Here is a 60,948-nt window from a genome sequence, read left to right as displayed (position 1 = left end):
GATGCATAAGGTGTTTTGGTTTAATATATATAATTTCTACTTAAAGTACAATATATAATAATACAACTTATGTATAATTTTCTTTTATAAATCAAGCTAAAATTCACATCCTTGATTTATTGTTTCGATTACTTATCTATAATTTTATGTTCAATAATTACAATATGCAGCCAATATACATGGGTTGATAGGTAAATTAGTTTTTAAAAGATAATTTATTTTTAAATTTATTTTTAAAAAAATTATTAATTAAATTAATTTTTTAAAAATTATAAATTAATCATTTCATTCTTCTATTACTTAACTAATAATTTTCATCAATGATTAATAGTATAAAATATTAATTCACATTATATATGATCCTTAGAATATCTAATTGATATTAAACAAATATATTTATGAAAATTTATTAATTTAGTGTTGTTAGATTATATTAGAATTATAGTTTATATAATAAAAAAATACTAAATTGATAAATTTTTATAAATATATTTATTTAGCGTTCAATTAGATATGATAGGTATTATATATACAACAACAACAACAAAGCCTTGTCCCACTAAGTGGGGTCGGCTACATGAATCAAACGACGCCATTGTGCTCTGTCATGTATCATGTCTACAGAGAGACCGTTTACATGTAGATCTCGTTTGACCACCTCACGGATGGTCTTCTTAGGTCTTCCTCTGCCTTTCGCTCTTTGTCCATCTTCCATCTCATCCACCCTCCTGACTGGATGTTCTATCGGTCTTCTTCCCACATGTCCAAACCACCTGAGACGCGATTCAACCATCTTTTCCACAATGGGTGCTACTCCAACTCTCTCCCTTATATCTTCATTCCTTATTTTATCCAATCGCGTATGACCACTCATCCATCTCAACATCTTCATCTCTGCCACACTCAGCTTATGTTCGTGCTCCCCTTTAGCCGCCCAACACTCCGTACCATACAGCATAGCCGGTCTTATAGCGGTGCGATAGAATTTACCTTTAAGTTTTAAAGGCACTTTTTTGTCGCATATAAAACCAGATGCACTCCGCCATTTTGACCAACCTGCTTGGATCCTATGATTTACATCCTGTTCAATCTCACCATTATCCTGTATGATGCACCCAAGATACTTAAAACTTTTAACTTTTCGTAGGATGTTTTCTCCAATCTTCACCTCTATATTGGAGTTTTCTCTTCTCAGACTGAACTTACATTCCATATATTCCGTCTTGTTACGGCTTATGCGCAGACCATACACTTCTAGAGCTTCTCTCCATAACTCCAACTTCTTATTTAGGTCTTCCCTTGACTCTCCCATAAGGACGATATCATCGGCAAAAAGCATGCACCATGGCACAGGTTCTTGGATGTGCTCTGTGAGTACTTCCAAGACTAATGTGAAAAGGTATGGACTTAAGGATGATCCCTGGTGTAATCCTATACCAATAGGGAATTCCTATGTCACACCACATTGAGTCTTCACACTAGTTGTGGCCCCATCATACATGTCTTTAATTGCCCGAATATATGCGATCCTTACTCTCCTCTTTTCTAAAACCTTCCATAAGACCTCCCTTGGTACCCTATCATACGCTTTTTCCAAATCAATAAACACCATGTGCAGATCCCTTTTATTACTACGATACCTCTCCATCATCCTTCTTAATAGGTATATCGCTTCAGTGGTAGATCTGTCTGGCATAAATCCAAATTGGTTCTCTGTTACTTGTGTCTCTTTTCTCAACCTCCGTTCTATCACCCTTTCCCATAACCTCATAGTATGACTCATAAGCTTAATCCCTCTATAGTTTTCGCAACTTTGTATATCCCCCTTATTCTTGTAGATAGGTACCAAGGTGCTCTTTCTCCACTCACCAGGCATCTTCTTTGACCTTAAAATCTCATTAAAAAGCTTGGTTAACCAGTTGATGCCTTTTCCTCCAAGACCCTTCCAAACCTCAATCGGAATATTATCAGGTCCTACTGCCCTGTCATTTTTCATCTGCTTTAGAGCCTCTTTTACCTCGAAGTCTCGAATCCTTCGATAGTAGTCAAAGTTTTGATCTTCTTCCCTTGTGTATAATCGACCAAGGCTCGGAAGAGTCTTCTGTCCCTCATTAAATAACTCGTAGAAATAGCTCTTCCACCTTTCATTAATCTTCTCCTCTTGAGCCAACACCTCTCCATCCTTATCCTTTATGCACTTAACCTGATCCAAATCTCTCTTTCTTCTTTCCCGACTCTTTGCGATTCTATATATACATTTTTCTCCTTCTTTCGTGCCCAAAGACTGGTAGAAACCCTCATATGCTCTTGTCCTTGCTTCACTTACAGCCACTTTTGTCTCTTTCTTAGCCGCCTTATATTTTTCCCAGTTATCTGTATTGCGGCATAAAGACCACTCTTTAAAGCATTCCCTTTTTATCTTTATCTTTTCTTGTATACTCGCATTCCACCACCAGGACTCCTTGTCTCTTGGTCCTATTCCTTTAGATTCACCAAAACTTTCTTTTGCTGTTCTTCTAATAACTTCTGCCATCTCCCTCCACATCTCTTCCACGCTTCCATTCCCATCCCACTTTGCCTCTTCTCCTACCTGTCTTAGGAAGCTTCTTTGTTCCTCACCTTTCATCCGCCACCACCTCGTCCTTGGGTTTTTCGTATGATGTCTTTTCCTCAACTTTTGCTCAACGCGAAAATCCATGACGAGCACCCTATATTGTGTTGCCAAACTCTCTCCCAGGATAATTTTACAGTTAATGCAAAATTTTCGGTCGACTCTCCTCAACAAGAAGAAGTCGATTTGAGAGCTTGTCATGCCACTCTTATAGGTTATAAGATGTTCGTCTCTCTTTTTAAAACATGTATTTGCGATGAGAAGATCAAAAGTTGAGGAAAAGTCCAAAATAATTTTACCTTCGGCATTGATCACCCCGAAACTATGGCCTCCGTGAATACTCCCATATCCAGTCACTTCTCTCCCAACATGGCCATTTAAATCTCCTCCTAAGAAAATCTTATCTCCCAAAGGTATGACTTGAACCAAACTCTCTAGATCCTCCCAAAACCTTATCTTGTGTTGTTCGTCCGAACCCACTTGCGGTGCATAGGCGCTAATCACATGGAAAGAACCTCCCTCCACCACAAGTTTGATAGAGATGATCCGATCTCCCACCCTCTTGACATCCACTACGTCCTTCTTCCACTGCTTATCCACAATTATTCCAACCCCATTCTTATTCTTCACATTTCCTGTATACCAAAGTTTGAAACCAGAAGTATCCAACTCCCTAGCCTTTGCACCAACCCATTTCGTTTCTTGTAGGCACATAATGTTAATCTTCCTCCTTGTCATGGTGTCCACTACCTCCATGGACTTTCCTGTTAGAGTGCCTATGTTCCATGTCCCAAATCTCAACCTTCTGTCGCTTCGACCTTTTCCTTTTCCTTTGTGAACTAGCTTATTTACCCTCGTCTGTTCACGAAAACGCGAGAACCCTTGTTCATTTAACACTACATCCGGGCACCGATGCAGCGGCTTCCGGGCAACGACCTAGCTTTAGCGCAATAATGTTTTTGATTCATGTCATGGGGGTTCGGCTATAATTTTATGTTGGTTGCCGAAGACCTAACACAACCCTCCTCCTTTATCCGGGCTTGGGACCGGCTATGTACCGCAAGTGTAACATAGGCGGAGTTATGATAGGTATTATATATGTTGTCAATTAATATTTTATAATATTAATTAACTAAAAAACTATTAATTAAGTAATGAAAAAATAAAAAAATAATTTAATTGATAAAAATTTTTAGATACATACAAATTTAGGAGAATAACTCATCTTATATATATAGGGTAGGGAATCTAAAATCTAATGATCTAATGTAGATTTGGCCTCTATAAATTGTTACTCTGAATGGATTGCAATCTTTGAAAGTTTGAAGACATAAGATTTAGTGTTGATTGTTGGCAGAAGAGAGCATTGCCACTTGTAATATGGTTATGTCTTATATATAATATCACATGAATAGAAGGACGATCCACTATATATTTAGTACACATGTATGTCTGTACAAAAAATTAATCATAAGAGTTTCAGCAATCACATGTTTGATTTTCTTGTTCCTTTTTCTCATAGTGAATAAAATAAAAGAAGAGTATATTGTTTCATTATTCATGTGCTGAAATTTGCACGTACATGTGTGGGATTGGGAGTTTTCCAGTCATTGATACATGTTTCTTTGTGTGAGTTATTAAAAAAAAAATTTTTGAATTATTTTTTTAATTTTATAAAAAATTAAAAATAATTTTATATTTAGATATTTTATTTAAATTTTTTATTTATCAATTATATTTAGATATAATAATATAAAAGTATTTTTTTGTTTATTTATTAAGCAAAATAAAAAATATAAATTATAACTTCTCAAAAAATTATTTTTTATTTTTTTAGTATTTTTATTTTTATTATTAGAAATTTATTAAATAAGCTAAAAAATAAAAAATATATTTTTTATTAAAAATTTTTATTAATTTAATGACACTCAAACAAACACATATACTAATTGATAAAAATAATTGCAGAGTTTGAATTTTACATGATGGAATAATAGTTAAGCTAAAAAATAATTATCGCTACAAATATATAATAGAAATGAAAAAGAGTTTGGATGCACAAATTTTTTTCTTAAATATCCTTATTTATTTATGTATTGTAAAATTTGAATTCAAAACTATTAAGTAAGAAAATAAGTTACTTATCATTTTGACAAATTTTAAAAGTGTTAAAATTATGCGCATTTAATTAATAAAGGGATAAATTAAACCAATAGATACACATAATTTTTTTCTAAAAAACATAATGCTTTTATAAGTTATTTAAAAAAAAAAAGAGGAACCATAAAGATAGATTAGCGGCTAATTTGTTATATATGAAAAAAAAATATTGGTATTTTTGTTAAAAATAAAATTATTTTGTGTAATTTTATGTGGGTGAATTTTGCAGGTGGAAAATTAACACACATCCTGCATGTTGAACATGTATTATCATCCTGACAATATGTAGAATACGCGTTGAATATGTGTCATTTCTATATTAAAAATAATTTCTGTAGATTATCAGTAGTATAGAAATAAAAGATTAAAAAAAAACAAGAAATCTATTTAATAGAGTATCAAAATATATAGGCACATATAGTTTGAGAATAAGTAATGTTTAAAATAATTTTTTAAAGTAAAATTAATAGTCACCTGCTAAATTATGATGATTTTAACTAATAGCCACTAACTATGAGACAGTTCTTAACATTAAACCGTCTTAAAAAAACACCTACTAAATTATGAAAATTAATTATTGGGAATAACTAATGTTTAATGAATAGAATAAATTTTTAAACTATTTAAAACAAATACAGAAATATATTATTTTGAAGTGATTATTCTTAGGAACATATAGTTTTATTAAACATCTTGAAAAAAAAATCACCTAATTTAGTCCACAATTTACTTTGAATTTTTGAATTGAAAAGAAAAATCTACTTCCTCATATTCTATCCTATCAACAACATTTTTGGTTTCTTGTCCATCAAGCTGGCAAAGTTTATAGTCAAAGTTGTGGATAAAACCTCAAATCCCAAAATCCAAAAGAAAAAAAAAAAGACAAATCGATTTCTGGTTTTTTTTTATTTGTGTTTATATAAGTCTTTGAGAATTTAAAAATATATTTAAATTTTTTACTTTTTTAAAATCTGAATATATCGATCCATGAATCTAATTTGTTTAATTTTAAAAATTATTTCACGTATGCATTCGTATTAATCAGGTCAGTACAATGGGAGTCACATATAAATTTTTTCGTTGAATTTGACAGATCCAAGTGAACACGAAGAATCAATATATCTAAGTTTTAAAGAAAATCAAGAATTTAAATGTATTTTTGAATTCTTAAAAACTTAAATATCTGCGAATCAAAAGGTCAATGACCTATTTATCATTTTCTCGAAAAAATATCACACATCAAAGCTAGTTTATTAATTATCACCCTTTCACACTTATTGCTTCCCTAATGAATTATATTATAACTTGTCTAAAAAAATAATAGCATGATTAATAAAATGGGTCATTCCGTCACCTACATTTTACAAACAAATCTAAACACAATAATCTAAAAAAGCGAAGTAATAAAAAGCAATATCTGATTGAAAATATGATGCCCTACTTGATTGGTTTGCAAAAATAAAAAGAAAAATGTTATTGAAGCTACCAATTTCTATGATGATGACCTTGGAAATTTTTTTTTTAAAGAGCATCATCATATTGTTTCTACCAATTAATAGAATCATAAAGATACACTTGATGATTGTAAACAAAAAATGTGGCTAAGAAATTAAGAATAGACCCTATAGTTTTATCCAAATCCAAAAAGAAAGATAATTAAAGGGACCCAAATACTTATATGCTATTAGGCACCACATCACATATAAAATTTGTGCATATCATTTATCAAACATCAACATTTTTAATTTTCCAGCTGGAGGGAGGGTTCTAGTGATAAAGTTCATGAATTATTGGCCGTATCCCATAATAATAACATTTCAATGAAATAATAAAAAGTAACAACACAAACAATGGCTGCCACCAATAGTTGAGTTAAATTGATAGATAGAGAGACATTTTGTAATGGTGTTTTAAATGATGATCATGCTATGAGGTATGAGATAATATTGCATGGTTGTGGTACTAGTCCAAATTAAATGGGCCTCTTTATCACTTTTTTTTTTTAATTATTATTATCTATACTATCGTGTCGGTCATGAGGTTGCACATAGCTTAGTGCAATTTCAATCCAATCAACACGGTTTTCATTTTCTTGATTATCAATTTTGCATCTAGTTGGATATTATTGTCCTTCTTTAATAAAATCCATAAATAATGTTAAATATATAATAATCCATATGTTTTTATTTAATAACATATATAAGTTGTTAGATAAATATAAAATTAAAGAATGTACTACACCATATTTGATAGATAGCAGCGGTTATGTGTAGAATTAGCAGCGGTTTTTAACTGCTGCAAAACGGATAACAACGGTTAATAAATTCGCTGAAAGATAGTGTGCGGCTAAACCCTTAGCAGCGGTTATTAATAACCGCTGGTACAACCGCTGCTAGATGGTAACCGTTTTTCATATTTTTAGAACAATTCTATTACGCGTACATCTTTTATAATAAATATTATTTTGATATCAGTATTTTTGTTAATAGCCAAATATACATTCTTTACATTTTATTAATAATTAAAAATAATATAAATACACAATTAATTAGTAACAATCGATAAATATAGAGTGTGATGTATAAATAGTATTTTTTATTTTAAAAAATTTAGATAAGAGAAAATATGATTTCATATGATTTGAAATACAAAAAAATCTGTATGTAATTATCATTTAAGGTACCTAAAATTATGTTCAATTTTGAGATATGAGTTAAGTAGTTTTATTGGGTTAAAAGAAAATATCACTTCACTTCACTTCATTAAATTCCCTTCCCAGGTCCCATTAATAATCTAGACATGTATATAGAGGATATAACTAGAAATGGAATGTGTCATGGATGACGAAATGTTGTAGAAAAGAAATTGAACTTTGGACGGTTCATGTTTGAGTAATTATGATATGAAAGTGAAAGAAGAATTGAAGATGATAGGTTTTTCAATCTCATATACAGTAGCATGTTAATCTTTTTAATTAGTTTGATCCCACTCTCATACACTATCTTATATTATTTCAAGGGTTTTAGCGGCTACTCTTTAATTCTTCCAATAAGAACAAAATAAGAGGCATGCATGTTTCTGCTTTACCACTTGATTAATCCAAAAGAGACAGCTATACTCCAAAGCTCAATGCTCTTAGCTTCATTCGTTAATTTAAACAATGTCCCTAAGTAAACAATGAAATATGTAAACAACGTGAATAACAAGCCGTATTTTAGATGGGAAAGTATAAGTAACTAATGGAATATTTGTATAATGTATACAATGGAGGTTTATGGAGTATTAGAGATATAATCATTAGTGTTACCTTTTTCTATCGGCTGAAGTTTTTGGAATGAATGGTATCATGACATGGTTTTAGAGCGCTAGATCCGAAAGGTTAAGAGTTCAATCCTTTGGAAAGATGTTTATTATCCCTAGTACTCGGATGGTTATTTTAGATAATATGGGGGATGTTCATTTTGTAATTCAATAACTCATTATACACATTATACAAATAGTTCATTGTCTTCCTAGCGAGACTCATTTTAGATTTATTAACCATAAAAAACAAGAATTATATCTAATTAATTTAAATTTTAAATTTTAAATTTTAAAATTAAAATTAATTTTCTTTTTTTAATCTATTATTTAGATTGTTAAAAAATATTATTCTCTTATATTTTTTCTAATTTAAATTTTATACTATAAACTAATACTTTCCTTGCTTTTATAAAATTAAAGCACAGTGCCAAATTTGACCAAGTTGATATATTAATATAATTACTACCTTTATCAGCCAAAAATCAAACTGATATTATCTAAATATAATTAATAACAAAATTATTAATTCAATTGATATTACTATTTTATTATCAATTTAAATTAATTCCATATTTTCATGTTTTATTATTTTAAAAATCTCGAAAACTCTCAAAATTTCAATCTCAATTATTTTTAGTTTCAATTCTGACGTTTTTTTGCAATCTTTTTTTATTGAAATGAAAAATATCCAACATATTTAATAGGAATGTTCATGAGTTGGGTTGAGTCAAATTTAAGTAGTCCCAGATCCAGCTCTAAATAACTTAAATATATATATATATTTTTGTTGCACAAAATCCAAACCCAACTTGAAAGTAATACTGAGCAAAAAAAAAAAGTAAAAATCCAAATTCAATAAAATATGTCTCAAGTTTAGATCGAATTTTGGGTTGGAACAGATCTTGAACACTTCTAATATCTAGAATTTTAGATATTCAAAACTCTAATTCCTTTACATTTGAAACTGTCTTGATCCTGGTAATCACTGTTTACCTGATTACACAATGCAGGACTTTTATTTTTGGATTTGAATTCTGCAGGACTTTTATTTTTGGATTTGAATTCTCTAAATTTTGAATTTTACTTTAGAAGATAAAGTATAATCTCTCACAATTTATTTTATAGGTAAAACTAAGAGAAAATATAAAAGAGAAATCATTCAAAAATAAAAAATTATACTTTACTCTCTAAAATAAAAAATTCAAAATTTAAATGATCTAAATTCTTCCATCTTTTGGTTGTGTGAGGGATCTAATTCTAAATATTTGATTTTTTTTTTTGGACTTGAAAGACATTTTATTTTGGTATTATGGACTTGAAATAGTTAATTATTTAGAAATTAGAATGCAGGCCTTTAAAGTTGGGCTTTATTTCATCCATAACAAATTTGGGCTTTATATTACTACATTCTCGCTGGCCGAATCTCACCAATCATTTGATAAAAAAAAAGGAAAAAGAATATGCTACTTGGCTATTTTCTTTCTTTCTTTCTTTTTGAATCAAAATCTCTCCAAGTCCATATATATATATATATATATATATATATATATATATATATATATATATATATATATATATATATAACTCGCACTAAACCAAAAAAAAATATATATATATAACTCGCACAATTTTATATTCTCTTACTTTGCACTTATTGGTCGTTTTACAACTTCCTTTAAAAGAGAGTAAAATTAACCAATTTAGAAAAAAAAAACCAAAAAACAAAAAACAAAAAATGACCATTTATTTCGAAATAAAGTTAGTGTGTAAAGCATACATATATTTCCTGAACTGAAAATAATAGTAATCCATCATTAAATCATCCATTATCACACTTATTTTCTTGGGAAGAAACAAGAAATAAATAAATAAATTCTTACTAAACTATATATCCTCTAAACAAATACAAGAATAAGAAACTACATATAATGTAAAATGACTCGACCCTAACCAGTAACCACAATCATAAATATTAATAAACACAAAAAAAATACAGAAGTTATTAAAGGCTCTATTTACAAAAGCTAACAAACCATCTCCTCCAAAACTAAAGCATGCATACACATATACATACATATGAAACATTTTATCTTCGAAATTATGGTTACAAAGACCTCAAATTTTCTCTGCTTCCTAAGAATAAGATCATGCATTGCCATTAGAAATTTTGTTACAGCCTCTTACAAAATAAATACTCTCATAGTTTCTGAGATAAAAAATTCTTCATGTTCTAAGTAGCATGAAACCAATTCTTGGCACCACCACCTGTAGAAGAAGATTTGTTTGGAACCATCTGAAACAACAATGTATAATGTCTCCGTCAATAAATATCACAAAATTTCCTGACAATCCAAAATTTATAAAGGAAATTACACCAATTTCTTCTGAAATTAGTTATTCGGTATATATTTTTTTTTACTAAAGATAGGAAACTCGAACCCACGACTTCTTAGGTGAGTACGGAGAGACTATGCTACTTGAACTATAACTTATTGGCAATTAGTTAGTTATCTGGTATTATTATTATTAACCGTGCTACGTTTATGCAAAAAAATAAGTCAATATATTTTTATAAAAAATCAAATATTTGAGAAGGGTATCAAATGTAATTTCACGTAATCATAGTCAATTTAACTAGAAAAAGATTATATAACCAGAATTTTGACTAGAATCTATTAACTTGTAACAAAATTATTGAACTTCAAATGAGAAAACTAGTAATAGAATTTCATTATCTCTAATGACTATCCTTGTTTTTCATTGTTTAGCATTGATTGTAAAATAAAATAAAATAAATAAAAATATTTACCTGATCATTGCCTTTTTCATCAATTGTTGAAGCTCTCTGCCTCTTGACTTTGTTTCTTTTGATTTCCTTTTCCTCTTCCACTTGTTCATCAACAAAGTTCTGATCTGACACCTCTGCAAGAATCACATAATCCAAATTATAATACATAGTTATTATGCCACATGGACATAAAATCTTCCGTATATAATATCTGAATCACCAAAATCTTCTGAATTCTACGCTTATTTGAATTCTATCTAGTATGTGTATATATATTAAGTCTGTTAGAGTATAATTATGATCAATTTGATCAATTAGCATTATTTAGTATATCTGATTTATTATTATAAAATATTACGTCTTTATTATTTCGATTTTTTTGACACCTATAAATACTCTGCTATATTGTATCATTCCATACCACTATAGTATACACAAACATTTTCTCTACTCTTTTCTCTTACCTTTCTAACAAAGTCAATGTTTTTATTAATTCTTTTCCATCTATACAAATTTAATATGTAATATTTAGTACACTAGATAAAACTTGTAGCCTTAAAAAACAAGTGAATGTGTAACCTAAAAGATCACATTCGAAACCAACATTGGATTGGTCAAGATATGGCCCATGAATGAAGCGGACTTAAACGGTCCCGCTCATTTAACCCACAAACTTAATGGGCCGGGCTTAAACAGACCGAGCTAGCCCGTTTGACGGCCCTAGAACTCATCTCCTTCCGAGTGATTTAAAAATCGAGGCCGTCGCAGTTCCTCGAGCTAGATTAGTGGATAATAGTAAAAGAATTGAGTGTTACCTGTATCACTAGAAAGCATGTCTTCATGGCAGATATGATGAGACAAATGAAGGTGCTGCTGCCTTGGTATAACAGAGGAATCTCCATGATTCTTCCTTTGATGGATTAAATCAACAACTTTGTTTGTTGAAGTAACACTTTCTTGAAGGGATGGAACTGCACCTCTCTGTTTGCTTTGACATCTGTAGTGCTGAATCCATGGATTTGATGTTAAATCATGGCATTGATGATGATTATTATTGTTGTTATTCCTAATCAAATGTGGATTCTCCCTCTCAAAATTTATCTTTTGCCAGCATCCACGTTGAAGAACCTTGAACTGTGGTTATATTCAAACAGAAATTTGTTACACATTATTTAAGAAAAATCAATGGTTACTTAGAACTTAATTAATTAATTAATTAATTATATTTACCTATGAAATTTTTTTTTATCCTTTCTTTAACAAATTCAATCATGGATAAATTTTGTGTTGATAATTATTCTCTCTATAACTCTAAAACTTGGTTAAAAATGACATATTGTATCAAAAATGATCCTTACATATGTACAAAATATACACCTTCTTTTTATGTATAAAAATTAAATTCGCTCACTTCTTATTAATCCTTTAATATCAAAAGTGAGAGCTGTATACAAAAGTGATGCATATAACGTTTATGAGTATGTATACAATATAAGAAAATATATATAGAGAAACTCTTGGTGTCATGATTTTTAGTATTTTTTATTAGCATTATTAGCACAAACACTAAATTATCTTAACAAATAAATTTTACTAATTCATGTGTGTAAATTCTAAAAAATATCAGTGTAAAGTGTATTGATTCATATATATAAAATTCTAGTAAATATAAGTATAAATTATATGCTTTTTGTGTGCAAAACATATGTTAAATATGGGTATAAATTATTACTGGCCAAATACTAGTTAAAAATAATAATGTTTACTGGTGGTCATGTAACATTATTCGTATATATTTATAAGAGTTATGCTACGTGTACATCAAAATCAGCCACCAAAGTTAGCCACCAGTATAAAATACATGTTAGAATATAAATACACATTAAAAATAAATTAAATCATACATGTATTTATACATAAATACATTGGTAGCTGATTTTAGTAGCTAATTTTAGTGTACAAATAGTATTTTCGTATTTTACAATGAAGCAAAATTAATATCTATTTTCTTTAGAGAGAAATTGAAGAAAAAGGGATAACCTGGCCAGAAGTGGAAGGAGGATTATGGTTAGAAGGTGGTTTTCTTGGAATGTGCTTAGAATCATATAACTGATTAACAAAAGATGCTTCTATTGATTTCAGATACATGCTGTGTTTCTCATCTGTCCACTCTGTTGTCTTCATTGTTTCTGTTGCCCTAACACCTTCCTACATAATCAAAATCCAAAAACAAACGACACAAAATCAGATTCATAGGATATGTAGAACAAAAATTATAAAAAAAAACGTTATTTAGCCCAATGCCAAGAGAGATAGATTTTAAACTTTAGGAACAAAACTTAAATAACAGAATTAATATATTAAAAATCTCTCCCCCCAAAAAAACCATACATTATTAATAAAATATTTAAGAACATGGCTAGCCACCACATGAAGTCCAGACAATCTTCTGAGAAGATTTCAATGTTTATTATATTCTCTGACCGGGGAAAAAAAGTAATGGCATAAATAGAAGAGAAAACCCAAATCAGCCCCTAAAAACCCCAACCCGGCCCCTGACAAAAAAAAATCCAACCCGGCCCCTAACAATTACCTCGAAAGGACAACGAGGCCTCTGACAAAAAAAACCCCAACCCGGCTCCTGACAAAAAAAAAATCCAACCCGGCCCCTAACAATTACCTCGAAAGGACAACGAGGCTCCTGTGCCAAAAAAAATCAATGTTATTTTTTTGGCACATGGGCTAATCAGTCCCAAAAAAAATTATCAGGGGCCGGATTGAGTGTTTTTTTTCTTAGGGTCTCGTTGTCCTTTCGAGATAATTGTCCGGGGCCGGATGGGTATTCACTCTAAATAGAATATTCTTTATCCTAGCTAGCTTAGATCAAACGAAACATGGATGATTCACTTCAGTTCAATTAAAATATCTACCAACAGTTAATATCAGCAACCAACCCTTACCGTCACTACCATAAAATCTTTTTTATATAATAATAATATATTTACAGCGTAAAATATTTTCCCAATCCATAGCAAATAAAAATATATTATTTGTTAAAAATTCGTACACAGTTATTTTAATATAAAATTAATAGCTAAAATTATTTAACTAAATTATTATTTAATCATGGAGATAATTATGTGCGAGTTTTTATATAGTTAATTATATGAACTAAAATAACATGATGATATTTAATTTAAGCAAACTAAATTAATAAGCGTTAGGAATAGAAAGAACGGAGAAGCTAGAGAGAAATTTAAACATGAGTATACCTGCATATGCATAGGGTGGTGGTGGCGTGATGATGACTCGGTGGGTGAACTCGCCCGAGTTAGAAGATCTACTCCTCTTGCGTTGAAATGATTATTATTGTTCATCTGACGATGGAAACTGAAATCATGCGGTGTGAAGAAAAGAAGAGAATGAATAATAACATGAATACGAATATGAAGAAGAAAAGGAAGAGAAAGAAAGTAAGAAGAAGGAGAAGAAAAGAGGCGGTGTTGGTGAGAGAATAGAAAAGAAAAGGAAAAGAGAAAAGAAAGCACAGTTGTCAGCACTTTTACACGTGTCATGGGACCATGTCATGGCCACGTCACCGTCCTTGCTTCGTTGCCAAGACTCATAGGACAGATATTTTTCATTCCCACCATCCAAAATATCTCTCTCTCTCTCTTTCTCTATGTTATCCTCATCCCCTTATTATATACACCTTATCTTATAATTTAATTCACGTTAATAATATTTTAATTTAATATCATGCTAGATATTTATCAACTTTTGCAAATTGCAATGCTACAAGTGGTTTTCTAAACAATTTTTTTTATATAGAAAATAATTTTTTTAAAAATTCGTCAAAATTCAACTGGTCACAAACTAGGTCTTTATTCTATTGTGGATTATTATTATTAGGAATAGTTATAATTTTTTTTATAATTTATGGTTTAAGATTTAATTTTTAGTAGTATTTGAGAGAGTCTTCAATTTAAAAAATTTTACATTAAAAGAAAATAGCAGTATATATTCTTAATTTATGTTAGTCAAAATTTTTAGGTAAAAATTCAGATGTAGTCGACCTCACATAAAGTTAATAACTGAAAATTGTTAGATGAAAATTTAGTTAAATCGATCAAATCATCTAACGATTTTTAATTATCAATTTTATGTAAAGTTAACTGTATTTGAGTTTTCACCAAATTTTTATTGTAAAAGTTTTAATGGAAAGTAAAATCTCCTACAAAATATCTGAAGAACTGCACTTTTAAAATCTGTCAGCCGTATTCCTGTCTTCATAACATGCTCTAGATATTTTATTGGTTCACCTTTTACAGTTTATTTCTAGAAACTTCATTCTTTGGGAATGGCAAGTGATTCTCTTTTAATTTTAAATACACTTGGAAACTTTTTTATTTTTTTTTTGAGGGCTTCCTTTTTTTTCCAATTTCTTTCCATTATTTTGCAAAAGTTGAAGAATATATTCACGTTGCAAAAAGTGATTCTGTTTTATTTTATTTAATATATTTTCAGATACGAATTCAGATCATGTGAATGATATGTATAGCAAGTAATAAAATAAGTAGCCAAATATCATGGCCATTGGTTCATGGATGTGATGATAACGTTTTTAACGGCATTGAGAGTGGAGCACAACAGTCTGATTAATTTTCCACTTAAGTCAACCCATTAATTTGTTAATTGATAGATGGCCAGAAAATAAAAGGAAAACGTGACAAAGATAGTAGCTATGGTAGATAAGAACTGACTAGTCCAATTGCTAATGTGAAATTATTTTATTATTAGACTTATAGGTAAATGTTTAACTATATTATGTGTACATACAAAACCAATTTATAAATCAATTATTAGTGTATATATATACTAAAATACAAAAAATATATATTAAACAATATATATTTATATATGAATACATAATTTATGTGTATGAAATTAGAAATTAAATGACATTGTTTGACAAAGAATAAGGTATAAAAAACACATCGAATTCTGTCAAATAATGTAATTTCTGACTTCATTGACTGCTAAAACAGATAAAGGTGTCATTTCTTTGAGTCTAGATTTGCATGATAAATTGATAATTGTCGGCACTGGTGTGATGGCGGAAATAGAAAAATATACTAACAGACTAAAAAAATTTGATCAAACTCGAGATTAAATTAAATAACAAATCAAAACTAAAAAAAAAAATCATGATCAAATACACGACATATCATGCTCTTTATCCATTCTTCTACCATCTGTGGACCCTGATGCTGCTTCATCTATTTTGGTTTACTTTAACATTTTTGTTTTTTTTAGGTTATAATAATTATCAGAAAGTACAGTATGAAATAGAAAGGTGATAGATGATCAAGTGCAACGCATTCGGTGCTCTTTGATGCAGCACTGCACTCAAGGCATGCAACCGACCGACCAAGTTCCTTGAATTCATTTGAGAAATTATTGCGTGTGTGAATACATTCGTGATGGCAAAGATGGTGATATTTCATCTTTCATGATTTGGATGTGTGTGCAAAGAACTAGCCGAAAGTACTCCTCCAATAATGTGGAGGATAATCCAATAGTTAAATGGTTTATATATAAATAAATTCAAGGCCAAAACAGAAATTTTAAAGATAATGTTATTTTTCAAAAAAAAATTCCTTTTCATAATCTCTAACACTAATTTTAATAATTATTAAGCCCTGAAAACGATTAAAATAATCAAAATAATCTTTATGTAGAAATATTATTTCGAGCAGTCAAACACCATTAGGTGATCAATTTGACTATAACATGTATCCACGTATCAATTATTATCTTTACATAAAAACTATTTTTATCATTCGAATTAAGTAAAAAATATATTGTCATACTTTCATCTTATTTAGTAATATCAGCATCGTCATCATAAGTTAATTAAAACCTCGACCCCACAGACATGTGATAATATATGATTTAATCTGACATTGTACACACAACTACGAAGATACTCATTTAAACTCCCATGCCATTCATTCATTCCATTCCATGTGACTATTAATTATGTTTGTACCTATATATAACCCAAGGAAAAAGAACAGATTTGCTTTATTTCTTTCAAAAAAAAGTAATACTAGAATTCCCCAAAAACCATGATCATAACAGTAGTAGCCTGTGATTTAAGATACTAGTTAAAAAAATAAAAATTGCTTTGAGAAATTGGGTCAGGAAATTTGTGTACAACAAAAAGAATGGGAGCCAAAATTTTTTCATCACTGAACACTGAACAGCATAAGTGAAACTGAATATGTATATAGAATTATATATACGAACAGCACAGCTTTGACTTGGTGTCACAATATACGGAATCATCTTTTTGGGTTTTTGACAGTGCAGAAAGCAGTAGTAGTAGAAGTGAGCCGCAAGGTACTAAAGTCCACCATGAATGAGTGATGAATCCAATCCATGATCTTACCGTATTTACTGACTGCAGTATTTGGCTGTAATGAGTTAAGAACATGCATGCTTGCTAACATTCAATCACTCAATAATCTTCAAATTGACAAGCATAAAGAATAGCATACAGGATCAAATCCAGTACATTAAACATGCAAGGGTTTTCATTCAAGTTTATGGCTTCTGCTCAGTTTCTGGGATGACGGTATCTTGCAAATCAATCCTACCTGCATAACCATAGAGTGTTATAGAGCCTGGTTGAACCTTCTTCACCAGATTAAATATTCTTTGCATATATGTGTACAATTTAACGAGTGTTCCTAAATATGGAGTATCAACTTTGTACATATTAAATAACATCTCTAACCCAATTATGAGAATCAAACAATTTTCATGAACCATGTTCTTCAAAACTTTAATTATCAGGTAGGCACATGCATGGTTTCTAACCCTCATGCATTTTTTAAAAATCCTTTTTGAGCTTGAAACAGACAATACAAGTGTACCTAATCTTGCGTTGAAATTTAATTTTTCTTTCGGAGAATTAGAGGTGGCAAGAATCAAATGTAGACATTTTAGCCATAAAAGTTATAATATCAAGACCATGTTATGTACTATGTCTCCCGTAAGCCTATGCTATTAGTTAGGAACACATCGATAGTTTTATATTCGATACAATATGGTAAGCCTATGCTATTAGTTAGGAACACATCGATAGTTTTATATTCGATACAATATGGTTAAGGCGCAGATCAAGCTATGCAAATAAGTGTGCTCTTGTGCAATATTTATTTTTTCGAAGTATTTCTTCTCAAAAAGGTTGTAAACGTGTAAGTTAATTTGCTCCATCCATATGAGAACCAGAAGAAAGACTGTGCATACGTCTTTAGAGTGCATCTAGCTAGGCAGTAGATATAACTGAGCATACCTAACAAGGATATCAATGATGGGGCATTTGATGATCCATTTACTTTAACGTCTGCACCTGAAACCATTAATTTAATTTTTGTTAGTTTAAAATGACACTAGTTCAATGAAAATATCTTCATTTATGGCTAAAAATTAGAGGTGGAATGTTAAAATATTTAGACCAAACTAACTTATGTGTACTTATCAAAGTAACTTTATCATAACTTTATGTGCCACTCTGTTATCTCTTAAGTTTTGGTAGTAAAATAATATAATATCATCAGAAGGTATCTGCATGAACTACACCAACTTTCTTAATTCATGTAAACTTAAGCCTAGGAAACCACCAAATAGAACAGCATAAGTCCATATTATAATCTTACAATGCAAAGGTATCAAGCATAATAATTTGTATACCTGAATTTTCAAGTGATTTAAGAATGTCTGATTTCTTAAAAGTATATCCTATGAAATTGGTGTCTTTGGATGTCAACATCTGCAAGTATGTCAAAAACATAAGTAAAATATCTATAAGAAATGATAAAACCAAAAGGATCTTACTGAGGATTTCAATAAAGTATAAGCCACAGCAGAAGTGGTTACCTTTCGCCAAGGTCCTACAGTTGCAGTTACAGATGGTGGACCTTCTATCTGCCAATGGAAAAAAATAAACATAGGTTTAGATGTTCTTCTGAAGTAAGAAAACCGAAGGAGCAAATCAAATTCTGTACTTGAAACTATTAATAAATGACAGTTTTAGAAATATTGTCACTGATTCCATGTCTGCAAATAATAACAAATTTGAAAGGGTAATACATCTGGAAAGATAAAAAATCCACACCTAAAAGAGTGAGGAGAAAGTGTTACCCTAAGAAAATAAATGAATAATCATTTTAGCTAGCATTTAACTTGTCTCTTTGAACATTTGCAAAATGCTCACAGCACAACTTCAAATAATTTGTTTATAATTTGTCCCTACCCATTTATATCAATATCTAAAGAATCTAAATCATTATAGATGAAACAGAAAATTAGGCAAATGTGATTGTTAAATATAAAACCATTTATGAATATGAACTTCTACCAAATCACTTAAATTGTGAGGAAAGCTAATCCTTTACATGGTCTCTACCATTAGAATATTACCTTAACACTGCCTATCAACATTTCATATACTTTGTTGAAATGTTCGGTAAAAAGAAATTGATTTTAGAGCCAGCAACGAATTATATTATACAACAATTTAAATAATTTCCTATGCATAAATTTTTATCACTTACATCAGGAAACTTCTCAAAATTTTGCGTATCCAAGTCTCCAGTAACTGTAGGTCTAAATGCAGCCTCTGATTCATAAAGCAGATCCCACTGAACACTCTTGAACCATGGATGAGCCTAAAATATTCATCATTATGTAAGCAGGGGGCGTGAGCAAATTAATAACATCTAGAAATTTCTGGGTGCATAACAAGCAACTTTCTAAATGTTTCACTGAGTAATCATCATGCCCCAAATAAGTGGTTAGAAACTAAGTAATCAAAATAAGGAATATAGTTTAAGAAGCGTACTACCAAAATATTATACTGATAGGGATATAGTTAAAAGAATATTTACCTTTATTTCTTCTATTCCTCTGGTTCCTAGTCTAGTGTCAACATCACATAGTAAGCGACATATGAGATCCTTAGCTTCAGCTGATATCTTGGGTTCTTCAGGGAATTTCAGGCATGTTCTCCAGTTAACAATCTGCCACAATACAAAAACTCCAGGTTGTTATGAACAGATACAAGATATGAATAGTGTAACAAATTAAATGAACCATAATACCTTTCGGCAGGCCATCCTTGGATCATCAGAACAGAAGGGAGGATACCCAATAAGCATCTCATACATGATTGCCCCAAGAGACCACCAGTCACATTCCATTCCATATCCCTTCTTGAGCAAAACTTCAGGTGCCATATAATCAAGAGTTCCAACCGTTGAATATGCCTAAGAAAGTGTAAAAGTTGCTAATGGTTGACAGGCTATATATGTATATATAAAAATTAAAAAAACAATATATAAATCGCTTTGACTTGTACAGTGGTAGCATAATAAATATTGAAAACAATTTAGTCATTGCTTCATAGTTCTTATACTTGGATTATTTGCTTGTTAAACCAACAATACAAACTAGAGAACTTAAAATGTGTGTGTGTTTTGGGTGGGGAAGGTGTACCAATGTTCGCCGATTACGTTTCCACTGCTGTAATTGTTCCTTAGGCATCAACCAAGGGGACACAGAGTATCCATCAGTTTCACTAGTTGATTCTTGACTGGTAAAATCTTCATTTTCCAATATACTTGAATACTTATCATCAAGAGGCTTACATAATCCAAAGTCCGAAAGCTTCAAATGGCCATTTTTATCCAGTATCAGGTTATCTGGTTTTATATCCCTACAAGAAGAATACATTAGACTAAGCACAAATTTTGTTTCCAAAAACATATTATCCTAAACTTGGACAGTTTGACAATAGCCATACCTGTGGACATAGTTGTACTGATGTATTGAGTGAATAGCAAGAATGCTTTCAGCAATGTAGAAACGAGCAACATCCTCAGAAAGAATATCTTCTCTCATCAACAATGTCATAATGTCACCACCAGGTAAATATTCCATGATGAGATATAAGAAATCTGCATCTTGGAACGAATAATGGAGTTTTACTATGCATCTACTGTCAACCTCTGCCAGCAAGTTCCTCTCTGATCGAACATGTTCAACCTAAATTTGAATGGAAATGGTGAGAAACAAAGCGTATAAATTGATTCCAAAGGTCCAATGAACTTTAACAAGTAATGACAATATTTTATCTACTTGCACTGATTTTTTTTTTCTAAAAAGAAAGGACATCGGACACACAAAGCACAACCTCAAATGAATAATATATTCCAAGTACCAACACTGATATCTTATATAAATTTGGATTTGGATTTATGTAGCATTATTGGTAAGGCCTCTAAAACTCTGCCGGAGGAAATCATGAAAAAAGGATTGATGATTTATGAATTTTACTTCATTACTGCAATACCTGTCCGCGGCTAAGCATTTCTGACTTCTTTAACTTCTTCATGGCAAAAACCTCTCCTGTACCTTTAGCACGACATAGCCTCACCTACATTTTTCAAAGAAAGTTAAGAACATAATATAAAGGAGCTAGATTTATAACAAGAGATTAAATTTGATGCATTTGTACTGTCGACAAATCATATTCATTATTCAATCTCCTTTTGAGACAATTATTATTAGAGTCAAACACTTCTAGTAAATGGTAAAGCATGATTGGATGACTGCAAAAATCTTTAACTGGTAACAAAACAAAATTAAGTCATCCTAACAAATTATTAGATACTATATATGAAGGAATCTAAAGTTTATAATATAACATGATCTAAAATATTTATTATGTACCTCACCAAAAGCACCTTTACCAATTACGGTTAATTGCTCAAAATCATCAATTCCAACTTTACGTCTCTGAAGCCTCATATATTCTGTTTCTCTCCTCTCCAAATTCCTCATCATCTCCTCCCGCTCTTCAACCGATATTTGAGCTTCCTGCACTTTCCTCTGTAGCTCTCTACGTCTGAAAACACACCAATAATAAGCAATTAAGATCAATACTTCTTTTTTCCCTCCTTCTTCAGTTTCAGCAATTAGTGACGAGAATTCTGTCCTATGAAGTAAATTTCACTAAAGTCACTGCACCAATCAACCACTTCCAAGTAACTCTTTCTATATACAAATGAAGCAAATGTTTTTGAAAGGAGCGATTAAATAGATGACATCAAGATTTTTAATTCACAAATAAATATGTTTAAGAAAAAAAAGGAAAAAACTAGTGCAGCATCAAATTTATTCTATTCTAAATTTCTAACAGCTTTTCTTTTCTCGTAAGACTAAACTCAATAAATTGATTAATTAATAGAATAAATACAGTTTGAGTTTACAGGCGTCATCATCACAAAATGCTAATTAAAGCGAAACAGCACTTTTTATTTATTTATTTATTTCTGTCTAAAACATTGCATATGATAATCAAAATAACACTCATGAATCCACATTTGAGAATTGAGATTACATTAAGCTAAGCACCAAATCAAATGCAAAACAATTGCGATCATTGCTGCACTCGCGCTACGACAATTGCAAAACCAACAGTTACATCCGACGCAGATAGAAAAAAAAAAGAAACTACATCTGATTCAGCTAGAATTCAGTTCCAAACCGCAATTCGAAACCATATATTGAAAACGAGAATTAGAAATAGTAGAAAGGAACGACAATTATGTATGTATAGATATATACACACCTGTCTTTGCGATCCTGCAATCCTTGGAGATAATTCTTGTAGTGATTCTCGATGAACTGTTTAGCGGCGGCGGCTTTCTGCCTGGTGACCGGCGACGAAACTGAAACGTCCGGTCCGGAGTCAAATTCGCCGGCGGCGCCGGCTCGAAGATCATGCTGCTTGAGGTTTATGGCTCCGAGCCTAACGGTTCCATCGTAGCCGTCCATTCCTGTGGAACGGATCGATGAGAAACCAACGGACGGTGGTGATGACGACGATGACGACGACGAGGAGATCTGAGAGAGAGTAAGGTTGCTAGCGTACACTTGGTGTTTGTTATTTCTGAAAGCAAGACGTTAAGCAATTACTTCTATTTATTTATAATTTCTAATATATTCTGTGCTGTGAGCCTGTCACTGTGGAGAGTTGAATTCATCAATTTATATAACTACTTAAATCTTAAGGACAGCTAGCAGAATGGTAGAAAATCAAGATTTTTTTTTTTGAGAAATATTTGGACATTAACTATTTTTAGTAATTTTAGTTATTATTTAATTTGTATAAATATTAAATTATTTTTAATAAATAAATTTTATCAATTTATATATATAAATTAAAAAATATAATTATATTTTTTATGAGAAAATAAAATTTTTATAAATATAAATATAAATTAATATTAATAAAAATAATAATATTTACTGAGTATATAAAGTTGATTTTTTTTAATTGGCGAGAACTTTTAATTATTAGTAAAATGAGATGAGACTAGATAACAATATTGACATGTATGTTGTCCTTAGCTTATAAATTTTAAAATAAAATAGATTCAACTATTATTATCTAACTAGAAAATTATAAATTCAGATAAAAACTTGTATTGGTTATATACTTATATTTGGTTATGTGGTTTTTTCCTTTACAATTAAAAGTATTAATTTTTTTTATTGGATTTGTTTTTGTTTTTGTTATTTTTTTAATTTTTAGATTAATATATAAATACAAATGTATATTAAAATGAGCTGCTTAAAGTTTCGAATTTAGATGCTTAAAAAATTTCAGTAATGATAGATAAATAAATCATTATTCCGTCAAGTTCTTAAACACCATTAAATCAAATCAAATACACCTGCAAAAAAAAACTTTTTTTTTATTTTCTCTCCATACCAATCTCTTCTTCCTCTCAACACGTTTTTTTCCTTTTTTTTTTCTTAAGATTCTGGTATCTAAAACTTATGTCTTTTTTTTCATACCAGTTATATGTTTTATTGTTAAAAAATAAACCAATAACATTTTAGGCACTTGGTTGGGACATAATTAAAACAAACAAGTAAGTTTTCAATAAAATATTTTAAAAGAAAAAAATAATGAATAAAGTATTATTTTAGTTCTTAATATTTAAATTAAATTTTAATTTAATTTTTAATATTTTTAATATTTTTATTTTAAAAGTTTTAAATAAATTTAATACTATTTTATCATTAAATTTGACAAAAATAATCAAGTAACGTAAATATTAATAATATTATTATACATGTGTTAAAAAATTATAACTAATTTTTTAAACATTTTTTTTAGATTTTTTTTTGTAAAACAAAACTAAAACTTAATAATCAATCATCAATATTTTATAATTAAAAAATATAATTATTAATAGATTAATTTTACTTAATAATAAAATTAAATATTATTAAATTTTTAATATATTAATTATTTATGTCAAATTTAATTATAAAATAAAATTAAATCCATTTGAAATGACGTGAAACTTTAGTATTTTTATTATTTTCCCCCTAATCTGCATTCTTCTGTGTTTGTTTTTTTCGTTTTTTCGTTTTTTCTTTCCTTCTTTTTCTTCTTATGCTATGCGCTTCTAGCTTCTTTTTGTGTTTATTTTTTTTGTTCTCTTAATCTTTTTCTGTGTTGTTTTTTTTTTTCTCTTAACACCTTTCTTTTTCTTTTTCTTCTAATTAATATTATATTAGTTTTACAAAAGTTATGTGTGTTTTAAAAAAAAAAAGTTGCGTTTTCAAAAATTTATGTGCTCATTATATAAAACTTCTGTATTTAACAAAATTTATATATTTTTTGTTTAAACAATTAATAAATTTTTAGAATTTAGTTGAACTAAATAAACTTTTTGTCCTTTTATCTTTAGGTTTTATTTTATTTTAATTTTATCTTACAAGTTTTTTATTTGTATCAAATATACTCTCAACGGCTAAATTTTCAAAAATTTTAAGATCAATCTAATAATAATACATAAAAATTATGATTGATTTGCTTGTGTTGATGGGTTATTCTTATGAAATTGTTGTTGAATCGGTCTCAAATAATTTGAAAAATTGGTCATCAGAAGTATATTTTATGCAAATCAAAAATTTTTAATACAAAATTAAAATAAAATAAATTTTAAAAATATTTTTAAAATTTTTGTCAAACTTTAAAAATAAAAAATATATTTTATCCAAAGGTTTATTAAAATAATATGATATTTAATAAAATAAATATTAAACAAAAGATTTATTAAAGAAAACAAATTGTTTTTACCCATTTCTTGACATGTGTACAAAATTTCCTAAAGTGTGTGTTGGTGAATGATGTGAGTGGGAAATTGTGCACACACACAATGTTATGTTTGTGAAAGCTGTAGCAAGGCTGTCTTATCTGTATATATGAGTTGTACATAATAAGAGAGAGAACACACATGCTTTGAGTTTCAGTCATGAGAAAATTCCAGTTTTGTCTTTTTGATCTTCTAGATTTATAGTAGGGTCAATGGCTCAATAGTACTTTCCTCCTTTACTTTCTCCTTAATCAATATAATTCTTAGCTAAAAATTATATTGGTGTAAATATATTCAAAAGTTTTATAATTAAGATCATCGATTAAAAATTATTAAAATATTAATATATTAGTATATTTAAATTATATTTTATAATTTTTTAATATATTTCTAAAATTTTTAATCTCTCATAATCATATTTTATCTTGTATATACAAAAAAAAATATTTAAAGCATCTTTTGACTATTAAATATGAATAGTTTTCTAAATTAGATTAAAATTCAAATCGTACTTTGATCTAAGTAGAAAACTTTACAATTCTTTTATATATAACTAGTGTGTCTCTACTAATCCATTTTTTATTAACTAAATGTGTATAGTAATAATAAATGTAATGTTAGCTAAAATGATAAATATTTCATATTCAAATAAAAAAAATTATGAATTTAAATTTTAGGTATTATAAAATATATTATCAATTATATATAAATAATACTATTTTAAAAGAAATTATATACTGATTTTTTTCATATTCTCATTATATATTGTATAAATATAAAGATTTAATTTTAACATTTTCTATATTTAATTATGTATTATCATATCAATAACAATAATTATTTTTTACCTTAACCAAGACAAAGTAATATAAACAAATAAATATAGTTAGATAATTATGTAAAAAATCTTCTACAATGAATGTATTAAAATTAATTAATCTTATATAATTATCTTATATATATAAATAATAATCAAATTAGTTATATGTGTAGAATATATATTTAAATATAAATATTTAATAATTAAATTTTATTATATAATATATTTTGACTTTTTAATATAATATTATTAAAAATTAATTTGAATTGATCCGATTATTAATTCATTAATTCACTTAAATGTGAATATCACCTTATACATCTTAGTTAATAAACCAATATTTTTAAATTGAATTTAAATGTGTGACTACTAATTAGTTTTGAATAATTTTTGAAGGGAGTGAAGGAAAAATAAAAAAGCCAATAAATTATAACTCAAATAATATAATCTTTCTATATTTATTTAAGAGATTATCAATTTAAATCTTCTTATTTTTGGTTAAAAAAAAAAAAGAGGGGATAGGAAATGGTGGGAGAAATGAGATGGGATTGGTGACATGGATGGAATCTTTGGAGGTATTTAAGCATGTATGATATGTGAGTCAGACTAATCCAAAATAATTAAGAAAGAAGAAGAGAGTGACGGCATTGTCGGCGGAGATTGAAGAGAGAAAAAGAAAAGAAAAGAAAAGAAGAGAAGAGAGGATGGAAGTGAGTGTATAGCTGTAGTACTTAATGGGTACGAGATGCCACGTTGATGTGCGTGAATATCACGCTTTCAAACATACGCACGAGACCTGTCACCTCCCTGTCTCTCTGGGAACTGGGGGACCGGATGCCATATCAGGGATCTCAATTCTTATCACTCGTCTTTCAATAGGTTTATTGAATGTTTATTTTATTAAGTATACAAATAATTATTTTAATATTAAAATTTAAATAAATAATTTAATAATATAATATATTTTTATTTTATTAATAATTATTTATATTATTTAAAAAAATTATTAATTATCTAATATTATCCTAAAAATAAATATTTTATTTTGATCGAGTATAAAATAAGAGAAAGTTTACTGTCATAATTTTTATTAAATTTTGGTTAATATTTAATTAGTAAAAAATGAAAAATTTCGTATTGTTAAATATAATTTTATATCATTAAAAATATTGATAATAATACAAAATTTGTTGATCATTTAATACTTTTCATAAAATAATTTTTTTTAAAAAATGATAAATAAATTTTTATCTTTTTATTTCAAAGACAAATAATTAAGTTTTGAATTTTGACTAACTAAAAATACAAAAATATCTTTTAATTTTTTAAATGTAAGATATTTAAATTTCTCTGACAAATTTATTTGTCTTTATATATTTTAAATAGAAAAATTTAAATATTTTGCATCTTAAAAAATAAATAATATTTTTGTATTTTCAATTAGTCAGAAATTTATATATCTTTAAATTATAAAATCAGAGGTCTATTTATCTTTTTTTCATATTTATATATGTGTATCTAATTACGTAATATTACATAAGTAAAAAAAATTATTTATTTTATACTTTAAAAACATATATTAAATTTATAAATTACGAAATTTTTTTTAAAAAAATATAAAGAAATTAAGTTTTCGATATTTTTATTTTACATTTATAAAAATATTTAAATTTTTTATTAATAATAAACTTATCATATGTCTTTAGAATATATGTTAGCTAAATCTAAAAAAATATTATTTATTTATTATAAGTTCAATAATCTATTAGAGTATATTTAACGATTCTTGTGACTAATTATGCAATTATATATATATATATATATATATATATATATATATATATATATATATATATATATATATAAATACTTTGATTATGTGATATTAACCAATAATTTTAACGTTTATTTAATTTCCAATATAAGAATCAAGCCACCACTACTTAATTAAGAAAAATGAACTTTTCTTTGTTAATTAGAGCCTTAGATTGACCTGAAACTAATTAGTTTAATCAGTGATCAATAAATTGAGTTAGGTTGATTTTTTAACTAATATATAGTAAATTAGACATTATATATAATAAAATTGAAAAAATTTTAAATGTATTAAAAATACTGATGTTCTAATTGTTTTAATCGTTGATTTTAATTAATATATATTATATATATTTTTTATAATTCAGATCAACAGTTAAAATAACTAGAATATCGATATTTTTGATATACTTATAACTCTTCCAATAAAATTAACATATTTTATAAGTAGGGGGGAAAAAACAAAGTTGAATATACATTTGAAAAAATAACACTAAAAGTATGTAACTAACATATAGTAATCAAACTATGAAAGCTTGTAATGTATCACCAACTATTTTATAATAATATAATTTTTAGAAAACTGTTTGACTTTGATTCAAGGCAGGTCAACAAAAAATATAATTTAAAATCCGCCTAAAAAAAGTGTATTTGGTCATATTCCAAAAGCCAAACCCACCATAAATTAAAATATAAAATCTATGAAAATAGTAAAACTAGCTTACAAACAATTAGTAGTTATTTCTAACATTATAATCAACAATTAAAAGGATTAATACCATATCACTCCTAATAACACAAAAAAATAAATTTTTAGCAAAAAAAATAGATAAGTCTTTGACTTTTTATCTTGCAAATATTTAAGTTATTAAAGATTAGAAAATATATATACGTTTTTAAACTTTTCAAAATCAGGACATTTAGATTCTTCCGTTACATTAAATTTTATTTTGAGACTAAACAAAGACGTAAATTTCATTCTACTAACGTGAGCATCACGGTGTGTCATATAAAAGTTTAAAATGGTTAACCATTTTAGACTTCTACGTAGCACATCGTAACAGTCACGTCAGCAGAATAGAATTTATGTCAGACATTTTTATTAGATCTTAAAAATTTAATGTAATAAAAAGATCTAAATATCTTAATTTTAAAAAGATCGAAAATATATATGTTTTTTTCAATTTTTAAGAATTTAAATATCTACGAGATGAAAGGTTAGAAACCTATATTTTTAAGCCAATCAATTGTTAACTTAATTTCAATTTCATGTATAAAACTTTATGATTTTACTGTTTGATTATGGTTGTTGTCTTTTGTAGATGGAAGATTACACGAATACAAACATAAATGAGCTCAAAGAACCTGTTAGTATTAATTAAGACATGACATTGGGAAATGAACCCAAAATGCACAAAATGATACCAAATGTCCAAATGTTAATTACTCATTTAATGGGCCAGCGGTGGTTCAGATTCACCAACTTGTGTTAATTCACAGTTGGCAGTTGGCACTTGAAGTCTTCAACACATGCTTTTCCATTACACCATAACACTTGAAAATTTAATACTAGTAGTACTTTAGAACTTTTATTTTAATGTATTTATTTATATCTTCAATATTTTATCCATCATTTTAAAATTTTAATTTCTTAATGTATTAATTTGTCGAAAACTAGCTATATTATTGGATGGGGTGAGTCAATATGTTTATATATGCATGATTCATATTCAAATACATTGAAAATTATAATTATACCAACATTTTAAAATGATAAATAATGATCATGGCATTATTTTTATTAGTGTGTACTTAATTATTGAAAAAATAAGATAAATAGTTTAGGCAGTGGCCATTGCAAAGCATAATCAAAAGTTGACCCACATAAAATAATAATAATAAAGACAAGGATTATTTAACTAATATGTATGTTTAAGACACATGATAAATTTATTATTAGTAAAAAATTTTAAATTTTTTAATAAATAAAGAATAAATATATTAAAAATTTAAATTTTTTTATATTTTTAATAAAAAATTAATTTATAATCTTATGTTCTTAGAATATAAGATAGATAAAATTAATTAAAAAAAACACAAAAGAAAAAATAATGAGAAATCGGATAAAACCATTGGTTATTTTGAATTTGTTAAACGTTTACGATACTATACACAATATTAGCATGAATGTAATTAACTAAATCTAAATCATTGAAGATCCTAGAGCTAATACATTTTGTGAATTATAAGTGCTGGTGTGTTGTTATTGGCAACTCAATATTCACTACATTTTGCTCCATTTTATTTGAGACATCCTCTAAGTTCTTATTTTCATCTTGAATTGGAGCACTAGCTATGTACTTGCTTAGATTCTTTGAAACACAAGATTTTATTATGCCTAATCCTATTTGTAACAATGATGATGTCCCTTCTAAATAGTTGATAAATCCTTTTCCCTTCTTTCCAATTAGAGGAGCCATTGAGACTAAAAAACCAAAGACAGCAATGCCTCCACAAATTCCAAATAGGCCAAAGAATGGTTGGGGACCAAGTTCAACATTTTGAATAATGTTGCTATTTGGAGATCCACAAGTGGTTTTAGATAACATTTCTTCTTCTAGTTTTTGTACTTCTCCACTTTCTATTGCTTTCAGTGTTGCTCTTGATATGTCAATTGATAGGGCTGAACCCTTGGGAAATGCCTGCATACATTTGATAAGGTTATAACTGTATAATATATATAGAAAAAAGAAAAACTCAAATGTTTTTGAAATAATAATATTTTAGTAATTTTAACAGTTGATTTTAATTAATATATATAATATATATTTTTTTTATAATTGGAAGACCAGTATTTTAGAAACATTTGAAATTTTTCTGTTAGTATAAATTAAACAACACTTGGGAACTATATAGTATATATAACACAACTTAATTATAACTCAATTATATATATCCGATTCTTTATTTATTACAGTTTGGGTGTTTTTAAGAGAAAAAAATATTTTGGAGAGTTCAATTAATCATAGTTATTAATAAGAGAAAAAGATAAATCTTGAGCTTTGACTTTTTTTCTATTACAAAGACAATTAAGTAATTCATCAAACTTAAATACAAATAATTACAAATGTGACTTCTCATTTATATAGATGAGAGACTTGTTTAAATTAAATTTAATAAAAGACCTAATTATTTTTGTGATATAAACTCAGGATTTAATTATTATTTTTTTTAAATTTAACTAACACGTATCATAAGAATACAAGAACATAAGTTAAAATTATCAACTAAAAAAAATCTGACCTGAAACCCTGATCTACAATAAATTAGTTCTTTGTCTATCATGTTAAAAAATATGGTAAGCAACTAAAAAAAATTTTCAATTAAAAAAGTTTTTATAGAAAAAGATGTAAAGTTGAGTTTCCAATATATTTGCTGTGCATTTTCAAAATAAAAATTTGAAATCTTCTATTGGTAATAATTTTAATACGTGCTTTTAAAACACATAATAATTAAAACCTTTTTCTAATAAGAAAAATTTTAAAAAATAAGTTATGAAGAATGTTAGTGAGCCATCAGAATTTATTATTTTTTATCATTACTTAGTCATCAATGTTCAAAAGTATAAGATAAAGTATGTTATTGGATTACTAGACTAAAGGAACTAGACTAAAAGAATTGAGTTTATGATTAAGCGATGGTAAAAAATAAAAGATTCTGATATCCAAAGCATTTGTCATAAATTATTAAACATATATATCTTCTATTAAAAAGGAAAAATTTGCACAATTATCCTTTTCAAATTTCAACTAAAAAGAGATAGGAAGATGAGAGAAGAAACTCACAAAGCCTAATCCACCAAGCTTTAAGGTAGGTCCTGCTTTGATATATCCCTTACAATGTGTAGCAAGAAAGACTTCAGCATGAGGTGCAATAGTAAAAGCTGCTACAATTTCTTTTTTCTCAAAAGCCCTTGGAAAATCACTAATTGATTCAAAGCCCTTAACATTCTCAGGCTTGAATTTCAGTTCATTAACCAAGTAATGAATCAAGAATGTGTTCTTATTGCAACCCACTATTGCATTGGTCCTTAGCAGTGTTTGTATATCAGGCACAGATGGTTCAAGTTGAGACACTGTCATCATTGATGAGAGGCTTGCTGTGAAACATGTTGTCACTATCAGAATTGCAAACAACCATGGTGCTAGCACTGCTCTGGCCAAGTTGCTTTTCACAGGTTCTCCTGAAAATACAATAATTATTTCATTTGATATGAGTTTCAAAGAGGAACATGGGAAATTGACAAGTTTTAAGCAAACATATGATAAGAGTTTAATAGTTTATAATCTAATAATGGCATGACATGAAGTGCTTACTATGTAAAAAGAATAATGTGGTGACAGAAAACCATAGCATGGTTCCAAACCCTTTAAGCTCTGAATTGTGTTCACGTTCAATCAACCATATAACAAATGATATAAACATGTGCATTGCTGCCATTAACAACCACATGTCTTTTGTGAAAGCTTCCATGAACATCCATGTTTCTTTTGATCTATCTGGCTTTACTTTTGATACCATGGCAATACCAGATGGAATATATGGATGAGAGAATTCAGCATATGCATATCTTTGGTCAATTACTTGAATATCACCAACAGCAGCATCAAAATCCTACATCACCAACATACATAAACAATGCCATAGTGTTGTATCATAAGTCATATATGTGTTAAAACTATTTATATTTAGATTACTTTTAACGGTTACTTTTGTAAATCTTCTTAGATTTTTCTCTAGTTTTATTTACAAAATTATCGTCCACCGTGAGTTCATTCAAGATTTAATAACTAATAAGCATACTACAACAAACAAAAAACGACAACTCGGCATATAAACGAAAGATCCGGGAAAAAGCTGCACTAAAGGATGCAATCTAGCTAGCCTAACTTGATAATTACATTGGTGGCTAATTTCATGTCTTGAACCCAGAAACAACTCAACAATTGGATAAACAAATCAGACAAAATTTGTCATTCTGAAAAATTTTCTTCCTATATTACTATGGAGTGAACTAGTGAAGATTTTACCTTATTGTTCACTTGCACAACTATGTCATCATAGGATCCATAAAATGGCACCAAATCATAAGGAAGCTGATAAGGTAAATGCTTCACAACTGCTTCAAAGACATGTATTGAGAAACCAGTGATATGTGTTTGATTCAGCCTCTGATCATAACTCACATTCACAAACTGAGGACATGGATCCCCAGCAGGGACACCAATCTTCACACTCCTCCTTCCTTCATTATTATAAACCCAACCTTTTGGCACTGATTTCGATCCACCCGGCCAATTCGCATTACTTAAAAGTACTCTACCAGAGGCCGAAGCAGAAGCAGAAGAAGGACTAATTTGGTTGACAAGGTTCTCTGAGAAACCGGATTCTGGTGACCAATATGCTAACTCATTGTAACTTCTTCCAATAACATTGACAATCTTAAATGTTGCTGGTTCCAACAATTTTCCATCTTTGAAACTTATTTTACCACTTAGACCCTCATGATTTGTAGCTACAACATTCTTTGATAACTCTTCCATGGAAAAGTTTCCTTGTGATTGTGATTTTCTTAGAGCATGAGCAATGATCCAAATGGCATCATAAGCTCTAAGAGCAGAGAGACTTGGATAGGGGTTTTCTATTTCTTCTTCAGGATATTCCAACCCAAATTCGCGCCGGAACGCGAATTTGAACCGTTTGAATGTCTGGCTCAACTCGACGAAGCTTGTTTTGCACCCAATAACACCTTGCATATTGAAGGTAACAGATGAATAATCCAGTGAATCAAGATGGCTAGCTATGTCATCTGTGATGATCCACACTGACCCTTTTTCCATCAACCCCATCTGATTCGCTTTCTCGAATAGAATAGTTGCAAACTCTAATGATGATTGTAGAATCAAGAAAACCCTGTTATAGCTCTTGTTCTTTAGCTTCTTAAGTTCATGTTCTATAGCTGTTTTTGGGTCTAAAAGGGTGTCCACTGAAGGAAAAGCTACATAGTTTTCAATCTCAGAATTAACATGGCTGAGAGAATATGAGAGTTTTGTTAATATATCTGGATCATAAGAGGTGAATCCATTGTCATGTTCATAAATTGCTGTCACTTTTCTCCAATTGAATTCACATATGATGGCTGCAATGCATTGTAAGTTTAAGGTAATGTCATTACCTATTTGTATGAAGTTTGGCAATGGAATTTGTCTTATTTCTGAACTTGATGTTAGGGATATGATGGGAATTTCCTTTGAGCTTTGAAGAATCTCATTGACCAATGTTGCTCCATCAAGTTTTGTTCCTATGATAGCTTGCACCTTTTTGCTGTTTGCAAGATCTACACTTACATGAAGAAAAGAGGAAAATAGTAGATGAATTAATCAAAGGCTTAAAAGTTTAGTAAACCAAGAATTTTAAATGTCAAATAAACACATTCATTCAAGAATTAATGCAAATACATGGGGTGCAAAAATGATGAGATATCAACTTTATCTCTTATATTCTGATATGACTCTAAGTTTCAATTATGCTATGACTATGTGAGTTACTATGCTATACTGACTTGTTAAGAAGTGAATTAATTAGGATGAGCGATTAATTGTAAGGGTGAGATTAACAATTTTGATCCTAAGAATATTAAATTTAAATAAAATCAAGTTGTAGCGGTCAAATGGCAAATAGGACAAGAACTTCAAAAATTAATATTTGGAAATACATAATTATGTGTTTCTACATGCTTACATCAATATACATTAACAACAACTAAAAAGTTAATTATACTTAGGTAGGTAAAACATCACGCAGCTTCTAAAATTATTATTATTATTATTATTATTATTATTATTATTAGGAAGAATATGAAATATGAAATATGAAATATGAATTATGAATGACTTGTTTAACTATGTTTATTTTTGTCTCATATACTAAATTAAGATACATTTAGTAATATTGAATGAGAAGTAATATCTATATTAGACGAGTCATATATATATATATATATATATATATATAAGGTTGAACGTTAATTACCAGCTGCCACCATACTAGATGGATTCCGATGAGAATCATTGAAGTTCAAAACAAGCTTGTAACAACTTAATATGCTATTAACATCTTTGATAGCAACTTCCATAGCTATCTTCTGCTCCATTCCAATTAGTGAATGGAAGTCTATGATTGCTCCAATGTTCAAAATCTTGTAGTCTATGCAACTTCTTCTTCCTTCTCTTTCATGATCTTTACTATCATTAGCTTTGGACCACACAATCAGAGGCAACAGTAGTGCCAAAGATAACATTGATAACCAACGAGACATTATGCAACTCTTTGAATTTGGAAGGAGAAAAGATGAACCATATTTTGGTTCCACCTATGTTCTTCTTTATGGTTATATGTATGATTAGTTAATAATCGAAGAAAAATTATTCTGGAGGAGTTGACATCTGAATTCTGACTAAGAATAATTATTAACATATTGTTAGTCAGGTCTTATGTGTATCTACTAAGTATAAAGAATTTTATTAAGAGATTTGCGAAGAATTTGGTGTATAATCCTTTTCTCTCCTAAAATATTCTTTAATAAAATAACCATGATTATTGGAGATGTCATTGTTATAGTGTACAAATTCAGCAAAGTAAAACAAAAAGACAAAGCTATGAATCAGCAATGTAGTTATAGTGCTTTTTAACACTTTCCTGGAAAAGAGCTGAGATCATACTTTTAAAAATCTAATTTGCAAGGCTTCCACGTGTATAAAAATATTGATTTCTTTTAATTAAAAGAAAAATGATTATCTGATAAAATAGCTGAAACAAACACAACATCCATTAATAAGAGTAAAAATTTTGGATGATCATAGTCAACGAGAGAGAAAAAAAAGAAAGAAAATATTTAATCACTTCGATTATCTGCTTAAGGATATGACTTCTGACTTCTGACTTCTGATATCTGAGACTAAGAATTGGTCATGAACTTTCCTTTCCCTTGCCCCTTGTTGATATTAAATATTTCTTTCGCTATCACCTATAAGCCTGGACACCATTATTTTACAACTTAAGTAGATTCTAAGACAAAATAATAGCAAGAATTAAGAATAGTTCTACCAAAAACAACACTAGCATATCATCAAGAATATGGGTGGACCTGCAACATACCCTTTTAAACTTATTCCTCTGGGTTAAACGATTCACATACAAGATACACTACAAAAATTTACACCAAGGACAAGTGGGAACCAAAGTAAAGGTGGGACTAAAAATAAATAAGTATTAGAAAGCATTTCTTCATTCAATACCCAGAAGAGTCCTTCATATTCTAAAGCTATAGGCACAGTATAGTAGTGACTCAGGAGAGAGCCAACTGAGTTTTTCTCTTTGAACGAATTCTCTGCAGAATTGTATGTACTCGGATGTGTTGGCGGTTTGGCAAAAAGCCAGATATAACATCTTCATCCTTGGCTGCATCACTGTTCTCTTGAGTTTCACGGCTCATCAGCAGCAGAGGAGACACCTCTGGCAAGAAATTGATTCCGGCAAGGTGTTGAGCCCATTTGTAAGGGCGGGAAGTTCTATCACGAATGAACATTATGGAATCCCCAACAACGAGTTTGGCTGACTGCATCATCATCATTCAATAAAGAATATATATACAAAAGATTAAAAAAAATGAAAGAAAGGTTACATGTAGATATAAACAAGATAATCAATAAATAATACGAAACCACGCAAACCTGGTGAGGAAGCTCGCAACCAGTGTCGTCAGGGAATAAATTGCATAAAATGTCATTCTCTGGACCATTATTGGATTCTTCCGTTCCAACACATATAATATTCAACTGCAATATGTATTCGAATTTCAGAGTAATGAGTTTTGCAGACTTCAGTTCAGAAACCTCATTGTCATAAACATGGAGAACAATTTGAAGTGGATGAACTTCAAATATTCCTGCCTGGTCAAGACTCTCTCTGTCTTGAACCCTCCACGGCCTTTTGCCCGGTCTCTGAGCATCTTCATCATGTTCATCATCTTCCAATTCGGAACATGTGGAAATACCTAAAGCACAAAACAATGTCATATAATAAAGAGGACATCTAAGGAATGGTCAGGATTATAATATTCAAATTTCAAATGCTTATGACCCTATCATTACCCACGATGACCACCAGTTCTTGGTGAAGCTCGATACCTATATAACAGAAACTATATAGTATATACATTTGATTTTCAACAATTACTGTCCTAAAATATTTAATAGGAGCGATATTCTGGTCTGAAGTTGATTAATCTATATGATACTAAAGAGTTTCAAGTTTATAATCCTGTGGATCAACAGTGCAACGACATTGAGCGAGCAAGGGAACTAGATAACATAGATGCTAGTCGATAATTAATAGAAATGATACAACTTTTACTTACCATTGTCCTTAAGAGCTTGATGATGTGCTAAAGCTTGAGCATCTTTCACGTTTCCTATAATCTCCAGATCAATAGCTTCTCCAAATGCTTCCTTTTGAGCTGACAACTGTGAGAAAATTACATAAAGAGGTTGTGGAAGCAATTCCGCAGAATGATGCCGCTTTATTTTCTTAGTATGCTCCAAGCCTAGTTGATTTTGTACTGGTAAGGAAGCTTTCTTAAGAGGCTTGAAATTTGAAGGGAGAGTTGACAAAAACTTCTTTCGCTTTGCAATTGTCTCCGAAAGGGTTTTCTTCTTTTGTTCTAGTTTTTCATGAAGTTTACAGAGCTTTTTGCGCTGATAAAAAAAATTGTGAAATAAGAAATTATAATCACATATATTGCTCTCCAGTGAAAATGCTAAGAAAGCAAATGAGAGAAGAAAATTTCAAGTTTAGAGATATTACAGATAGATGCTTATTACATGAGTAGCCTTAAATATCGGCAGCTTAAATGCCATATATAAGTTACTCTTTGTCATGTTCGACATAAATTCGAAATGCATCAATGATACCTCCTAATCAAGAAACTCTGATCAAATTCTTCATTTTGATAAACAAAGCAAATGGCAAAGAAGCCAAAATCTAAAGCAGTTAAGTAAATCAGTAATATATTGAAGCATGAAAGTTAAATATTCTATCATGCTTTTCCTTATTAGCATCATAACAAAATTTTAAAAACAAAAACAGCATCAAAGTGGGCTAGTAACTTTTTAAGGGTATCCCATTGTCACCTGGGATAGCTCAAAATTGAGCCTTTTAAGCATCAGATCATGAGCACTGTGATTTGACAGAACACAGCCCTTGACTTCTTCAGGCGCATCACGAAAAAACTCTTCCTCGGACACCAATTCAATATCAGGATATTTTGTTGTTAATTCTTTGCAAGCCTTTATTGCTTTGACATAATAACTCTTCTCATACATCAGATTGTGAAGCTGCAGGGTTGTAGACTCCAAAGGCACCTTTGCACTCTCAGTTTCGCTTCTAACACGTTCTTCCTCAACCAGTATAGAACGATTTATCTGTGATATAAACATGGATATTAGTCATGATAGCGCATAATGACATTATTTGATCCATGCAGTTGACTCACTACAAGATCTAAACGGTTTTCAATTCCTAGTCCTGTAGCTCAACAAGCTATGTTCGCGAATTTGTCTGGGAAAATCGAACCTTGTTCAATAGCTAGCTAACTAACTAACTAACTAACTAATTCAGAAGCGGCAAATGAGCAGATGATATTATCATCGAGCTGAACACAAGTTTGCCAAGCTCAGCTCAGCTCGCTTAACAGTCACGGCTACTAATTTGTATTCCAACAGTCATAAGCTGAATACTCTCATTCACAGCTCGATTTGTTAATAGCTCAAAAAGTAGAGTTTGTGAATCCATAACTGAATTCAACACCCTAGCTATTAACTAACTAACTACTTCGGAAACTTCTAACAGCCTGAGGATATTATCATTGCTCTAAAAAACAATCAAACTATGCAAACTACATATATATTCTTTTTGTTCTTGTAACTTAATATGCTGATGCGTTGTTAAATATGAAATTGCGAAACCCTAAGAGGGAAAAGAGTGCGATGGCGTAATGAACCTGACGGAGATTGAGGAATTGGAGGAGCATCTGAGAAATGAGTTCTCTGAGGAGCGATTTAGGTTTTCCATCTCTTTTAAAAGACAGCATCTCCGACACGATGCTCTCTGCAGAAGCCTTCGCGTCTCGCAGCAACCGGAACGGACATTCCTCCGATGAAGAAGCATTGGAGTCTCTGCTTCCGCTTTCCGCCGTCGGAACCACCATATCCTCGTCCTCTATGCCGCCACCGTCTTCAACTGTTCTCATCAGCGTCTCTGTCTAAGAGCGCGGGTTCATAAAAAAGCTCCTTTTTTTTTTAAGCTAAAGAAAATTATATGAAATGTGTTTTTTTAAGCAGTCAATAGTTATAAGAATCGGACCGGACCTGCCGGTTCGACCAAAAAACGGTAATTCGGTTATTTGACCGGTTCAATTGAGTAAATCGATCGCATAAGGAACAAAATCGGAGAGAACCGTTTGAACCGCCCGGTTTTGGATTAAAACCGGCAAACCGGTGATTTTGTGAAACCCGGCCGGTTCGGAAATCTCTTTTTTTTTTTTTTTCTTTTCTTACCGAAAACGCTGTCGTTTTGTTTCTTTAAAGAGAAAAAGCCCTAACCCTGCCTAAACGGCTACCCCAATCCCCAGTACCCCTCCCCTGACCCCTGGAAGCCTCTCTTCCTCTTCCTCGCAGTCTCTCTCAGTCTCGAAGACTCTCTTCCTCTGCTTCGTCTCGCCGGCTTCACAGTGTGTCCGAGTACGTCGGGTTCGTGGCTCCGCGTCTCTCGTCATCGTCGTCGCGTCTCCTGCGTCGCTGCTGCGGTGCTACCTCTCCGTCGCGTCTCCTCCGTCGCTTCTGCGGTGCTGTCTCTCCGTCGCCGGAATCTGTCTCATCCAGGTTGGTCTCCAAACTGTGAGATATGTTCTCTGTTTTTTTAATTATTTAGTTGGATTTTAATTTGATGAAGGGAGTGAATAACTGATAGGTTAGTGGCAGATTGTTGATTATGTATATATTGTTGAGTTATACTTGTTATATTGTTGAACTAGTTAATGGCAGATTGTTGATGGTGATGCCTTTAATAATAATGTTGCTGCATAGTGTTGGAAAATTTATTGTTAGTTTTGAAATTAGAAAAAAAATCAGGGTGTGTTTGGCAAACCCGTTTGAGAGGATAAAAGTGCGTTGAAGTTTTTTAAACGCTGTTTTTTGATGTTTGACAATCTTTTTTTTTTTTTCAACACAGAAGTGATTTTGCAGCTTAAAAACGCGTTTACTGAAAGCAAAAAATTGTTGCTTCTGCGTTCACTTCAACATAAGTTCACTTTGATAATCATTACTGGTTTTTTCTAAAAGAATTTTCATATTTGTTCCAACTCATTCAAATATTTTAAATTTTTTTCAATTTTTAGCATTTTTTTATATTTTTGGTTTTTTTTATTAAATTTGATATTTTAATTCTATTGTAATATGAATTATTGATCTTATTAAAAATGATAAAGTAAATAGAAACCTAATCATACATAACAATGGAGTCATAAGTAATAAAATTTTACAGTCCAAAATAATACTAAATAAAAGAATACTGAGAGTACTAATAAAATTATAGAATATTTTTTTGTTTGACATTGTAAAAATGATAAATTAAATAAAAAATTAATTATAAATAATAATAAAAACATAATTAGTAAAAAATTAGAATCCAAAACAATAAACAAAATAAGATTATCGAGAGTATTCATAAAAAGTACTAAAATAAATTATTTTATATGTTATTTTTAATTTAATAAATAAATATTAATTTTTATTAAAAAATTATAACAAACTAAAATAAAATTTTATAAAAAATATTATATAAAAAATATACTAAAAGAAGTTTAAAAAAGGATTAAATATACTAAAAAATAATATTATAATTTAATATTATATTTTTTTAGTAATTAACTAATTATCTATCTAAAAGTGATTTTAACTAATATTATCCAAACGATTTCATTTTATCAAAATCAATTTTAGTATAAAATTGTCAAACATAAATCATGTTGGCACAAACTTATTTCTATCCAAAATCAATTTTATAAAATTACTCTTATTCAAACTCTAGTTTGGCCAACTCTAATTTGAAAGGCTTTTTAAAACTTTAATTTGAATAATGTGACCATATATATGAACTAAAACTATATGACAAGGATAGGATTATTATTATTATTACCTGCTATAAGTTGGATGAACATGCCATCATTGATGGTGAATTCAGGAGTGATTGAATATTGTCCCAGAACATTAATTCAATTGTAGTAGTACAACTAATTTTAAAAATTATTATTTTTATTGTGTCAAATTAAGATACTATTGATGATATGTAATTATGTATTTTAAATTTTTTAAATTTTTTATTATTTTATACTTTTTATTTATGTGGGACCAGTTTTATTGATTTAACTAATAATTTATCGGTTGTATTAGTAAATCAGTAAATCAATAATCTAACCGGTTTAATTACGAGTTCGGTTCTTATAACTATAATTTGTATATTAAAATCAGCCACTAAAATCAGTCACCAATATATTTATGTATAAATACATGTGTGATTTAATTTATTTTTAATATATATTTATATTTTAATATATATTTTATGCTAGTGGTTGATTTTAGAGACTAATTTTAGTTTACACGTAACATAATCTAAATTTTTATTAGTTTTACTTGAAAGTTAATACGAGGTAATTTTAAATAATTTTATTATTAGAAATTAAGATAAACAGGTGATTTTTATAAAAGAAAGGAAATAATTGTATCTTCAATATTATTGTAAGAGCTAATTTATATTTTTTTAAACAGTGATTTAATTTTAATATGATTAGTGTAAGAGAAAATAGACTATCAATCAATTATTTATAAAAAAATGTCATCATTATTGTGATTTCGCATACATTCACAATAATTTTTTAAAATTATAAAAATATAAATAAATATCAGCATTAAGTAACTTTCTTAAAGAGGTAATTTGGAAGGAGATTTTATTTAGTTTTGTTGTTTCATCTTTACATTAGTCCCCTTTATCCAAAGGGAAAAATGAAAATTATTTATAAAAGTTTTTAGCCGATATTTTACCTTTATAAAAGATTATTCTTGTTTTATAATTAAGGTTAATATTAACTTCAATTCCTAGAGTGTGCAAAAATAAATGGTAAATAATTCATAATAGCCTATCCACAAAAAAAGTCAGCATACAAATCTATGGATAATTCTATAGAAAATAGATTTTCATGTGAGAAAAAAATGTAAAAATTATTAAAAATAAAGTAGTACATTCCCTTAAATAAGTATTTAACTATTTATAGTCACAAAATATCTTTGTTATTTTTTCTCTTTAATATAACATGTACCAATAATACCAAAAATTGATAAAGATTGAATTTGTTCAAAAATATTTTACACAAAATATTGAATTATAGGTTAATTATATTTACAAAATTAATTATACATATTAACTAACTACTTAAATAATTTTTTAAAAAAATACATTTAATTTGATATAAATATTGTAAATTTTATCAAACAAATTTAAAAATATATATACACACAAAAATTAATCAACATATAATTTATGTAAATATATTTTATTTAATTAATTTTTTATAGATATATAAATATATAATGGTTAATAAGTTTTGGATGGTGAAAATCCATTTGCAATTGTGTTAATATAAAGTTAATAGTCGTCAGATAATTTAATAAATTTGACCAAATTGTCATCTAACAATTTTTTACTTCAACTATTAAGTATCAACTTCACAAAATAATTACACGTGAGTTTTTAATTTTTATTTTACGACTTTACTAGGTAGACAACAAAAAATCTGAACAACGGAATTGAAATTTGGCCCAATGAAATAAAAGAAAAAAAAAACACTTCACCCAAATTATCCAACAAAAAAATTTTATTGAGTTATTAAAAAATTTTAACCATCTATTATTTCCTAATTTACCAAAGTACCGGTTTCTCTCCCAAATCTTCTACCATCGCCACCGTCGCTTGGTTGCCAACCAGCCCATCGTCGCTGTTGGAATCCTCCTCACCGTCGTTGGTTCGTCAACAAGGACTCTCATCAGCGTCGCTCTTCTCTAGACCAGAAACGAACGGTGCCGTCTCGCTGCTTGGCTTGTCACACACCGTCACCGACGTCGCTCACCTCTAGTGAAAATAACATCCACTTAAGGATAAAAATAATCATCTACATACCTAGTGAATTAAACATCTAATATATTTTAATTATATATAACTAAACTCAATCCAATCAAATAACCATCCACATAAGAATTAAAATAACCATTCGCATGCCTACTAAAATGACCATCCTGAATTTGCCATTGAAGTAGCTTCATTGAAAGACCGTGGTAAAAACGATGCAACGACTAACACTGGTGCTGTTCTTTCAACGGTTCGACAACTACCAGCAGCAGCCACTGGTGAGGATGATGGTAGGCGGTACCCTTCATGCAGATCTAATCTATCATCAATACTATTAGACAATGCCGATTTAAAAAAAAATAATAGTAACGAAACAACACAATTCAAAGCAATGACAGGTGAAGAAAGAAAAAAAGAGCCAACCAAAAATATAAAAGGACTGTCTGAGCTTGGCAAAAAAACCGCCAAAGATGTCGGCGAGAACGTCCTTGACAAGGAAGACATAGACGTTGCCACCTTCACCGAGTTACTTGACAATACGGAATCGGTTTTTGTTGATCTAAACATCTTCGTCGTAAAGTGTGTTCAAAATGAATACCCTATTCTTCTTTTTCTTATTACAGCAACACCAAATGAGACTTTGATAGAATGCTGTGGCGGCGTCAGTACAGCCAACGGAGGTACAACGGCACGAAATGAGGACCGGAAAATGATGACAGCAGATTTTGTGTGTATATTAAAAATTATAGTAACACTAAAAATAACTGTACATAATATAAATGCGTTTCTTTTATGACTTAATGTAAATACATTTAAATAGTAATCCTAATTTTTTAAATTTTAAAATCTAAAATTAAATAATTAATTAATAACTTAATTTTTATTTTAATTTTATCTTTTTTTAATCAATTATTCATATTGTTCACAATTATTATTATTTTCTTATACTCTCTCTTTATTTTATATCCTTGTCTCACTTCGTATTTGTAGAACACTAAAACCATTTTTTTTTATATATTCTTAGAGCCAAAACCAAACCCATAACTCAAAGAGTCTGAGAGGAGAAAGAAAAGAAGAATAAAAAACTCAATCAGAGAGAGAGAGAGAAAACAAACTGAAGTCAGAACGAAGTCATCGTCTTCCTTTGTTCTAGTTTCAATTCCGACACTCTCTGTTGGTTTTCCATTAATATGGTTACGGAAGGACCCGCCATCGAAGCTCTCGGTTCTCTCTTCAAAATCACACAAGTCTTTCTATGGTTACTCTCTACTCTCTCTTTTCCTCTTCTCTTCCTTTTCACTCTTATTGTTAGCTTACTTCGTAAAAGTTAAAAACTTAAATGAAAAGTATCATTTTTTTTTTCCTTTTGCTGATTTGAAATTGTTATTATGAAAATGAATAAGTAAAGTTTACTCTTTTTTTGAAATTTGGTCATGATATGTATCATTTTTTTTATTTACCTGCAGGGATGATGGTTCTCCGGGTTCTCTCCCACTAGAAGGCTCTGTAAGTAGTTTTTTTTTTTTTGGTCTGACACGAAAAAAAGAACATCAAGTTTATGTTTTTATTATGATTGTCACTGTCATCTGAATATTTATCTGTAACTAGCATGGTTGATATTTGATATCTTGATATTTATATATATATTTTTTCATTGTGATATTAGAAATCGGCTGAAGTTCATGGCAATGGCAATGACAATGACAATGAAAATGACAGCTCGAACCTTGTTCCTGGCAAGTGATTCTTTTTTTTTCTTTTATCTTTCTTTTGAAAATAAAACAGTGTCTCTTAGTTTGAAGACTACGTGTTTGTTTTAATGAAAATGAGAGTTATTAGATAACAAATGATTACACCTTGATCATGGTAGATTAATTTGCATTCTAGTGCTAGGAGAGTTTATTTAATCATTATATATCTTTTGTTTTGCCCTTTGTATTTTGTAGATTGGAGCGATCTTCTCGAACCTGAGGATTTGGAACTTAACAAACAGATGAGTGAATTGGGTCTCCCTCTTTCCTTTCACACAACCAAAGAGGTATGATTGCAACTAGTTATATTATCCGATTAAATTTTTTTCCTAAATGGTTCGTGTCATATGCAGTGTCACATATAGTTAATTGGTATTTAGATTATGGGAATGCCCTGGCTCAGGCTTAATGTAACTATAACTGATGATTAAGCTGCATTCTTAAAGTTACATAGCTGAATGATTTGTCTTCATAGTGAATTGTGTTTTTGATGCAGTACCAATCTGCATGATTCCTATAAGGACATAACCTTGTTTTGTTTTTTATTGTGGCAAATCTTATCTTTTTGTTTTCAACTTGAGCATCATCACTTATTCCCTGCTGTCATTCATTTTCTGCTCTATTCATATTCTTAGATTATCAATTCCAAAATGTGGTACTAATTTTGTTTTTTGTTTTGTCATAGAAAAGTGGACCAGGGAAAAGTAAAAAAAAGGGTTCACGTTCAAAGCTTCGGCGTACTTGTCATACTGCAGAGGAGGTTGTATCTGCTGCTGAATTTCATGATAAGGCAAGCAGTTCTGTATCTTGTATATCGATGCTGGGCCAAATTGAATCATCTTACTGCAGTGTAGTGGAGATTGATATGACTCGATGTGCCTCTGTTGAAGGAGATAATTCAGCATGCTGCACTGCAGAGAAACATGATGAAGATATAATTGAGGCAGCAACTAATGAAACCCCGGATAGTGACTCTCTAATCAACAATACATGTGTTGATTTAAAAATTCCACCAGCTTTGGCCACTGGAGTCTCTGCTGGAAGCCACTTGACAAGTCCCATAGCCAATTATTGTGGGATAAAACACGATGAAAGCTTAATTGACGTTGAATGTTTAGAAATTTCACCAATTGTTAGCAAAGAGATGACCGAGAGTGAGACCATTTGCAATGATGATGATGCTGGCACTTGGCATCCACCAACTAATGAGTCAGAATCGGTTACCATGAGTATGGAAGGGACTGGATGTGGCCAAATCAATATGTCAAATTATCTTGGCGAACTCGGAGATTGGATGGTGTTTTGGGATACTTTCTACATGAGAAAATACTTCTATAATACCACAACACAGACTTCTACATGGGACCCACCCCCAGGGATTGAGCATCTAGCAATTGTTGAGTCCATTGAGTTAGACGATGGCAGGGCTTTAAAGGAAGCAGAGGAGTGCAAAACACAAAATAACACTAAAGCACCCCATGAAACCTTGATTGAAGAGGAGTCAGAAGGAAAGCAACATGATGAGTATTCAACTAGTATCGAAGTTGGTGGCAAGTTGGTTTCCGATCTCACTACACATAGCGAGGACCAATTGGTGGATCATTCTGATGAGTATCTTGAGAGAAGCAGTTGCAATGGTGGAGTTTCATGCTCCTCAGTATCAAATGCCATGGAGCACACAATTAGGTAACTGTTCTTCAATTTTAAGTTAGTGCAAATGAAATAAATTCTTGTTTGTGAACGATTAGCAAAGGCATATTGCGAAAATTCTTGTCTCCATGACCTTTCTTCGTATTTATTTGCTTTCCTGACAATTGAAATTCTTCACAGTTCCAATGAAGGAAACATCCAGGCAGCATCAGAGGTTAATTATAAACACTTAGAAAACATGGTTATTGATACACCTGAATATACTGAGTTTGATCCATCCACGTCAAAAGAGGGCAATAAAGCGAAAAGGAGACATAGGCAAAGAAGAAAATCCTATAGTGAAACTGAAGGTTTGTTACGAAAAACTTCAGTTATTGCTAACTGCTTCTGCCATTTATCTGGGTTCTGCAATCTGCTTGCTGTTCTACTGAACATCTTGACTAATTGGCTCCAATTTATATGGTTCGGTTCTACTGGGAGTCAAATACAATAATAAAATCAATAGATGCCTAGATTATTTTTTTGCTTTATTGTAGTATAAAATTCTAGAGTACTAATATAGGTGTTTACATTGGTATAAATTGATTTTTCATTGTCTTATGACTTGTGAGACAGCCATTAACATAGATTTTCTTAAGCAGCTGCATTGTGCTGCCGATAGCTGACAGCCGGTACTTTGTAATAAACTATTTTTGTATTTTGCAGTTCAATTTCAAGAAATGCCTGAAGAGTATCCTGCTGCAATTGGCAAATATTGGTGGCAGAGATATATTTTGTTCTCTAGATTTGATGATGGTGTAAAAATGGATGAGGAAGGATGGTTTTCTGTCACTCCAGAGCCTATTGCTCGACATCAAGCAGAGCGTTGTGCTAGTGGCATTATAATTGACTGTTTTGTTGGTGTTGGTGGGAATGCTATCCAATTTGTGAAGAGGTTAGTACTAAATAATCCCTAGTTGATAGGCACACACACCCACCACCAAATAAAAGGACTTTTAATTTTGTGATGTCCATTAATAATATTTCCTAAACATATTATTTGTATCACCCATCTCATATAAGACTTTGTAGTTTTTTAAGGAAGAAAAATCATAATTTGTTCCAATACTTAGGTCTTCCTCGGACAGTTTTTTGAAAGTGGTTATTCAAATATGTACTTACCATTGAATTATTTGATATTTCAGTTGCAATCATGTGATAGCGATTGATATTGATCCGCTGAAGATTGATTATGCTAGGCATAATGCTGCCATATATGGGGTGGATGATCAAATTAACTTCATAATTGGTGACTTCTTTGTCTTGGCACCTAAGTTAAAGGTGCTAAACTTTCCATTTTATATGCTTTCATTTTCTTGTTTTTCACCACATAATGGATTAGTTTTTATCGCTTTCTCCCTCTTTACCCTTACTAGCTTTTACTTGTAGCTGAATTAAAAAATTTCTGCAAAAGGTTTGGTAGCTGACGACAATATTATCTTGCAGGCCGATACAGTTTTCTTGTCTCCACCTTGGGGAGGACCTGATTATTTAAAGGTTGCGACTTATGACATGAAGACAATGCTTAAACCGCATGATGGGTGTGTAGATGCTTGTCATGTTTCTTTATATACCTCTTAAACTCATCTTCTAGTTTGTTGTGTAACTTTTTTTGCTTTCCTATTTGACTCGATGCGCTTCTGTGCAGATTTACTCTGTTCAATCTTGCAAAGGAGATTGCTTCCAAAGTTGTAATGTTCCTTCCAAGAAATGTAGATTTCAATCAATTGGCCGAGTTATCTCTATCTACCAGTCCACCATGGTCACTAGAGGTAAATTTCAACTTTTTGCCTATTGAAAAAACAAAAAAGGATTAACATGATGCTTAAGGGGTTGTAACATAATATCAAAAGTAGCACATGTATTCTCATGAATCATTATTATGTTGTATGATGTGGTAAGTCTGTGTCTATCATCAACTAGAGTTTATGCAGGTTATATGATGTTTAAGTTGACTTAAGACTTAAGTTATATCAATGATTCTAGGTGGAGAAAGTTCACTTAAATGGAAAACTGAAGGCGATCACTGCGTATTTCAGCGACACAAGAGTTGGAGGTTGCTCGATGAATAAACACATTCGCTTCTGCTCAAGCTCAAGTGATGAAGAATCAGGATCCCTGCAATGAAAGGAAATATTCATAGTCATAGGTGAATATAAGGTCATGTTCTTGGTTTGTGGTATTTATGTGAACCATTTTAGCATTATCTGCAAAATGTAACAATGCCTTTTGTGTTACATCTTGTGTGGCATTGCTACATTGTATAGTTGTTCATATTGGAGAACCTTTTTTTTTTAAAAAAATGGTTTCAATAGTTTATAAATGGTTGATTACCAAGAAATAATTCATAGCAGCGCATGTGCAATTCATAAATTACCAAGAAAATATAAAAAACCACATGACTCGATAGTCAATTAGAAGAAATATAAGAAACAAAAAAGAATATTAACATGTAGAAAATACATCAGGATAATTTTATATCAGAAGTTTAGAACAGAAATTCATTTTAAAAATATATTTCATTTTGTCAAAATATCAACCAAAGCTTTGTAACCTCTACTGGTCAAATTTGATATTTACTTAAAGTTAGAGGTCAGTGTAAGTCTTTTTCAATTATTATTACAAGCTTATAATCATATGTAACACTGTTGATTAAATTTTGTTCAATCTTGAAATTGGCTTCTAGAGGTCTTTTTAAAATACTACTATCTATCTATCTATCTATCTATTATTATTATTTTTATTTTTACTACTCTTTGTTCATTTAAGAAGTTTAATAATAATAATAATAATAATAATAATAATAATAATATAAAAGAAACCTTATAATCTTTCAATAACTCTGATATTTTACTACTCTTTGTTCATTTAAGAAGTTTATTTTTATCTATCCAAACTAAGTGAATCAATTATTTTTCAGTTAATATAAGTTTAGCATTATTCTTTTATTATTTTTCATTTATGTGCTATGTGTTTCTATATTATGAATAAAAATTTTTGTGCTGAAAAAGCGTAGAAAAAGAGAAACAATGATGCATGCACATGTGTTTTTTTGTTAAATTTATACCAACTTAATTAATTATAAAAACACTTATACCTATAATATCACCGTTCTAATATTGTGGGAATATGACGATGATAAATTGATAATAAAACATAGGTCATGAAATGGTAATAATACTGGTAAAAGAAATCACACACACCCTACAAACCAATTTAGATTTTCTTCCTTTTATGCAATAACATCCTCTTGGTCAATCAACAAAAGAAAATAGCTGAAGTTATTCCAAGAACCTTTTTTTTTATTTTGGTTCCACGGTATCCTCCAACTCGGCAGGCCAAGGACTAATCCGTCGCAGTACTGAACTCCATTTAAGGGTTTGTCACTGCCCAATGGGTTGCTGCATGTACAAGACAAAATTCAAACCCCGACACTTGCTTAAGCGAACTAGTGAGCTAACCACTAGACTAACTCAACTTAGTTTATTGCAAGAACCTTTAACTTGGTGAATTTGCGTTTTTTTTTTTTGTCATTTGAAGCACTTTTCAAACGGATTTGGTGTAAATCTTTTCACATAACATTGAAGCCCACCTCCATTATTGTTCATCACATACAATTGTAAGATCACAATAATTAAGTTGCATATAACTTATACAAACAAACCGTTGTAGCGTTTAGAATAGAGATGGAGACGGAAAGATTGAGACTGAGAGACAAATACTGAAATAAGAATGAAATTCTGATTTAATTTGTACATAAGATAAAGTTGAAATTAATTAATTGAAATTGGAGTATTTTAGGTATAAAATGTTATTAAAAATTTTAATTTCGGTTCCCAAAAATTTCAGTTCCTGTGTCTCTATTTTTTTAAGGTACTGAAATACTAAAATTTTGAAGACAGAGAATAAAATTTTAATACCGATTTTTGAATCACCAAACATGATACTAAATCTCAGTCTCTGAATCTCCATCCCAAATATCTCACAACAAACGCTACCTTAGCGACATGAATCTTTCTTCAAATGACTGAATTTGAACCGTTTAAATTGTGCCTTGTTTTGCACCCAATAAGACCTTGCATATTGAAGGTAACAGAGGAATAATCCATTGAATCAAGATGGCTAGCAGCTACTTTCACAATCTTATAGTCTATGCAGCTTCTTTTCATGATCTTTATTATCAATATATTTTGGACCACACCAACATAGCCTTGGAGGTGTTTGAATTTGGAAAGGAAAAAGGATGAAACATATTTTGGTTCCACCTATGTAAGGCTATTCTTGGAATTTCCATATACAAAGATCTATTCTCAAACAAACTAATGAAAAAATAAATATGAAAAAAAAAAAGGGAAAGGCATGTAGCTAGACAACAAATACTTTTTAGTACACTGTCAAACTTATATAATTTATAAATGAAAAATACTCAATATTTTAATATTTTATAAAATTTGATACCATTTTCTTTCTTTCTTTCTTTTTTGAGAAATATTTTGGTGAATATTTTTCTGGCTTGGTTAAATGAACTCTTTGATGAAGCAAAGTCCCATCCATGAACATTGAGATCTCATGCCTTACGTTATATAGTACAAATGTTGGGGTCTATATATTCTATAGTCTACATAGTATTAGGATCACTTCCCAAATTTTGATTTCTTTTGGTACAATTTTTTTCACATTAATTTCTATCAATTATTATTATTGTCTTGTTTCTGATCTTTGGGTTACCAGATAGTTTTGCCCACTTTGCAAGGTACAATTCTTATTTTAGTGATAATAGTGACTAGTGGGGGCATGGTTTCGGTGGTATTGTTGCTTATACTTATAGTACCTCTGATCTCATTTTTTTTTATTTTACTTGATATTGATTATTGTCATTTAGGTCCGTCATTATATGTACATATATTAATAGATAATTTAGATATATATAAAAATATTATTAATATAATATTTTTATAATTTAAATATAAATACGGGTAAAAAACCATATTAAGCCAAATGAGTGGAAAAATAACGTAAATACGCCAAAGCAAAAATCGTTTCATCAATAAGCCGCATTTTTATATAATTTGAACCAGCTTGGTTCGAACTCAAAATGGTAGTAATTCGAACCAGGGTGGTTCGAATTAGAGGTTGTTATTTCAACGTAATTCGAACCAAGGTGGTTCGAACTTCACTCACACATAATTCGAACTAGGCTAGTTCGAACTACTACCATTGCAAAGCATGTAATTCGAACCAAGCTGGTTCGAATTACTCTCCTTCATAAATCGAACCAAGGTGGTTCGAATTACTCTTGATTCGGCTATATAAGGAGTTCGAATCACCCTCATTCGAACTCTTATTCCTCCCCCCTACCCCACAAAATCTCAGAGAAAACGACCGAGATTCTCTCCGAATAATAGCTGAACGGAATACTCTGCTCATGGGGGACGATCCGGCACGGTTATATCGGTTGGACGGAGTCGCTCATATAGCCGGGGTCATCGACGAGGAGGTTAGTACGGAAATATTTTTTGATTCTAGCGGTATTTGTGCCTTAGTGGTTTTGCATGTGGGTTAGATGGTGGTTTATGTTAGTGGTTTATGTTAGTGGTTTATGTAGGTGGTTTATGTTAGTAGTTTAAGTTAGTGGTTTATGCTAGTGGTTTAAGTTAGTGGTTTCTGTTGGTGGTTTATGTTAGTGGTTTTGCATGTGGGTTAGATGGTGGTTTATGTTAGTGGTTTATGTTAGTGGTTTATGTAGGTGGGTAATGTTAGTAGTTTTTGTTAGTGGTTTATGCTAGTGGTTTAAGTTAGTGGTTTCTGTTGGTGGTTTATGTTGGTGGTTTGTGTTAGCGGTTTTTGCGAGTGGTTTATGCAAACGGTTTATGTTAGTGGTTTAGGGTAGGTGATTTTCGTTAGTGGTTTTATGTTGGTGATTTGTTTGACTTTTTTTATGCTAGTTGTTTTTACCGTAGCTCTTTTACGTAAACCGGTTTAGTTAAGCTGTTTCTCGTTAGGCTGGTTTATTTATGCGGTTTAGTTGTGCGGTCTATGGATTTGTTTTCTAGTTGGTTATCTTTCATGTAATGTTATGCGGTCTTATTTAGCAGAATGGTATGTTGATGATTTATGATGCTGCTTATGGTTGTGGTTGGATTTCAAGCCGGTTCTAACTGAGCGTTTCATTTTGTGAGCAGCCCCAGCGATGCATTAGGAGCATGTGGCGGCAGCAGGGCATGCGACTTGATGACAGATACGTTCCGTACTTGCAGATGGCAGGTCTATACCATCTTGCAAGGCTGAATGACCGATGGTTCCGGCTAGACGAGGCTCTTGTCAGTGCTTTCGTAGAGCGATGGCGTCCAGAGACGCACACGTTCCACATGCCGTTCGGAGAGTCCACCATCACACTCCAGGACGTGGCATACCAGCTGGGTTTGCCAGTGGACGGCCGTTACGTGAGCGGGTGCTTGTCCGAGTTCCATATATACATCGAGGGTGGCCGTCCAGCCTGGGTCTGGTTCCAGGAGTTGCTCGGAGTTATACCTCCTCCCAGCCAGGTTCAGAAGTACGCAGTGAACTGCAGCTGGTTTCAGGAGACCTTCGGGGAGTGCCCTGAGGATGCTGATGATGAGACTGTGCGCCGTTATGCCCGTGCGTACATCATGATGTTGTTGGGCACGCAGCTGTTTGCGGACAAGTCCGGGAACCGGATTCACATCAGATGGCTCCCGTACGTAGCTAGGCTGGAGGAGATGGGTACCTACAGCTGGGGTTCCGCCGCACTGGCTTGGTTGTACCGGTGCATGTGCCGAGTGGCAAACAGACATGTGGTCAAGTTAGCGGGCCCGCTTCAGCTGCTCCAGTCTTGGATCTTTTGGCGCTTTCCTCGATTTAGGCCAGCAGGATATGAGGAGTCGAGCTGGCCATTGGCATCCAGGTACTATACTATGCCTTCTCTATTTCAATTTGACATACATAACTGCGTAGTCATTAATATTTCTGTTCATGTAACAAATGTGTATGGTGCAGATGGTCAGGTTACAACCCTTCCGGGAGCGAGAAGGGTCCTAGAGTGGAGATGTGGAGGCTCAGGATAGACATGTTACAGGATGGGGAGGTGAGTATGCTACTTAACAAGTCTCCTTTTAGAATCTAGCATTTCTAGTTGTGTGATAAAGTTGCCCTGACAAGGGTGAGTTCCTTTTGCAGTTTCTATGGATGCCGTATACTACTCCGGACGTACTTCAGGTTGTGCATCCAGAGGTTTTGGAGCCTCGGCATATGGCGTTGTGGCGCTCTGTGACGGCGCTGATCTACTTTGCTGTGATAGAGTGGCATCAGATAGATCGTGTTCTTCCGCAGTTTGGTGGGGTTCAGCCCATTCCGCATCCCGCCCTGAACATTGACTTTTTGATGTCCAAGGACGGTAGAGGCGGCGATCGATGGTTCCCGTCTACTTTGCAGAGGTGGCATCTCCTTTGGGACTCTCGTCAGGACTGTGTGCTGAGGTTCGACGTTGTAGGCGACCCCGGTCCTTCGCATGCGTTCCTTGTCCTAGAGCAGTTCCTATTCCATTAGAGGCCTCACAGCGGGGTCCGGGGCGAGTTCCTGACATGGATCGTCAGGAGGACGTGCCGGACAGGCGTAGGGTTGATAGGAGGATGGGTGTGGGGACACGGAGGAGCCAGCGTGAGTGGAGGTTCCCTGACCTTGGTGTGCACGATGATTACGACGCCGGTCCCGCTAGAGGCGGAGGACGAGGCCGGCGAGGTAGGGCGAGGGGTCGTCCTGACCATCGGGACGACACCGACGATCAGCATCGGCCCGTTGGTGGGGGTGGTTCAGGGGCTGCTGCATCTGCTGGTACTACCACACACGATCATGGTCATGCAGGTGAGTTGTATGGTACAGGGATGGGTGCCGGGGCTTACACAGGTGATGCTGTACTTGGATCAGGCCCTCTTGGAGATTACTTCGTTGGTGTGCCAGCCGATGACCAGCCTGAGCAGGGGGGGACACCTTGGCGCATCTCCGGATCACAGTGGTCAGACTTCATTGGGTCAGACACGCTTGTTGGGGACTTTGGGAGTCCACGCTTCCTTGACGAGATCAGCGCCATCATGCAGGGGGAGGCCACTCCGCGCAGTGGTGGTCAGACCTCAGGCACACAGGCCCCGTTAGATGTTGATCTGAATGAGCCTTCATCCTCATCCGCTGGTCACCAGTTCCGTCTCGGAGGTACTCCTCCATCCGCCTTCACCGCTGCATCACAGTCTGTCGCAGGGATTTCGGCGACACCCCTGCATGTTGCGCCACCTGCACAGCCTGCCCCACCGGATGACGAGGATGACATCGAGGATGTCGAGCCGTTGATCCGCCGAGGTCAGAGGGCACGGGTACCCCCTCGCTGTGGCACTGGGTCGCATCTGTTTAGATGAGTCATGTTTCATGTATTTTTTTCTTTAAAGTTCAATCATGTATGATTGTGGTTTGTACTTTTTTTTTCCATAGTTTGGACAGTTTCCAATATTTAAATATTATTACTGAATAATATTTTATTTTAATTATTGTCTTTAAATAATACTTCTCCGCTAAGTTAACCCCAAAGAAGAGCATTTCAAACAAAGAGGCATGTTAGAGTCTTTTCCGTCATCATATTTGAAACTCGGTGACAGTGTTATGTCTTGTCACCCATTTTTTCCCTCCACCAATTCTGTTCATTTACTTTATTATGTTGTAGTCTGTTCTCCTATGTTTTTTTTTTATTTCTCTTGTGGGACATTCACTTCGTACAATCAACGAATCTTGAAACAGTTTAGTGATTATTTTTTTCTTATTAATTTCTGCATCCACGGAAAGTGTTGCATTATTCATAAACAATCAAACCGGTCTGGTTCGAACTATGAATAGTGACATAGGCCGGGTTGGCGCCATACGCCGCACCTCTTTGGCTGATTCGGATCTGCCTCGTCCATAGATAAACAGCTCAGTCAGTCTCACCCTAATTCAAACCGGTCTGGTTCGACCTATGATTTGTGTAATTCGAACCAGCCCGGTTCAATTTACACGGAAAACCCTTTCTCTCTATAATTCGAACCACCTTGGTTCGAATTACATTCATTCATAATTCGAACCAGGTTGGTTCGATTTATTAACAAATAAAATAACCTAATTCGAACCACCCTGGTTCGAATTACTCCCATTTTGAGTTCGAACCAAGCTGGTTCGAATTACTAACAAAAATAAACCATAATTCGAACCAACCTGGTTCGATTTACTAACAAATAGAGTTCGAACCAACCTGGTTCGAATTATATAAAAATACGATCTGGCTTATTGCTGTAACGATTTCTGCTTTGGCGTATTTACGTAATTTTCTGAGCCAGTTGGCTTATTATGGTTTTTTACCCTATAAATACGGTATTTTAAGAATATTTTTATGTATACTTTTATTAGGCATAATTTTCTATTCATAATTTTTTATCTTAATAAAGATATACATAAAAATATTTTTGAAGTACTGTATTTATACTTAAATTATAAAAATATTATTAATATAATATTTTTATGTATATTTAAATTATCCATTAATAATATATATACTAAATATGATAGCAAATTAATTAAATATAATAATAATAATTCTTTGATCAAGAAGTAAAACTAATTAAAGTAAATACTATCTAACTCTCTCTAACACTTTGTTTGGTTTGCAAGAATTTGGAAGGAAAGAAAATGAATGAAAAAATTAGTTTTTCATTGTTTGGATCAAGAAGAAAAATGAATGAAAAATATAAAAGTATATGTGGGATCCACATTAAAATTTTCTCTCCAAAGTTGAGAAGAAAACTTAGATTAGAATGGAAAAATGGATAAAATTACAATTTTGTCCTTATAACATTAGCATATTATAATTTATAAAGGATATTAATGTAATTTCATTTAGGTATGATTTTCTTTCTTCTTATTTTTCCTTCCATCCAAACAAAAGAAAAATTTCCTTCTACTTTCTTTCTTTCTATTTTCTCTTCATCCAAACAACACAAAAAAAAAAAAAATTCACTTTTCCTTCTATTTTCTTTCTTCTCATTTTCTTTCCACCCATTTTCTTTCCACTCATTTTCCATTTTACATCCAAACAAAAGCTAAATTAAAACATAAGTTATCCTAAGTATTATTTTCACCAATTCGTATATACAATATCACAGTTTTCGCTCAAATCTGTTGACCATTGCTAACATGTAGTACTCATGAAGCTACTTAATTAGTTAATTAATTGTGAATTGTAATAACATAGGGTTCCTAATACAAATAAGATTGGAAGAAGTTTGCAAATGAAGATTTGCCAGAAGAGCATTACCAATTTTCAGGTCAAGTCTTTTTCGATAGAATCAGAATGCATATGACAAAATCAGGGGGTCCACGTTATGCATAGTTGTGTATATTGGATTCAACAGAGTGTGAACTCCATTTCTTTATATGGGTAATTAATTAATTAATTAATTAAGAATAACATTTTATAATTATGGTCTTAGCTCATTTTTCTCTTTTTTTGAGTGTCTTTAATTCTTTATAGAGTTGTATATTCTCACCTAATTAGATGTTGTTACTATAATATAGTATATAATAAAAAAAATTACATCGATTTTTTCCCTCAAATTAAATGATGATACACATGATACTATCAAGATCATATTTACCAAAAAATATATATAAAAGGACAATAAACCTTAACATATAATTATGTGTGTTTAAGTTACTTGTACTATTCTTGGAACCTAATTGTTGTCCTTTGACCTTGATGGAACAATAATAGGCTTTGGATTCACTTACAATTTTAAATAAAAAATTATCCATATCTTATATAAATGATAAAATATTATAAGCTGCATTAATTTCTGCTGAAAAAAAAAATGTCAGAGTCAGGCATCATCTCTTCAGTGCATCACATGCAAGCTTTCTTGCATAACAAATTGGAAGCACATAATTTTATTTCATATTTTTAAGATTTCATAGGAAGAAAACGAATTCAAGTGTTGCAAATTTGTCGGAACCAAAAGATATGGGTCGCACACTTGTTCACTGCTGTTTTCAACTGAGACAGAAACTCAGAAAGAAACCCCATCTCAGTTTTTTTTTTTCCTTTTAGTTTTTATTTTTTATTTTTATTTTTCTTTTGTCTTTTTCTTACTAAGATGACAAAAATACTATTTAGGGATCACGAAATTATGCTTCCCACCAACCTTATATTTTCAGTATCATCATATTCTAGCAATATTATTTTGTTCATGATCAAATTTTTTAATCTGCCTCTTCTTTTGGAAACAAGCATAATATGTTTAATATTAATATTATTCACTTTAAAAAAAAAATGGTGTTGTTGGAGTTTAATGATCTAGATTTAAAATAATGTGAAAGGTTCAGTTTGTTAACAATTAAAGTTGAAATCATAAGTTATCATTTTGTTGAAATTTTACCTTGTGTTGAAGGAAATAATTTATGAATTCTCTTTTATTATTACTAACAATTTCATTAATATATAGCCATAAAAATATACTGTAATATAAAATATTTCAGGTCCAAGAAAGCCATATAAAAATAATTCAATTAATTTTATCAATATAAATGTTAGGAATTAAACTTTTTTTATTATTTAAGTCAAAATTAATCATTTACTTATTTTTTATTACAGATATTAATTTTCTAATATTTTCTATCCCAGAAAACAATAATACTTTAACACTAAATATTAGAAAGAATGTTTATAGTGGCAATCAAGTAGGACCACAAGACCCATAACTGCAAACTGCATGCTTAGTAATAATCAGCATTATTGTCAATTTGTCATGCTATTTCCCCTCTAATGATGCAATTAGTGTTACTATTAAGTATTAACTTATAAAAGTTTCAATATGAAAAGACAATAATACCCAAAGTATTAATCAATTCAAAATCTTCAAAGAAGGCACACCACCCAATGTTCCAGTCAAAGGGTAATTAAGATGAACTAGCATCAAAAGAAAAAAAAAAAACACAAACACCCTATTAGGCCATTAGTGATTAGGCCACATTTGATTAACAACGATCAAGAATGATAATTCACCCCAAAAGAACAAACATAAGGTCACATTCAAATTAAATAAATTGCCACCTAGAATTGGTGTGAGACATGATTATGAGTCCTTGTCTAGTACTACGGCTATGTCTCTCTCAATTTATTATGGAAATAGAAGCTATTTCGTTGCAGAAGGTCTTTATCATCGTTGAAAAAATGGTTGCTTAGCCTAGTCATAACCGTATGGAATAATTGAAGCCACTAAATTGCCTTTGTTTGTAACATATATATATATTACTAAAATTTCAAATCAAACTATGTAGATGCTCTTTGTACATAAGTATAGATGTCACTCAGGTTGCACACTTTAATACGTGATATGCCACATTGTTACTAGAGAATAAATTACAATTGTCTGCCATGAAAAATTAATACAATAAATTTATTAAAAATATTAGACATCTAACAAATTATTGATAAATTAACTTAATTTTAGTTACGCCATATGAAAACATGATATATTACACGAGTCAACGTCAAATATCATGCCAAATTATGAACAACAACCAGTACAAAATACTAACAATTAAAACGTCATAAATTAAAATGACTTGAAATCTCAGGAACTAAAACGAAACAGCTTGCAAAGTTTAAGTAGATAATTAAATACACAAACTAAGCACATAATTATTATATTAAAATTGTTATTTGTATTTTAAAATTAACAATAAAATTAGTCATTATATATATTATTTGATTTATTTTTAAAATATATTTTATATTTTAATATATATTTTATTTTAACAACGAATTAAGTGTACAGCTTAACATGATTAATATTATATTATCAGTAGTATTAAGATATTAATATATTTTGTGATTTATAGTTATTAATTAATTATTATTAATATTTTTAATAATACAAAAATATATTTAATAATATAAAAAGTAAAAATTCATGTGAAATTAATTTCAAATGAAGTTGATACTTAAAAGTCATTAAATAATTTAATTGATTTGACTAAATTTTTATCTGAAAATTATCAGATATCAACTTCACTTGAATTTTTAACCGAATCTTATATTATATTAAGGAGAGGAAGAATGAGAAGGAAGATGATAAAATGGAGGTTGAGAAGTTGCTTCCATGAAAGAGAGTAGTAGTAAGTAACAGTAATATACATACCCGCCATATTTACTTAACTTCATTACTTCATTGCGTGTTGTGTGTCTCTGATTCTTCTACTCTCTGCCAAATGCCAATACGATACATTCAATGCTCTCTTCTAAGCTTAATAACTAACTAACAAACAAAAACGAACAAACAGAAATTAAGAACTTCTTCTTCACGGTTACCAATGCCGGAGCTAGGGTTTCACCATCACCACCACGAATCAGCTGCCTCATGGATGAGAACAAGAGGAAGAAGCAGAAGCAGAAGGAGTAGCAGCAGCAGCCACACTCCTGCTTCTACCAGATCCACAGCTGCACTTCGCGGTGCCGCCGCCGCCGCTGCTGGTGACAGTACCAGTCCTGACTCCGTTATATTCACGCTCGAATCCAATCTCAGCTTCTTCTCCTCCGCCTCCGCCAGCGTCGAACGCTGCTCCTTCGCTTCCGATGCTCACGACCGTGATTCCCTCGCCTCCGAGCTCTCGCTGGTAAATCCATCATCATCGCCGTTAATTCGTCATGCTACTGCTTTGCATTTATTCCGTCGCAGTTGCAGTTGCGCTTGTGGTTACCGTTATTTGCAATTTTACTAAAAGCAGAAGATTCGTGAAAGAATAGAGGCTGATGTGGTCACATAAGAAATCTTTAGATTGAATTGCAATTGTGAAAATCTGCATTGCACAACAATATAGTTAATGCAGTTAGTTATTATTGAAGTTAGCGCTGCGAGAGATCGTAGTGAAAATTAAAATACAATGAAAAATTGTAGCGGATAAGGTGCAGTTAATTAAAATCTGTGGCTGCGATGCAAAGAAAATGCAGTTGAGAAAATCTGCATATGCAACTATGCATTTCGCAGTAGAAAAAGGAAGAGAGGAAGGAATGTGTTTTCAAAAAGAATTTGAGCAAAAAAGCAATGCATTTGCAGAGATTTTCTACATTCACAAGCTGTGGCTGCAATTTATAACTATTTTTTTTTTTTAACTGAGTATTCGAGAGTGGAAGAGGAGTTTCTGAGAGTGATGAATCTGAGAATGTTCTGTTTTCAAATTTGTTGCTGGATCTGTTTTTGCAGCATTTGGCAGGGAACCACGAGAGTGAGTTTCCACAGAGCGAGACCTGGAGCGGTCCAGATCCGGATCCGGATCCGAACAAAGAACTTGCAGATTTGGCGCATAGCAGGAAGCTACAAGCTGTGTTCTGTGGAAAGGGAGAAAAAGCGAAAGGTGAAAAAAATGTTATCACTTATTAC

General features: G+C 31.0%; 7 protein-coding genes across 9 annotated transcripts in view; 3 read left to right on the top strand and 4 right to left on the bottom strand.

Annotated features, from left to right (window-relative positions):
* Positions 1 to 10,021: 10,021 nt before the first annotated feature.
* LOC130933318 (cold-regulated protein 27) lies at positions 10,022 to 14,390 on the bottom strand. Its single transcript, XM_057862899.1, has 5 exons — positions 14,135 to 14,390; positions 12,903 to 13,070; positions 11,678 to 11,996; positions 10,884 to 10,996; positions 10,022 to 10,367 (listed from the first exon to the last, which is right to left on the bottom strand). The coding sequence occupies exons 1-5, from the start codon at positions 14,237 to 14,239 to the stop codon at positions 10,305 to 10,307; spliced, it is 768 nt and encodes a 255-aa protein (XP_057718882.1). The 5' UTR covers positions 14,240 to 14,390; the 3' UTR covers positions 10,022 to 10,304.
* A 2,387-nt stretch (positions 14,391 to 16,777) lies between these two features.
* On the bottom strand, positions 16,778 to 22,935 carry LOC130935548 (uncharacterized). Of its 2 annotated transcripts, XM_057865340.1 has the most exons (13): positions 22,564 to 22,935; positions 21,663 to 21,837; positions 21,283 to 21,366; positions 20,734 to 20,975; positions 20,427 to 20,646; positions 20,033 to 20,197; positions 19,820 to 19,951; positions 19,487 to 19,600; positions 18,810 to 18,857; positions 18,624 to 18,702; positions 18,226 to 18,282; positions 17,426 to 17,524; positions 16,778 to 17,328 (listed from the first exon to the last, which is right to left on the bottom strand). In XM_057865340.1, exons 1-12 carry the CDS (start codon positions 22,767 to 22,769, stop codon positions 17,472 to 17,474), a joined length of 1,575 nt encoding a protein of 524 aa, XP_057721323.1. In that variant the 5' UTR covers positions 22,770 to 22,935; the 3' UTR covers positions 16,778 to 17,328; positions 17,426 to 17,471. The 2 variants fall into 2 exon arrangements, with proteins under 2 accessions (XP_057721323.1, XP_057721322.1); XM_057865339.1 differs by having other exon boundaries at positions 16,780 to 17,524.
* Positions 22,936 to 29,890: 6,955 nt separating this feature from the next.
* On the bottom strand, positions 29,891 to 35,230 carry LOC130935782 (glutamate receptor 2.7-like). 2 transcript variants are annotated; one of them, XM_057865672.1, is made up of 6 exons: positions 34,836 to 35,230; positions 33,979 to 34,140; positions 32,834 to 33,864; positions 32,120 to 32,417; positions 31,589 to 31,986; positions 29,891 to 30,445 (listed from the first exon to the last, which is right to left on the bottom strand). In XM_057865672.1, the coding sequence occupies exons 1-6, from the start codon at positions 35,119 to 35,121 to the stop codon at positions 29,987 to 29,989; spliced, it is 2,634 nt and encodes an 877-aa protein (XP_057721655.1). In that variant the 5' UTR covers positions 35,122 to 35,230; the 3' UTR covers positions 29,891 to 29,986. The 2 variants fall into 2 exon arrangements, with proteins under 2 accessions (XP_057721655.1, XP_057721653.1); XM_057865670.1 differs by having other exon boundaries at positions 32,834 to 34,140.
* Positions 35,231 to 35,613: 383 nt separating this feature from the next.
* On the bottom strand, positions 35,614 to 39,411 carry LOC130935066 (THO complex subunit 5A). The gene is made up of 5 exons (XM_057864625.1): positions 38,863 to 39,411; positions 37,994 to 38,284; positions 37,222 to 37,558; positions 36,536 to 36,858; positions 35,614 to 36,420 (listed from the first exon to the last, which is right to left on the bottom strand). Exons 1-5 carry the CDS (start codon positions 39,109 to 39,111, stop codon positions 36,151 to 36,153), a joined length of 1,470 nt encoding a protein of 489 aa, XP_057720608.1. The 5' UTR covers positions 39,112 to 39,411; the 3' UTR covers positions 35,614 to 36,150.
* A 76-nt stretch (positions 39,412 to 39,487) lies between these two features.
* LOC130935065 (uncharacterized) lies at positions 39,488 to 48,782 on the top strand. The gene is made up of 12 exons (XM_057864624.1): positions 39,488 to 39,742; positions 44,065 to 44,298; positions 44,507 to 44,546; positions 44,707 to 44,776; positions 44,987 to 45,078; positions 45,477 to 46,477; positions 46,622 to 46,791; positions 47,147 to 47,375; positions 47,626 to 47,761; positions 47,927 to 48,021; positions 48,129 to 48,252; positions 48,467 to 48,782. Exons 2-12 carry the CDS (start codon positions 44,231 to 44,233, stop codon positions 48,605 to 48,607), a joined length of 2,166 nt encoding a protein of 721 aa, XP_057720607.1. The 5' UTR covers positions 39,488 to 39,742; positions 44,065 to 44,230; the 3' UTR covers positions 48,608 to 48,782.
* A 3,901-nt stretch (positions 48,783 to 52,683) lies between these two features.
* LOC130934921 (serine/threonine-protein phosphatase 7 long form homolog) lies at positions 52,684 to 54,046 on the top strand. Its single transcript, XM_057864440.1, has 3 exons — positions 52,684 to 53,405; positions 53,498 to 53,585; positions 53,678 to 54,046. Exons 1-3 carry the CDS (start codon positions 52,684 to 52,686, stop codon positions 54,044 to 54,046), a joined length of 1,179 nt encoding a protein of 392 aa, XP_057720423.1.
* Positions 54,047 to 59,659: 5,613 nt separating this feature from the next.
* LOC130935160 (uncharacterized) overlaps positions 59,660 to 60,948 on the top strand; it is a 4,878-nt gene continuing 3,589 nt past the window's right edge. The window contains exons 1-2 of the mRNA XM_057864753.1: positions 59,660 to 60,184; positions 60,772 to 60,922. Of these exons, the coding sequence (XP_057720736.1) occupies positions 59,882 to 60,184; positions 60,772 to 60,922 (454 nt within the window). The 5' untranslated portion in view covers positions 59,660 to 59,881. The remainder of the gene's footprint in view (positions 60,185 to 60,771; positions 60,923 to 60,948) is intronic.

This window comes from Arachis stenosperma, chromosome 6 (genome assembly GCF_014773155.1).
Source record: "Arachis stenosperma cultivar V10309 chromosome 6, arast.V10309.gnm1.PFL2, whole genome shotgun sequence".
Lineage (NCBI taxonomy): Eukaryota > Viridiplantae > Streptophyta > Magnoliopsida > Fabales > Fabaceae > Arachis > Arachis stenosperma.
This window is presented reverse-complemented; position numbering and strand designations above follow the sequence as displayed.

Bases quoted from the DNA above. Each gene is read 5' to 3' on its own strand.
- LOC130933318 (XM_057862899.1), bottom strand. From the start codon at position 14,239: ATGAACAATAATAATCATTTCAACGCAAGAGGAGTAGATCTTCTAACT. The intron at 10,997-11,677 runs GTAACACTCAAT...TGATTCTTGCAG, and splicing joins CATGCTTTCTAGTGATACAG to AGGTGTCAGATCAGAACTTT. The intron at 10,368-10,883 runs GTAAATATTTTT...TTGTTGTTTCAG, and splicing joins ATGAAAAAGGCAATGATCAG to ATGGTTCCAAACAAATCTTC.
- LOC130935548 (XM_057865340.1), bottom strand. From the start codon at position 22,769: ATGGACGGCTACGATGGAACCGTTAGGCTCGGAGCCATAAACCTCAAG. The intron at 20,976-21,282 runs GTATTGCAGTAA...ATTCAAATTTAG, and splicing joins AAATGCTTAGCCGCGGACAG to GTTGAACATGTTCGATCAGA. The intron at 20,198-20,426 runs GTACACCTTCCC...ACACTTTCTTAG, and splicing joins AACGTAATCGGCGAACATTG to GCATATTCAACGGTTGGAAC.
- LOC130935782 (XM_057865670.1), bottom strand. From the start codon at position 35,121: ATGTCTCGTTGGTTATCAATGTTATCTTTGGCACTACTGTTGCCTCTG. The intron at 34,141-34,835 runs GTAATTAACGTT...ATGTAAGTGTAG, and splicing joins ATCTAGTATGGTGGCAGCTG to ATCTTGCAAACAGCAAAAAG. The intron at 32,418-32,833 runs GTAAAATCTTCA...TTGGTGATGTAG, and splicing joins TTGTGCAAGTGAACAATAAG to GATTTTGATGCTGCTGTTGG.
- LOC130935066 (XM_057864625.1), bottom strand. From the start codon at position 39,111: ATGAGAACAGTTGAAGACGGTGGCGGCATAGAGGACGAGGATATGGTG. The intron at 36,859-37,221 runs GTAAGTAAAAGT...TTTGTGCTTTAG, and splicing joins TCAAGCTCTTAAGGACAATG to GTATTTCCACATGTTCCGAA. The intron at 36,421-36,535 runs GTTTGCGTGGTT...ATGATGATGCAG, and splicing joins GTTGCGAGCTTCCTCACCAG to TCAGCCAAACTCGTTGTTGG.
- LOC130935065 (XM_057864624.1), top strand. From the start codon at position 44,231: ATGGTTACGGAAGGACCCGCCATCGAAGCTCTCGGTTCTCTCTTCAAA. The intron at 44,777-44,986 runs GCAAGTGATTCT...TGTATTTTGTAG, and splicing joins CAGCTCGAACCTTGTTCCTG to ATTGGAGCGATCTTCTCGAA. The intron at 47,762-47,926 runs GTGCTAAACTTT...ATTATCTTGCAG, and splicing joins TCTTGGCACCTAAGTTAAAG to GCCGATACAGTTTTCTTGTC.
- LOC130934921 (XM_057864440.1), top strand. From the start codon at position 52,684: ATGTGGCGGCAGCAGGGCATGCGACTTGATGACAGATACGTTCCGTAC. The intron at 53,406-53,497 runs GTACTATACTAT...TGTATGGTGCAG, and splicing joins AGCTGGCCATTGGCATCCAG to ATGGTCAGGTTACAACCCTT. The intron at 53,586-53,677 runs GTGAGTATGCTA...TTCCTTTTGCAG, and splicing joins ACATGTTACAGGATGGGGAG to TTTCTATGGATGCCGTATAC.